This window comes from Brassica rapa, chromosome A05, assembly GCF_000309985.2.
Source record: "Brassica rapa cultivar Chiifu-401-42 chromosome A05, CAAS_Brap_v3.01, whole genome shotgun sequence".
In the NCBI taxonomy this organism is placed as follows: Eukaryota; Viridiplantae; Streptophyta; class Magnoliopsida; order Brassicales; family Brassicaceae; genus Brassica; species Brassica rapa.
Window position 1 is genome coordinate 14642608 of NC_024799.2, and position 72089 is coordinate 14714696.

General features: G+C 41.0%; 3 protein-coding genes and 1 pseudogene across 3 annotated transcripts; 2 read left to right on the forward strand and 2 right to left on the reverse strand.

Annotated features, from left to right (window-relative positions):
• Positions 1-5875: 5875 nt before the first annotated feature.
• LOC108869800 lies at positions 5876-11350 on the forward strand (annotated as a pseudogene).
• LOC103849930 (ethylene-responsive transcription factor ERF055) lies at positions 7065-19431 on the reverse strand. The gene is made up of 2 exons (XM_033292859.1): positions 9244-19431; positions 7065-8904 (listed from the first exon to the last, which is right to left on the reverse strand). Exon 1 carries the CDS (start codon positions 14359-14361, stop codon positions 13396-13398), a length of 966 nt encoding a protein of 321 aa, XP_033148750.1. The 5' UTR covers positions 14362-19431; the 3' UTR covers positions 7065-8904; positions 9244-13395.
• Positions 17496-19419, forward strand: LOC103849932 (uncharacterized protein At3g60930, chloroplastic). Its single transcript, XM_009126640.1, has 5 exons — positions 17496-18027; positions 18107-18278; positions 18344-18519; positions 18608-18726; positions 18796-19419. Exons 1-5 carry the CDS (start codon positions 17496-17498, stop codon positions 19417-19419), a joined length of 1623 nt encoding a protein of 540 aa, XP_009124888.1.
• An 11204-nt stretch (positions 19432-30635) lies between the features above and the next one.
• LOC103849933 lies at positions 30636-31579 on the reverse strand. The gene is made up of 2 exons (XM_009126641.2): positions 31521-31579; positions 30636-31443 (listed from the first exon to the last, which is right to left on the reverse strand). Exons 1-2 carry the CDS (start codon positions 31577-31579, stop codon positions 30636-30638), a joined length of 867 nt encoding a protein of 288 aa, XP_009124889.1.
• Positions 31580-72089: the final 40510 nt, after the last annotated feature.

Genomic DNA, 72089 nt, shown 5'->3' on the forward strand with positions numbered 1-72089 from the left:
TTAGGAAAGATCGTAGGATGGGCCTCGAGTCGTGTTTTAGGTCCCTTTGGGCCGTCTTCCGACTCGACACGTTTACTACGAGTTTTCCGCGGTTTCTAATCCGCGAAGTTTGATCGATGAATTAGAATAGCGGGAATCATAGACTGAGCTTGCTACGGTCTTCGGGAGATAGCATTCGAAGGTTTGACGAGAATGCAAGGACTGGTGTCGTATCGATGTTCGGAAAGGTTCAATCGCTATACAGCGACCGATCTTTGGCTCGAGCCCGGTCGCTATGTAGCGACCGAGCGAAACGAGTGCTCGGTCGCTACGTAGCGACCGAGCTTCGGCTTGAGCTCAGTCGCTACGTAGCGACCGAGCAGGACGATCGCTCGGTCGCTACGTAGCGACCGAGCTTTGGCTCGAGCTCGGTCGCTACGTAGCGACCGAGCGGGACGATCGCTCGGTCGCTACGTAGCGACCGAGCTTTTGGCTCGAGCTCGGTCGCTACGTAGCGACCGAGCGGGACGATCGCTCGGTCGCTACGTAGCGACCGAGCTTTTGGCTCGAGCTCGGTCGCTACGTAGCGACCGAGCGGGACGATCGCTCGGTCGCTACGTAGCGACCGAGCTTGGCTGAGCTCGGTCGCTACATAGTGACCGAGCGGGACGATCGCTTGGTCGCTACGTAGCGACCGAGCTTTGGCTCGAGCTCGGTCGCTACGTAGCGACCGAGCGGGACGATCGCTCGGTCGCTACGTAGCGACCGAGCTTGGCTGAGCTCGGTCGCTACGTAGCGACCGAGCGGGACGATCGCTCGGTCGCTACGTAGCGACCGAGCTTTGGCTCGAGCTCGGTCGCTACGTAGCGACCGAGCGGGACGATCGCTCGGTCGCTACGTAGCGACCGAGCTTTGGCTCGAGCTCGGTCGCTATGTAGCGACCGAGCGGGACGATCGCTCGGTCGCTACGTAGCGACCGAGCTTGGCTGAGCTCGGTCGCTACGTAGCGACCGAGCGGGACGATCGCTCGGTCGCTACGTAGCGACCGAGCTTTGGCTCGAGCTCGGTCGCTACGTAGCGACCGAGCGGGACGATCGCTCGGTCGCTACGTAGCGACCGAGCTTTGGCTCGAGCTCGGTCGCTATATAGCGACCGAGCGGGACGATCGCTCGGTCGCTACGTAGCGACCGAGCTTGGCTGAGCTCGGTCGCTACGTAGCGACCGAGCGGGACGATCGCTCGGTCGCTACGTAGCGACCGAGCTTTGGCTCGAGCTCGGTCGCTACGTAGCGACCGAGCGGGACGATTGCTCGGTCGCTACGTAGCGACCGAGCTTTGGCTTGAGCTCGGTTGCTACGTAGCGACCGAGCGGGACGATCGTTTGGTTTGAATCCCAAAGAATACTTCTTCGTAGAAATAACCTCGTATAGTTTATTTCGACGAAAAATTACATCCCTTCTTTAACCCTTTCGGAAATACGATCTCTGAGGATTTTCGGATGGTAATTCCGTCGTAACCATTTTTGACCCCAACAGTAATTTGAGTGACATCAGATATGACATTGCTACCCGTTTGATTAGGCATATCGTGTCTCCGTCGTTCGGTGATTTAGCTCCTTATATATCCCCTAGGTTGGTTCCCCTTTCCTTTTTCGTCTTTGGTTGAGTTTATCACTTCGCGGAAACTTTTCATTTTTCTTCAATCCTTGTGTTTATCTTTGGAAACTTCACATTTATCCTCTGAACTTGACATTTATCTTCTTCTGTGTAGAAAATGATAAACTGTCGTATCGACTGGGCTTGATTTCTCATAAAATCGTAAGTGGGCTTTTTGCCGCGCCTTGGGCCCTTTCGGGCCGTTTTCCGACTTAGGCGTTTTTACGATTTTATAAATTCCTCATATAGCATAGGCAATTCTAGGTGTTCAGCTAACCGTTGCCGTTTCATACGATCAATCTCAATGTTATCCGAGAAAACGAGTTCTTGATGTTTTAAAATCGTAAAGTTCCAACGGTACCTCTGATCGAGACGAAATAAGAGGGAGTTTGATACAATCTTGGGAGAGGAGCTTTGCGGACGAGACGAGAACAACACGATCATTCCAGCTCGGCCATTGATAGACCATGGATTTGACCCACTTTCACCCATGGTTTATAGGTGTTTTTACTACTAATTATTATATTATGGAGTCTATTTATTATATTTATAAGACCAGGAGTGATTTGGAGATAAGTGATGATTTTGGATCTTTTTGGAGATATTTGGAGCAAGTACCCGAGATGACCATCGAGCTCGACCATCGGTCGATATTGAGGAACGAATATCGATCAATGTTCACATCAGAGCATCGATCGACAGCGAAGCGCGTAGAAAGCTCGTTTGGTCACAGCCGACTTGAAGTCCAAGTCTTCACCAATTTACCAGATTACCCCTGACGAGTTTTAACCTAATTATATAAGCTTTGCCACAATGTTAGAAGCAAAGTGTGCTTTCTTGTGTTTCTTGTTTTACTATTTTCAGCAAAAGGTTTTTAGGATTTTGATATATTGGATAGAATATCCAAAGTTATATTTGTGATTGGAACTCCATTGATATCTATTTACTATTCTAATGAAGTTTTCTTACCCAATTGCTGTTATCAATTGCTTGGCCATGTCTGAGTAGTTTAAATAGGTTATGGGGGATTAGCCCCAACTATAGATTGCTGAGTTGTGATAATAATCATTAGGATTGTCATTAATGTATGATTCTAAATAAGCTACCTAGAACTTGCCCTAGGATTGTTAGATAAAAGCAATAGCTTCATTCTCATCTTGAAACCATTCTAATTGAGTTAAGATTCTTGCTAGAGTAAGGCGCGAGCTGATCTAGTGAGTTTAGTGAGCATCATCAACCTGCACATAAAGCTTAACTAGAAGCGCGTCGATTGATATCCATATTGGATAATCGATCGACAGAGTGAAAGGTGTATCGATCGATATCCCTATAGAATAATCGATCGACACTTCCTATTGATCAAATACTCTTGTTTGGGTCATTAGATCTAGTTAATAGACAAGTCCAGAAACACGAGAGCTGGTTGACTTGTTGTTTAGTAGTTGAGCTCTACATTATCACGGATGCAATTCATTAGGCATATGTAGGATTATAATTCCAAGTTTCCTGAATAAAAACCCTAAGTCTACCTATTTCCTTTTAAGCACCAAAACCTCAACCAATCAATCGAGCAATTACTTGCTCAACAAAACTGCAATTTTACATTTTAATCATTAAACCATCCTACTTAACAAATCCCATTAGATTTATTAGGTTCCCTAGCTCCTTGTGGATTCGATCTTTAAGTACTGCAATTGAACCTCTTATTTGAGAGAGTTAATTCACTCTTCAAAGTAATTTGAGTGATATCAGCCATCCGCCGAGCTTGGCTGGTCCAGCTCGGCATATGGGCGAGTTGGTCGCGTGTTCCATCCAGCTCGGCCATCTGCCGAGCCGGATGGGATCAGTTCGTCGAACGGATGAGCTTGACTGTTTGCTTTTAGTTCCGGGGTCCGTCTCTTTTTGAAACTTACGCTCGGGAACTTTTGTCGAGAGTGTGTTGAGAAAGTCTCTGTAAGAAAAGGTGATTTTAGATTATGATTTCGAGATAACTGTTTTTGACCCCAACATCTTAATCAACTCATAATTATCCAACTGAATTAAAATAAATAAAAGAAAATCAAAGTAGTTAATGTTGGTAGGGGCCTTGTGACGTACACGGCCCAAACAATCAGAGGATCCGCTACATCACTCTTGCAGTAATTTGAGTATATCAAAAGACCCTAAAACAGACCCGACATGCATAAATAAAGATTATAAAACTGGACTTTTATACAAGGGTAGAAATCCCTAAAAGACTAAAACCAAGTTATATCAGATATCATGTTACCTGCTCTGAAATTAATCTTATATATATAACTAAATTTCGGTCCGTGCATTGCAACATGCTTTATTTGATATTTTAATTTAATAAAAAATATTTAAAAAATTATTTTATTATTTTTTAAAAATTGTTTTGCATATGTTATGTGAAATTTATTTTATAATTAAGAACTCTTTTTCACACATAAGTTTTAGTTAATATTAGTTAGAGCTAGAAAAAACATTCAAACATAAAGAAATTTAAACCGGATCCAACCCGAAATAATAATTATAATGAAATAAAAAAGAATTTGGAAGTTAAATAAGGCCAAGAAGCAATGACAACATTAAACACTTTCTTATGTACTAATTTAATGTTTTTTAAACTTATCTGATGTTAAATAATTTTCTGGATACATTATTTATTAATAACATTTTAATTAAAATAAATTATAAACTACTACATAGTAAAAATAAAATGTAATAAGATAACGATGAAGCTTGATTTGTTTTTTACTAAACATATGTACGGTGATGGTAATAATAATCAATTTTTATGAGCAAACATGAGAATATATATATCAAACATGTGTTTGATTTTTCGTATAACCAAACACATCAATACCAATCATGACAATATCCTAAGTTTTGATTTTTGTTAATTTAATAGCTTTAGCATCATACTTGTCATCAAATTCTTTTTTAAATACTATTAAATATGTATGTTTACTTTTGTTGAGATTGTTTAAAAAAGAAAAAAAAAATATTTTACAAATCCCGTTTTTATTTACAATTAAAAAAAGAAAAACTATCAAAAAAAATTTTATATTTTTGTTTACGATTTTAGAAAAGGAAAAGTATTATCATATAAACTTTTACAATTATCTTATGTTTAGAATTTCAGAAAAATCTTATTGCTATCAAATAATTATTTCTAGTTACTATTAAATAATTTTAAAATTATGAATTTTACAGCTCATATCAATACTATTTTTACACTTTATTTTTAATTAAATAATTTTTAGTATCATGTTCATCATCAAATGTTCTTTTAAAATATACTAGGGGAAATTTTACTTCTACACTTTCTTTGGTACCACATTTCAAGTATACCACTAGTATGGAGACATTTTCATAGATACACTTTTCATTAATGACCAAAAGACCATACTAGCCCTAACCTTATATTTCTCTCGCGGTCCTCTTTTCTTCCTCTCTCTCTCTCGTGATCTTTTTTCTTCCTCTCTGCCTCCGATTCACTGGAGATCCACCATCTTTCTCACGATCTTTTTTCTTCCTCTCTGCCTCTGATTCACCGGAGATCCACCATCTCTCTCTCATTCCACCGGCTCTATGCGGTTCACACTGTCGACTCCTACTTCTGTGCAAGATTCCCAACTGGTATGCATCTAATTTCTCCTTTTTTTTTATTGTGTCGATTAATTTTGCGAAATTTCGATTTTGTGGTTACTCTAGTCGAGAAATCAAACAAGGTTGCTTTAGACTTCTAATCTGTACAAGTCGTTCTAAGATAAACAGTTTTGATTGTGAAAACATTGAGTTTTTGACAACTTAAGACCCTTTATAACCCTTTGTAAATCTAAGTTATTTTGTAATGTAATTGATATGTTCTGTTCCCGAGAAGCTGTGTTCAAGCTTATATGAAAGCCACAACCCTGCCAGCACACATTTGCTTTGATGTACAATGGTAATCACCATTTTCATCATTGACTCTTGTTTTTCTCTTAAATCTTATTGAACAATCATTGAGATTTTTTTTGTTTCTTCTTGTCTTAAATTGCAGAATCTGTTCCCTTTAGCGAACTAATCTCCTCTGATTCCTTGATTGCGAAACCTCTGTTTCCCAGTTGTTGATTTTGTTCCATTTACTTTTTTACTTGCTCTCTCTCACAGATACAAAGACCATAGCTTTTCCACAAGTTTCGTGGCAGAAAATTTTCAGGCTTTCTATATCAGATTTTGAGTGTTTGGTTACTTTAACAGCCTGCTTGTGCTGATGGATCTGGAAACTGAAAATCGAATAGCTTCGGTTCTGTTGAGAGAAGCAGCAGAGTTGAGGAGACAAGCTGAAAAAGATGGTGTCCGAGCTTATCTTGAGAAGCCTAATGTAAGGCATCGACCTAACTCGAGGTTCTCACAGCAACTGTCCTTGGTGTTCAACAATGTAATGCTTTTCTTTCCACCCTTTACTTATTTTCGTTTTACAAAAGTTAAGATTGAAAAGAATAAGCCTTTGCATTGCTATAGTGTGTGATATTCTTTTGTTCGTTGAAGCAATAGCTGTATGTTTTTGGAAGAGGATTATTTTAACTGTTGGTGAATGGTCGATTCACAATAAGAAAGTTGGCAGCATCTGAAAGTTTTGTTTTGGGTTCTGCGTTCCTTAACAGTTCAATGTTGTGACTTACGTGTCTGTCTAATACTTAATGTAGCTCAACATGTTAATTATTTACTCTAATCTCTTGCATGTTTCTTGACCATAATACAGCAAACAGAGCGGTAGAAACCAATGATATGTGGAAGGCTCAGGAGCAAGAAAACGAAAGGCTCAAAAGAAAATCAAGAGAGGAAAGCACCAGCAGCAGTAGCCAAATGAAGCGGAGTAGTAGTTTCTCGAAAAGGAGTTTGGATAAGACATGTAGCTCCATTAATGAGGAGAGAAAGATCACTCATCAATCATCATCGGACAAAAGATTGTACTTGGATGATGATGATTAAGGTTTAGGAGATGATGAGAATTGAGTCTTTTCTCCAATCACGGTATATATGTCTATTTGCTATAGCTTCTGTTACCTTTAGCTTCCTTCATCTTCTGAGTCTCTTTGTAAATGACAGGAACAAACGTGGGATAGGCTCTGTTGGTCCTAGGATGGATGAAACTGTCCCTTATCTTCCCACCTAGAAGGTTGATCAATTGCAAAGTTCTGATATAAGGGAAAGGAAGGTAGTCTTGCTGCAGCTTGGGCTCTAGCTAATCTATATTATCTTGCATGTTAGAAACCTCTTATAAGGGTTTATAAAACTATTTATAAGAACTTATAAATCATTTTTAAGGTTTTAAATATATATTTATAAAAGTTTATGAATCTGTATATAAGGGTTTGTAAAAATATTATAAGAGTTTAATAATCTTCATAGCACAATTTATAAGAGTTAATAAATCTTTTTCAAGAGTTTATAAATCTTTTTCAAGAGTTTACAAACATTTAGAAGTAAAATATTCATAAAGCTATTATAAGTGTCTATAATTCTAATATAAATGTTTGTAAATTATTTATAATAAATAAAAGATTATTTATAATGGTTTATAAAACAATTAATAAGACTTTATAAAATCAGTCTATAAGGTTTTTTAAATATATTATTAAAGTATAATTCATTTATAAGAGTTTATAAACTCAGTTTATAAGGCTTTATAAGGATTATAAACAATTAATAAATGTTTATGAATGATTTATGAAGATTTAGAAATCATTTATAAAACTTTATCAATAGTTTATATATATTCCTCATGTGGTGGAAAACAGCGAGATGAGGCAGCAGAGGTTCGTGGGGATATTGAGTTTGCTGTATATCGTTGCGTTCTTAGCTAAGAATTAGAGTGAGTGTCTCCAAGAAGAATGGGGAGTGTTTGAGAAGTCTCAGGAGGCGGCTTTAGATATGGATCAGACGATCTTCGTGGCTGTGGCGGAAGACGTGGAGAGGAGCAAAACGACGGTGTTATGGGCGGCAAGAAACTTCTCCAGCAAGAAGTTTTGCTTGCTTTACGTCCATCGTCCTGCTCGGCCTGCCTCCTGCAATGAGAATCTTCTGCTTCTCTTTCTCTCTGACTTAACTGTTTTGTGGTGAATTATAGAATATTTCTGGATGTTGAATTCTTCTTGAGTGTAGATTTGCTCATGAATCATGATTGAACCTTACCGAGTCTATCTATATATCCTTTAGTTGATTGTGGATGATGTTAATGATGTACCTCTGTTTGCTAAGAAAATCTGAGAAATGATATAATTGTTTTATAAAGAAGAGGCAGAGAAACCATATCAAATTATATCATCATAATAAAATCCTTATAAGGCTTTATAAAGATAATAAATAATTTATAAATGTTTATAAATCATTTATGAAAATTCAGAAATCATTTATAAACCTTTATTAATAGTTTATATATATTCATATAAATGATTTATAAACCTTTATAAAATCACTTATAAATTTTATAAGAGCTTATAAAACCTAGTATCAACCATCTATAAAGTTTTTAAAACATATATAAATATTTATAAAACTATTTAAAAGGGTTTATAAAACTATTTACAAGAACTTATAAGCTATTTATAAGAGTTTTTACATTTATTTATAAGTGTTCATAAATTAATTTACAAGGTTTATAAATCTATTTATAAGAGTTTATAAATCACCAAATTAACCAACTTTCCACCATTTCTTTGCTTATTAAAGAACATCATTCTTTTACAGTTTCTTTTATAAGGCCTTATAAAAAGGTATAATTGAGCATTGAGATGATTGAGCATTGAGAGATACTTGGGGTTTCTGAATTTATAATGGTTTATAAAAATTTATAAAGGGTTTACAAAACCCACAATGTTAGATGAACGCCTCAGTTCTGCAGATGTACATAATGTATCCATACCAGATATATAGCCTTCTAGGACCTTTCTCATAATAATAGCAAAAGCCTGATTAACAAGAGTATAACAGCTCTTGTTATTGGCTTCTTCATTTTCACCTACTTTACAGCTCTCCCCTGTCCCTCAACTTCCAACTTGAAGTTCATGAAATGGGTCTACAAAGTTATGGAGAAGAAAGACTAAAGAACCAAAGCAGCCTATGTTTCAAAGAATATGTCCCAAGGCGTCAGTGCTTGATAACCGATGCCACAAGCTCAGACTTTGGTGGGAGCATAATCCATAAGAGAGCTTCTGTATGCTAATAAGAGAAGACTCAACACCTTGCAGGGCATTCAACGCCAACCTAACCAAGCTTAATTCCTATTAAAAAGCAACAAAATTGTCAGAGAATGTGGCCAAAAGTAGAAGTAGTCTCAATATACGTCTTTCATTTCATCTAAGCACTAAAGATATTCCATTGTTCTGTAATTAATTATTAAGAATAGAAATCTGAGAACATCACATCGTAATCTTCCCTAAGATAATGATTTCGCCGTAACTCAATACAGTACATCGAGTACTAAACTCAAATCAATAAAATTGATACTTCCTTTTCCCCAAATCATTCCCTATTAGGTTTCCGATCCTAGCCACTCAAGCGAAATGCAAAGCTCATGTTTCCACGCATACAAACATGAACAGCGTAAATGGTGAACTTACAGAGACAAAGGAAGAAGACGGAGAAGAAGCACGAGTTGGAGGAGGAAATTGGCAGCTCTGAGAATGTAAGGACTCCCAATTACTTGGTGGAAGGTAAAGCTCCTCCTGTTTGAGCTTCTCCAGAAGCGAATCAACGCTCGTCGCTACCGTCATTATTTCTCAATGGAGGAGAAAGTGAGATCGTCTTGTTTGCCTGAGCTTGTAGAGTTTTTCAGCTTCGTCGGAGAATTCGTCAGCGCCGTCAAATCTGCCAGAGAACTCGCCAGCGCCGTCGGGAGAACTAGTCGGGGTCGTCGGATATGATCACCGTCGAATTGAAATCAATCTGGGAACTCTCAGATTTGGAATTGAGGGAGAAAGAGAATAATTTAGGTTAAATTATTCAGGGGTATGATGGTACTTTGTCTATTAAAATTTTAATGGTAAAGTTGAAAAGTGTAAAGTTGAAAAGTGGTATTAGGAAAGTGGTATTAGTGGCAATTCCCCAATATACTATCAAATATGATACAAATCTATTTTGTTTAGGATTTTCTTTTTTTAAGTTAAAGATCTATCAAATATTATTTTATAGTTTTAGGGTGTTAGAAAAGAAAATTAAAATTACATAATATTTTATAATTATTTTTTTCTAGGAGTTCGAAAATAAAAATACTATCAAATAACTATTTCCAGCAAATATTAACTATTTTAAAAAGTTGCTATTTTCAAAATTCGTTTTCTCAATATTACTAATATTTTTAATTTCATATTTTCAGTATCATATTTATCATCAAATTTTAAAAGTAAAAATTACTTTTACAATTCTATTTGGTCAGAATTTGAGAGGAAGCAATCTTATTTGGCTAAGATTAAAAGAGGAAAAAATTATTTTTCAAATTTCTTTTCTTTGAGATTTTAGAAAAAAAAAAGGTTATTTTCACATGATGATAAATTTTTATTAATACATACACAATTAAGTTTTACAAATGTCATAATCATATCGGGTGAAATATTTGAAGTTATTTTGGTTTATAATTTTTAACACAAAATTATCTATTAAAAAGAAAATATAATTATTTTAAAGAAATAAATTAATTTTAATTTAAATATAAAAATAAAAATTCCAACTATAATTCGTTTTTGTTTAAGATTTTTATACAAACTAATATATTTTCAATTAAAAAAATTATGTTTAGTCAATTATATATTGTGTCTTATACACAAAAACATAGATATTCCTCATATTCACACATTCGTATGTACGACAAAAACATCATAATTTTAAAAAAAAATTTTGTTATCATCATAAGATGTAATAAGGATGATACAAAAATTGAGTTGTTTACAGAAATTAAAAGAAAATAATCAGATATTATTTTTCTTGTAAATACTATTTTTTGTAAAAATAATATGAAGAAACTTAAACCTAAATACAGATATGAAAATAATATTTATTTTGGTTTTTATTTTTGTAGCATACATTTATCTGTTAAAAAGGAAACATAGCTATTTATATGTAAATAATAAGAGTCCTTTAACATTTTTATTTTCTTAGGTTTTAAAAAAGGAATATCACTTATTTTATAGTTATTTTTTCTATTTGATTTTTATTAAATAATTTCTTCTACATGTAGGATTTTATAATTCGTTCTTTTAAGATTTGTTTTTAAAAAATCAATATTTTCTCTTATAATATCTTTTTTTAGTATCTTTAAAGATGAAAAATATATAAAATATTTTAAAAAGAAAACAAATACTTTCAAAAAGCTTTTTTACAATTATTCTTTGTTCCTAGAATTTTCAAAAAATAAATTTAGTATCAAATATTTTTAAAAGACTATAAAAGAACCATAAAATATAATTGTAAAAGGCTATGTAATAGTAATTTTCCTTTTCTAAATTCCTAAAAATAACAATAAACTATTTTTTTGTAATAATTTACCTTTTCTAGTCTCCAAAAAATGTTATAATAAATTTTTTTTTCTAAATCCTTTTAACTCCTAATAAAAGAGAATTGTAACATATTTTTGACACATGTCACAATCTTAATAAATTAATTGACACATGTCGCGATCATGTTAATTAGCAACTTTGAAGAAAACAAGCTTTATATAATAAGATGCTATCAGACATGAAAATCAATCCGAAAAAAAATCGTATATATATTGCAGAGAGAATAAATAAGATTTTCTCTGATGACGTACAACACATGTGCATCCATGTTGATACTTTCCCAGTTTGGTATATGGGACTTCTTCTCATAATGAAATCAATGACTTTTGACGACTATCAGCCTCTCATCGATAAGATCATGAAGCGGCTTCGTTCTTGGTTAAGTAAAGCTCTCTCTTATGATGTTCGCGTTCAACTCAATAACTTCGGAACACAACAAATTTTTGGTGCTCCGTCTTCAGACCCTTGAAAATATTACACAACACAATCGAGAGAAGGCGTAGTGGATTTCTATGGCTGGGTCTCTAAATTCGAACAAGCAAAGAAAGGTCGTGTAACTATCCATTATTTGGTCCAATTAATTTGGCCCAGCAAGAGACAGGCCCATTGCATAAAACCCTAGGTGAGTTTCTATTTAAACAGTGGTAGGCTTAATAGTTTATTCAGAAAAGCGTAAAGCGTCGAAACTCTGCAGAGATTGAGCCGTCGAGTAGATCTGAGATCGACCAGTCACACCCGCTGTCGAATACGCCAAGATCGGATATCTCACAACCGTTAACTGCCGAAGGTAACCATACAAAACCGTCGTGGCTTTAGGTTATGTTTTTCCATTTGATAAATCAATCATATATCTCAAACCGTTTGGTTTCTCGCGATTTGAAGGACATCACTGCGTTCCTGACGTTGAGACGAATCCGGTGGTAGAAACTCAGCCGACGAGAAGCCCGGACGCGCCGTCACGCGCCACTCAAAGTTCTGTGCGTGAATCTCACGCGTCACCGCCTCCGCGGGACGTTCGCCGGAGCCACCGAGCTGGCCACCGTCTGTTCACCGCCAGGAAGCCGCCGCAGCATCGCCGCCGCCGTAAAACCGTCTACCAACCGTGTAATTACTTTCTATTGAATTGTTAATTTAATATTTTAAATTTTTCTATTCTCTTCTTAGTAAAACGTTTATAATTTTCTTAGTTATACCAATTTTTTTTGTCATCAACCTTAACAAATTCTGTGAAGACTTTGCAAACTGGTAACTCTGCATTCATATAAACAACGAACGACGTTTATTTCCTGACACTCTGCATTCATATAAACAACGAACGACATTTATTTCCTGGCACTCTGCACCAGATTGTCCTTCTTTGCATTCAGCGTTCGGTTGATATGAATGATCTTTGAATGAGTAAAAATTTCTTGAAGAATTTTGATGTCCAAATAATTCACAAATGCCGGTCAATTCTCTGGTGCTGAAAACATCTTCACCAACCGGATACAATCCGTCGCATAAGTAAAATGATATTGACGTAAGTTCTTTATGCTTTCCATTGTCCATATGAGAGCTTCCATCTCTTAGTGTAAAGGCAAAAGACTTGATCTTGTGTTCTTGCCCCCATTAGTCCCTCGAAACCCGGTAGCGTGCTATACCAGCCCCGTCCCAAAAATAAATCATGCTCTTTCCATGATTCATTCGTGAAACACCAGTGACCCGGGATTAAGGGTAAATTTATTTCGTCCATTTCTTGCACATGGGTTGTTCCACCTGTAGCTGAGGCCTGAGCCTCTGCCCATAGTAGAGATTCAGTCTCTCCTAGTTTCATGGGATCTCGAGGATCAACATCAATATTACTATAAACTTTATTATTCTGTTCCTTCTAAATGTACTATAAAATCCTTGCAAACTGATGATCATCCATATACGCCTTTATACCATTTATTTTTGGCTATGTTGAATTAGACAATAGAAGAGAGGGAAATTTTGATACCAATTACCAACCAACCAAAAAAAGCCTTTCAAACAAAACATTACCAACCAAATTAAATTTTTAGTATTTAAATGAAAAGATCTGCATGGTACGACATGAACAAAAACCTTCTACTTTTCATAATTTACAGTTTATACTTTCCTAAATCACAAATTTGAAAGTAGGCACAACTAAGACCACTAGAAATTTAAACACAAATACAACATCTTGATTTAAAGAATAATTAATTAAATCATAAATTTTCACGATAATATAGAAGCCCAATCGATCTCGTAAGAAGGACACTTTCCAAGTATGAAATTATCATTCCACGGAATCGGTGTCTCTACACACATCTCCAGCGCCTTCATATCCGAAGGCGGTGAACCTGACCCATCACTCTCGCCTGGCCTGGATTGTTGTTGAGGCGTGGAATGATCAATCGAAGAAGGCGTAGCTTTAGCTCTATTTCTCGACGTTCTCTCTTTTTTTCCTGGCTGATTCTTAGGCTCAGCAAAAATGGCTTCGAGCTTGGCGTCAACGGCAGCTTGAATAGGTCCGTAGTATTCGCCGATATCAGACGGAGATGAACCAGTTTGGTATCGTAGAGCCGGAAAATTCAGTCGAGCTGAGTCACCGCGAAGCTTGAACGCTGCACGATCATAGGCCAACGCGGCTTCCTCAGCTGTGTCGAATGTTCCGAGCCATAGACGAGTTCGGTTCCTGGGTAAACGAATTTCAGCAACCCATTTTCCCCAGTGCCTTTGCCTCACTCCACGATAGAGTTTACTCGGCTTTGGAACTGAACCCGAACTTGGAACCGGATCAGGTTGGGTTAAAAAATCTGAGTTGTTTGGGTCGACGAAATTGAGCGTATAATGGTTGTCTTGGTGAGTATATGTTGAATCGTTTTGGTAATGAAACTGAGCTTGGTAGTTTTGATCGGGTTGTTTTTGAAGATTCGAGGGAAATGAAGATGGATAGGTCATGGATCCAGGATAAATATCCGGGAAGGATCCATAATCGGAGTGGGTTGTGGAAAAGGAAGAGATATTTTGAGGCTGGTAATTATAATAAGAAAAAGAAAAGGGATCATTTGGCGTGGACGCAAATGCAGCGTTTGAAGATACAAACGCGGAGTCTGAAGCAGACGTGGAAGCATTTTTGTAAAAAGGTTGAAGTGCTTCCATTAGTTCGCCGCCATGGCTGCTACTGAAGAAATCCGCCATGAGAGGTTCCTGAAACAAAAAATGATATGCTACAAGAACAAAATATTATATTTAGAAACCTGTTAAAAGAAACCCTGTCTTTTTTAGGAAAAAACTTCAAAGACTGGATTACTTTTTTTTGTAGAAATAAATTGGATCAAAGAGGTTTGAAATAAGCAACCTCCATTAGATCAAAACTATGGAAATATATCAACAAATAAATAAATAAAAAGAGGATCAAACTTGAGGGAACTCAAAAATGCCCACGAAGTTGATCAACTCTATAAATCAACAAAAAGAATGTTAAATGACCGAAAAATCATAGTATTTAGGATCTTGATTTCTAGAAAACACCTGATTTTGTTTTGGCTAAAGTGTGTCTACTGGATGAATTTTGAAAAAAAAAATATAAATCCATAAAACAACACTTCATACGAAAGTCGTGATTTGTGTTTTAAAGCAAGACAGACGATTAAAAAGAAAGGAAACCGAAGAAACTAGGATTTTGACACTTTTAAGATAAATAGAATGAGAAGTAAAACCCTAATTTCACTCAAAATCTTTTTTTCTTTCTCTCACTCTCAAACAAACACTCTCTCTCACACTCTAGTTTTTCTAAGCTCTCGACCTCACCTTGGAGATTCTCACAAAACTCCCACCGTTTATATAGAGGTTCCTTCAATGAAGAAATATTTAAGTATTATTATATTGGTGAACATTATTGTACAATAAACTTATTAAAATAAAACATTTTAGTAATGTACACACATACGATTCTTCCATATAGCTGGATACATCTCTCTCCATACTGCTCTTTATACAATTTTAATTTTGTAAACTTATAACATTCATAAATTTAAGCACTTTATTGAATGAGTTTTGGCGTTTTTAAAAGAAATATACATAACTATATTTTTTTAAACACAATATAATTTTTTTAGTAATAGAACAGCCGGTTGAAGAAAAAAAAACATCAATTTTTTTTATAATGTACAAGTAGGTCTCACATAACTTAGCCGGATAATTTTGTGCATATTTTTTAAGATCTATATAGTTATGTATGTAAGTGACTATATAGATCTTAAAAAATATGCACAAAATTATCCGGCTAAGTTATGTGAGACCTACTTGTACATTATAAAAAATTGGTGTTTTTTTTTCTTGAACCGGCTGTTTTATTACGCAAGCTTGAGGTGGTGTGGAAAACCAGATCGGAATAGAACAACCAATGTAGTACAAGTCCTTATGGAAGGATCTCACCAGCTAAGGTAATGAATCAGATGATACACTTTCTAAACGAGGAACAAAAAACAATCGAAAACTCCGTGTATCTGTTTTTCAACTTCATAAACTCTTCCAGCTCAGTAGAAAAGTTCGGCCATGCTCCGGGGTCTTTGATCATCGAGATTAGGTCCTTGCAGTCGGTCTCAAAGAATTGAAATGTCGATACCTCGAGCATACACTCCATTGCCCAGGATAAAGCCTCCAGTTCTGAATGTAATGGTGAGATTCGTCTGCATTGATTCCTTGCTCTCAATAGTTGCATCACTCCTCTAAAATTTATCCATGTCCATCCATAACCACTAAAAAATGCGTCATGTGTCCATGATCCATCTATCATGCATCTCTCTGAGATTGGTGGCCGTTCTGGATTTTGTGCTTCCACCTCTTCCTCCGATCTTTGATTTGCTTCAAACCAAGGGTGACATTCTGATTCAGCATGTCTGACAGTTTCCAAAGGGTTCCTGTCTATTTCCCTGAAGAGTTTATCGTTCCTCGCTTGCCAAATATACCAAATGATCCAAAGATATGGGTCTTTGTCCAAATTTGGATCTTCAATATCATTTTTTCGCTAGAATAGGTAATCAATATTTGTGAAATAGCTTCCACTTGGAAATAATGTAGGAGGTGTTGGGATTGCCGCATGTGCCCAAGTCTGTATAGCTGGAGGGCATTCAAAGATGGCCTGATTTATAGTTTCATCCTCTGCACCACAACGAGGACAATGGTTGTCGCATCTCATATGACAATGATTCAGATTACTTGTCACTGCTAACTGTCTAGATATCATCTACCAAATGAAATGTCTGATTTTTGGAAGAGCTTTTATTTTCCAAGCAAAGGCTGTAGCTTCATTATACTAGGTTCATGCACCTCCAATATTTCCTTCTTAGGCAAGTTATTTGCTACCCAGTAACCTGACTTGACAGTGTACATCCCATTCTTCTTATAGCTCCAACAATATCCATCTCGATGATAACCTTGGCTTATGGCCAACGATTGAATAAATGGGATGTCATCCTCATGGACATAGTTTTCCAGTATCTCAGGATTCCATCTCTTCGGTGTAGAACCTAAATTCTACACAAAGTATTTGATAGTGATCGAGGTTGATCTAAGGAAGACAAATGATGTGGACAACGATATCTTTAGAACACAACGATGTTAAATAGTTTCCAGTAGGCGAAAATAGACTTTATTGATAACTGGGATCGAATACAATGAGTTGAACTAGATCAAATGATACACACAAGTTCGATCAAGAAGGAATCTAAAAGTGGGAAGACAATAAGATTGTTAGGAATGTAAGACTCTCTCTAGGGTTTTCCACGTGTCCTCCTCCTTCTTTTATAGCGAGTCGACTCCGAGATCTCCGTGCCAGCTCCCCGATCTCAGCTTCTTGTTGCGCGATCATTGCGACCTCTGTGACTCGTTCTTCGAGCTTGATTCTGGTTCTGGGCCTCGGCATGTCTCGGCCCATGTCTCTGATCAGGGCCCGTTTCGGTCTTGACCAAAATTGGATCCAACATTTGTCCCCCAGCCTTTTTTGATTTGATCGAAAAGGAAAAAGGGGCGGTTATCCTTTGGTCTGGATTTTGTGGTTAAATGGTAGAAATCGTTCGGGTTCGGTTTTAGTGACCGTTTTTGAAAAGAACCGTTTGTCGGCGCGCTTTCTTTTATTATTATTTTAATCGGTAACGGCTACTTTAGTCGCTGCTAGGGCTTAGACTAGGTTATAATTGCCTTTCTCGATAGCGATAATAGCCTTTAGGGAGGCTTATATATACGTAGGAGGCTTTCTTTCAGCCTTATTTCCGTTTCCTATCTCAGCTCTCTTTCTCCCTTGCTTTAAAATCTCTCTGTTCGAGATCGTGATGTGTTCGTCTTTCAATTTTCCTCGTCCAACTACTACTACGGACGATCTCGAGAACCTTCACGAGGTTCATGGGGTTGATTGTTCCGTCGTTCTTGATTTGGCCAGAGCGGATGAGACCCCTGAAACTGTGAGAGAGGGCTACTACGGAGCTTATCTTTCCTTTTTCCATTCTTTCGGTCTTACCTTCCCGATTTCGGAGCCTATACTTGAGATCTTGGCGGAGCTTGGGTTATCCCTCTCTCAGCTTCTCCCGAATTTCCTCAGGCATCTTGTTGCGTTTCTGGTTAAGGTTAGGGAGGAGGGTCTCGCTTTTGGTCTTAGCGAGTTTCGTCAGTTCGTTCTGGTGAAACGAAACAATCAGACCCTTGGGACTTTCCTTGTTTCTCCGCGTCCAGGTCGTCACGTCATAGACAATATTCCTTATCGAGACGAGAAGTGGCATGAACAGTTCTTTGTTTTCCGAATGGATCGAGTATCTATGGGTGACTTTGATTTCTCCCGACTCTCTCGACGTTGGGCGGAGAATATCGGTTAGTTTCTATCTCGCCTATGCGTTTAGGGTTTTTGGGATCGAAGACTAAAATTTTCGTTTTATTTTACTGAGTGTAGTTCCTGCTGGAAGTTCCTCGATGTCGGATGAGATCCGTGGTTTGATGAGAATCCTTCGGAGAGGTTGCTCGAATTGGTTCACTTTTGACCAAACCCGGATTCAGACTGTTTTTGCCTTGCCAGTGGGGACTGGCAAAGCTCCTTTAATCGAGAAGTCCGAGGACGAGACCAGGCATTCCCGGGAGGTCGTAGGGGCCTCTTTTCTGCTCAGGACCAGTCTTCGGATCGGTTAAATAGACAGCTCATGAGGAGGTCGTCGTTCCAAACTTCCGGGTCTACGTCGAGGAGTCGAGCTTCAGGAAAGTCCCCTTTAATCTCGATCCATGATTCCGACGATGACGATGTTCCAGAAGAAAGTCAGCCTCCTGCTTCGTTGAGTCCTGGTATGGATGAGGAGACTGTGGTGGTGACTCGTAAACGTCGTCGATCATTGGAGGAGTCTTTGCCCGGTCCATCTCGTCCTAGGTTTATCCCTGGGGGGAGATGGTTCTTCATTTGCAGTTCAGAGCGATCTAATTTCCATCGCTGGTCGTATGAGGTCCGCGGGTTGCCGTCTTCCGTCTCTCGCTTCGTCAGTTGAGAAGGAAGCGTATGCCAAGGTTGCTGTGGCGAGCTCTAAGGTTCGTTTCTCGTTTACCTTTTTTTGAAGAGTCACTTCACATTATTTGCTCATCTCGATTTCTTTCCAGGTTATGGAGGCTTTCAATGAATATGTCGTGATGATGGAGGATCATGTCGAGGCTTCCAGGAATGATAAGGAAATCGAAAGCATTGGCTCTGAGATTAAGAGGCTTTCAGAAGAGCTTGAAGTCACCAAGCGAGAAGGGAAGAAGGATGCTGAGAAGATCGAAGCTTTGACTGAAGACTGGAAGAGAGTTCATCTGGCAAATAAGGCTCTCGAATCTCAGATGGTCGCTAAACGGGCAAGAATTGCGGCGCTCGAAGTTGAGAGGGATTGGGGTGTTTGCCGAGCTTCCCGTATTGCTCGTCGCGACACTGCGGCCAAGTATCGGGAGATCCTTGAATCCTTGAAAGATAGGTGGGCGAGCAAGAAGAATGAAATATCTTCTGAGATTCAACTACAGGAGGTGGTTGCGAATATCAATCTCTTGACCGAGCTCAAGGATGGAGGCTTGACTGTGGATGTGGAACTTGCTCGTTTGAAGGAAATGGAAAGAGATTGCGCGGATCTTCTCGCGTCGGCTGATGTGCCGGATTGGTCTATCTCTGAGTTCGATCTTCCTCAAATCTCAGATGATTCTGTTGATCAAGTCGGGGGGTCATCTGTCCTCGATGACTCTGTTTCTAGTTAGCTTTTCCGTTTTTGTTTAATGTCTTTAAATATTCTCTGATCTTTGATCTCGATATTTTGAATGTTTTTTTCCGACGGATAAGTATATAATTTCGGAATATCCCAGTTTCTTTATCTTTCGAGATTTTTCACTCGTGTTTGTTGAGATATTGCGAGGCCTCGACCTTTATAAAGCTTTTGGCTTCATTCGGGAACTTATTGTAATATTGCGTTCAATCTCGTTTTTACTTGCTAAAAATCATGACTTCGAGAAGATCTAACTCTCGTGATTCTGACAGGGTGCAAACTCGAACTGGTGTTGCCAATGCGGAACACATTCTAGCTGGAGATGTGAGCGACGCACTCTCGTTTTATCTTTATTGATCTGCCGTGTTTCAGGCTATAGAAGCTAACAATGAGTTTGCAGAGACTTTAGAAAAACGCCTACAGGACGTTCCGCGTTCCGACAAACTTAACGAAATAAAGAAGGTTGTTTGTGAGCTGAAGCTCGGTCTTAAGATGGCTTAAGATCGGGAGCGTGCTAACGCCGCCCAACTGGCTGTCACCGAAAAGCTGGGGAATCAGGCTGCTACGTTCGAAGCTCGTCTGCGGGTTGTGAGCAACGAAAGGAGATCGTCCCTTGAGCGAATTTCCGTTCTGGAGGCGGAGGTTGAATCTTTGTGGGAACCGAAATTCGCACTGTCGATTTACGTTTAAATTAGGAAACTAAGAAAACCCTAATTTCCCAGAGGTCCCGGATCTCTGCGAGAGGCAACGACAAGTGAACAAAAATATGCGGAAATCATGAAAAGATAACAAACGAGTTTAGAGAAAACAGTGGATCTTATTTCGAGTCCGCGTAAGAGCATTGCGATCATTACAAGAGATCATAAAAGCTTTGGCCGCAAAGGCTGTCAGCGAGTTACTTAGTTCTAGCGGCCTAATAGCTCAAACCTAGTTGAGTCGCAGCTCGATAACAAAAGACGAAATAGATAAAGAAAAGGTTTTTGATTGATTTCGGACTGAACCTTGTTTAAGGCTGCCTACGTACCCCTTTCGAGGATCAAGCCGAACGTAGTTCAATTGATAGAGCTGGACAAGAGATCGAACTGCCTGGGCGAGTTCGTCTAGTAATTGAGTGCCAGTCATAGAAACCAAACTTGTCGAGAATAAAGCCTAAAGTTTCTAAGTGCAGACAATTTCGAGTCTAAAAAATCCTCCTTTATGCTCCTCGCCTAGGACTCCTTATATACTAGCTCCAAGGTCGGTTTACGCTTTTACTCTTCTGCCATTAAGCCATCACAGCATAAAAATGGAGATATTCCATTTTTCCCGATTTTCACAATTATCTTCAAAACTTCCGTATTTATCCGCGGAAACTTGACATTTATCCTTCCTTGTGGACCAAGCGTAAACCGTGCTGTGGTTTACGGGCTTTTGGTTAAGAAATCGCAGGATGGGCCTCGAGTCGTGTTTTAGGTCCCTTTGGGCCGTCTTCCGACTCGAAGGTTTACTACGATTTCTTTCGACAAAGAAAGAACTTTCCGCGGTTTCTAATCCGCGAAGTTTGATCGATGATTTAGAATAGCAGAAAACATAGACTGAGCTCGCTACGGTCTTCGGGAGATAGCATTTGAAGGTTTGACGAGAATGCATGGACTGGTGTCGTACCGATGTTCGGAAGAGCTCGGTAGCTACGTAGCGACCGAACTTTGGCTCGAGCCCGGTCGCTACGTAGCGACCGAGCGGAACGAGCGCTCGGTCGCTACGTAGCGACCGAGCTTGGCCGAGCTTGGTCGCTACGTAGCGACCGAGCGAGATGGACGCTCGGTTGCTACGTAGCGACCGAGCTTGGCTCGGGTTCGGTCGCTACGTAGCGACCGAGCGGGACGGACGCTCGGTCGCTATGTAGCGATCGAGCTTGGCTCGAGCATGGTCGCTACGTAGCGACCGAGCTGTGTGCATGCTTGGCCGCCGCGTATCGATCGAGCTTGGCTTGTCCGCGGTCTGATTTCCATACTCGAGCTTGTCCGCGGCCTATTTGGATACATGTCCGTTGCCTTCGGACAATCGGTATTTAGTGGTTCGATTGAGATTTGGACGAGATTTTACTGCAAGGCTCTTTGTAAAGATATCTTTACGAAGATTACTTTTCGTAAAAAACGTTTATGCTGATTTTTACGGACTTTCAGACATTGATTCCGTCGTGACCGATTTTGACCCCAATAGTTAGCCCCCTAGCTCGTTAGCACCATGAGCTTCTAGCGTGAGGTTCTAGCGAGTGGCTTGGAAAGTTAGGCAAGTTAGGTGAGTTAGGCGGAATTAATTGTTGAAAAGGTCTGTGGTAAGTGATCTTCTCGCTCTCCTAAAAGTAGAAAACGCGATAAGATTGGGGCTGCGCCTTATGACGGCTGCCTACGTACCCTTGTTGAAGGGATCAAGCCTTTCGTAGTTCGTCTTGGAGTTAAGGTTCTTATGACTAGTTTTCCAGTGGGACCTTTATGGTCTAATTTTTATGTAGTGGTTATAAGGCGTGTTGCTGCCGATGGCATTTTGTATGGGTGTAGAGGGAAGACTACGAGTTGTCATCTCGTAATCTAACTCTGTGTGAACTGCTATATCCGTGATCTGTTTCGAGAGTTTTCCGCAGTGTGTGATCTTGCGGGATTTTCTGAAGACGTTCGAATGTTGGCAAAGAGACAAATTTTGGGATCTCGTATCAGGGTGTTTGATACTATGCCTAGAGATGTTAGAGACCAGTGCGCTGGGTTTAGGGCAAGACCTAGGTTTACTCCTGGTTCTAAAAAAGAATTAGAAAAAAGGGTGCGATGAGTAATTCGACTTACGTATCCCGTTTCAGTTTCATCCTGATTCCATACCGATTTAAAGTCCGCGATAGGTTCTCGGCTTATACGACTTGTATGGTTGGAACCGAGCATCTCTCCAAGGATTTTAAGCCTCCTGGAAGTGCTGACCAAAGATTTTGGGTTTCTTTTATAGCGCTATTATCCTTGTGTCGGATGTACGAGAGTCATCTCTACGAGATGGCTAACTCTGTTTAGGACGTTGAGAGGTTGTGATCAGCAACAAACTTAATGGTAAAAGAATACCGTTTCGAGTCTTCGCGAAGAATATTTTTTGAGAAGAAGTTAGTGCGTATGAGTGTCTGGTCTTCCATGAAGGTGTTTTTATCGAGGAAGGAAATTTCGTCGAAGAACTAATCTTCAGGCGTCTGCAACGTCTCGCGATGCTGTAGATTTGTTATTCTTTCGTATGCCACGTTTTGTGCTTGAAATGTTCGCGGGCTTGAAGATATTTTGCGATGTTGCAAGGGTTTAGTCTTAGCCATGCGTTTGAAAAACATTCTAGTTTGACTACGAATGTTCGCAGCCAAAATTGTTGTTCATGTTTGGATGCTAATAGTTTTATTTGCGATCGAGGAATTATGACTGAGGTGTCGTGTGAAATTGTCCATGGGAACAAGCGTTTTCCTTCATAGTGCTTTGTGATGTGTTGGCCTTCCGAGATGTATTTCGTGCATTTTTTAGGATGTTTCGTATAGCTCTAGAAGCTTTGTTACGAATTTTTCCTTACATGCCGCGTATTATGGTTAAAACGTTGCGGGCTTAAAGTGAATTGTGGAGCGTATTGAACTTGGTCAATTTTCGAAAAGTTTAGATTTTCCGTTAACCGTTTGGTTGTTAGGACTTAGTTTCGTTACGAAGAATTTATCATATGATTTCCGACTGTGGGCTATACGATAATTTATCATATCATATAACCGATTTTACTAAGGTCGTAAATCAGTAATATGTATACATATGTCAAAGTAGCATTGTTTCTGCGGGTTTTTCGAGAAACGTTCCCGCTGTGATTTTGATCTTTGGTGAAAGTTGCTTGGAGTTACTCATGGAGTGTTACCGAAGTTTATTTCAATACGATCTAGTCGCAGAACGTTTTTCATAGGTTTTTCGAGAGGATTCTCATGACACATTCGTTTCTTGAACGAATTGGTCAACCAGAGGTGGATCTAGCTAACCATCGGGAGGAAAGTGCTCCTTTTAATGTGCACAATGCTACATCTATTCTCGAGTTTTCTTCGTCGCAAATATTTTCGATGCTTTTTCGTGACTTACTTGGTATAACGGAAACTGAAAGAAATGCTTTGGTAATTGAAGATTTCTCGTAAAAAATTTTAAAACGAAACTGGCTTTCTGAAACCGGAAAAGGCTTCAATACTTTGGCTAATCGTCGAGTTTCAGTTTGATATTGGTACAAGTTTTCTGTACGCATGATTGCGACAAGAAATGATGTATAGTTTTTGAGATTATGTTCATGATCGTCTGGATATGTTGCTAGCGTTTAGACGAATATTAAGATTGTCGTTTGCCTATTCTTGACGATTTGCAGAAGTTTTTGAAGTTTGGGAGTATACGAGTATAGTATACGTACCTACTCCCCTTTTTTTTTTCGAAAGAAAACGGTTGAACCGATACTTTGAAGGGTTTTGTACGTTTTCTATTCTGATGTTTGGAATGATCGATAATTCGGGACGATTTATAGAGGACGCTAGGACTGTGATTTGGTTGTTTCCACGTTGACGAGTTGGGATATGTCGGTTCCGAGAAAATTGCCAGAAACAAATCGGTTTTAAGACGACGTTCATGTCTCTAACTTTTTCTCTCTTTAAGAAGCGAGCTTGATATGCGTGGCGATCGTTTCTCGACTTTCGGAGAGTTTAGATCGGTTTGCAAGATCTGGATGAACAATTATGGAACAATATATCGAGACAGGAAAAATCGCTTTAAAACTTAGTTCGCTAGACTATCCGCATAGGTTTTACGTTCCCTAAAGTTCTATGGCAGCCTCAAAGTAATTTCCTACGAAAATTCCAAGTGTGATTTCAAAAATTTCAAGTCGGAAATAACTTAGTTCTCTCGAAGATGCAGTTTTGTCTCTTCTCAGTTTTGCTTGCTCATTTCCCTTTCCTCTTCTCGTGTATGTTCGCCATTTCCGATATTGGTGTGTATCCTTTGAAACTTGACCTTTATCTTCCGAACTTGACTGTTATCTTCTCCTTAGATAAGACGTCTATTTTTGTAAAAAGGTTCAACGTAATCGTATAGTTAAGGCGGCTAAGAGGTTAAGTTAACCGCTGCCGTTTTATACGATTAATCTAAATCCATGCGAGAAAACAAGTCTTTGCGGGTTTTTTTTTTTATCGTAAAGTTTCAATGGTAACTACGATAGAAACAAGAGACGTTTTGATCGAGATTTGAAGGAGAATACAAAGCTGGAGGTAAGGGCGAGTAGGAGCAAGCGAAGGAGTTTAGACGAGTCTTATTTTTTTTGTCGTAAAATCTCGATGGAAACTCCGATTGAGACGAAACGAAAAGCGTTTCGATTGGGATTCAAAAGAGAACCCAAAGGAGGAGCTTTTTGAAGCCTGAAAGGTCGCAATGTAGCGTGCTGGGGGTCTGACAGGTCGCTACGTAGCGAGTGGAAGCAAGCCAGGAAGAGTCCTACTTGTTTTCGTCGTAAAATCTCAACGAAAACTCCGATTGAGACGAAACGAAAAGCGTTTCGATGAGGATTCAAAAGAGAAACCAAAGGAGGTCCTTTCTGAGGCCTTACAGGTCGCTACGTAGCGACTGACGGTCTGACTGGTCGCTACGTAGCGAGTGGAAGCAAGCCAAGAAGAGTCCTACTTGTTTTCGTCGTAAAATCTCAACGGAAACTCCGATTGAGACGAAACGAAAAGCATTTCGATGAGGATTCAAAAGAGAACACAATGGAGGACCTTTCTGAGGCCTTACAGGTCGCTACGTAGCGACTGACGGCCTGACAGGTCGCTACATAGCGAGTGGAAGCAAGCCAAGAAGAGTCCTACTTGTTTTCGTCGTAAAATCTCAACGGAAACTCCGATTGAGACAAAACGAAAAGCGTTTCGATGAGGATTCACAAGAGAACCCAAAGGAGGTCCTTTCTTAGGCCTTACAGGTCGCTACGTAGCGACTGACGGTCTGACAGGTCGCTACGTAGCGAGTGGAAGCAAGCCAAGAAGAGTCCTACTTGTTTTCGTCGTAAAATCTCAACGGAAACTCCGATTGAGACGAAACGAAAAGCGTTTCGATGAGGATTCAAAAGAGAACAAAAAGGAGGACCTTTCTGAGGCCTTACAGGTCGCTACGTAGCGACTGACGGCCTGACAGGTCGCTACGTAGCGAGTAGAAGCAAGCCAAGAAGAGTCCTACTTGTTTTCGTCGTAAAATCTCAACGGAAACTCCGATTGAGACGAAACGAAAAGCGTTTCGATGAGGATTCACAATAGAACCCAAAGGAGGACCTTTCTGAGGCCTTACCGGTCGCTACAGAACGAGTGGAGAGTTGGCTTGAGCTCGGTCGCTACGTAGCGACCGAGCAGCGTGTGTGTGCTCGGTCGCTACGTAGCAACCGAGCAGCGTGTGCGTGCTCGGTTGCTATGTAGCGACCGAGCAGTGTGTTTTCTCGGTCGCTACGTAGCGACCGAGCAGTGTGCGTGCTCGGTCGCTACGTAGCGACCGAGCAACCTGTGCGTGCTCAGTCGCTACGTAGCGACCGAGCTAGGTAATCGTTTTGTTGTGTTTCTTTTTTCCGCGATTAACCTAGGGGTTTTTCAGCGGTTTTTGGGAGAACAAGTTTTATCCTTCCGAAATTTCAACGGAAAACGTGTTTTGGTAAAACCTTTACGCATCGATATTTCTTTCGTTCGGTAATGAGCCAATCTTACGGGGTTTGATAAGATTTATCGTTTTCCTTTACGTTTAGAAAGAGAAATCGCGAGCTTGTTTTAGTGATCTTCCTGTGGCGGAAGGTCGCAGCAAGGCTTTCAATTTTGTTGAACATAGGAGCAGTCAGTGCTGCGAGTTTGTCTTTCATATATCCAGACATAGTTTCGATCAAGCGTTTTGTGGCCATGAGTAAGAGTAATCCGTAACCCCCCTCCTTCTAGCGCCAAAGTGTGGGAACCGAAATTCGCACTGTCGATTTACGTTTAAATTAGGAAACTAAGAAAACCCTAATTTCTCAGAGGTCCCGGATCTCTACGAGAGCCAACGACAAGTGAACAAAAATATGCGGAAATCATGAAAAGATAACAAACGAGTTTAGAGAAAACAGTGGATCTTATTTCGAGTCCGCGTAAGAGCATTGCGATCATTACAAGAGATCATAAAAGCTTTGGCCGCAAAGGCTGTCAGTGAGTTACTTAGTTCTAGCGGCCTAATAGCTCAAACCTAGTTGAGTCGCAGCTCGATAACAAAAGACGAAATAGATAAAGAAAAGGTTTTTGATTGATTTCGGACTGAACCTTGTTAAAGGCTGCCTACGTACCCCTTTCGAGGATCAAGCCGAACGTAGTTCAATTGATAGAGCTGGACAAGAGATCGAACTGCCTGGGCGAGTTCTTCTAGTAATTGAGTGCCAGTCATAGAAACCGAACTTGTCGAGAATAAAGCCTAAAGTTTCTAAGTGCAGAGAATCTCGAGTCTAAAAAGTCCTCCTTTATGCTCCTCGCCTAGGACTCCTTATATACTAGCTCCAAGGTCGGTTTACACTTTTACTCTTCTGCCCTTAAGCCGTCATAGCATAAAAATAGAGATATTCCATTTTTCCCGATTTTCACAATTATCTTCAAAACTTCCGTATTTATCCGCGGAAACTTGACATTTATCCTTCCTTGTGGACCAAGCGTAAACCGTGCTGTGGTTTACGGGCTTTTGGTTAAGAAATCGCAGGATGGGCCTCGAGTCGTGTTTTAGGTCCCTTTGGGCCGTCTTCCGACTCGAAGCGTTTACTACGATTTCTTTCGACAAAGAAAAAACTTTCCGCGGTTTCTAATCCGCGAAGTTTGATCGATGATTTAGAATAGCGGAAAATAGGGGTGGGCATAATAACCGATACCCGAACCCGAACCCGAACCCGACCCGAAGTAAGGGGTTCGGTTCGGGTTCGGTTAGTGCCAAATACCCGATCGGTTTTCATCCTATCCCTTTTCGGTTAACCGAACCCGATCGGTTATTACCCGATATCCGAACCTACCCGAATATAACCGAACTTAACCAAAACCTTACCATTTATGATTTATTCTCTTTCCCAAAATTGTGTCGTGCAATATGTCCAAGCATCATACAAATCGTTTAGTGTTCCCGAAAATTATGTTTCCTAGATTCTTCTTAAGTGGTTAAGATTTAATCTCATAAATTAACAAACTGGAAACCTTAAATACTCATCTTTTTTTTTTCTTACTCGGTGACGTCAAGAAACCGAACAAATGTAATTGTCGATCTTTTTTTCAATTTCTTTCTTTTGTTTGATTTTGCGTGTATGATGATTAGAAGTTTGATTCTGTTTGTTTGATGCGTAAAAGTTCGTCGACTTTGTTTGACTTTTGGTTGTAAAGTTTATTACAAGTAGAGGAATGAAACGTGGTTTACTTGTTTGTGTTCAGTAGAGGTTTGGTTTGATTTACTTGTTTGTGCTCCTGTTTGTATAATGTTTCAAGAATGGTTTCAATACAGGTCAAAACATGTTTTTCAAAAAAAAAATTTGTTTGAAGTTCGGATATATCCGAAAATATCCGAACCCGAAGTGAAAAAACCCGAACACGACCCGAAATATCAAAATACCCGAACGGGTTCTATACTCTTATACCGAAATACCCGAATATCCGAAATACCCGACCCGAACCCGAACGGGTACCCGAACGCCCACCCCTAGCGGAAAACATAGACTGACCTCGCTACGGTCTTCGGGAGATAGCATTTGAAAGTTTGACGAGAATGCATGGACTGGTGTCGTACCGATGTTCGGAAGAGCTCGGTCGCTACGCAGCGACCGAACTTTGGCTCGACCCCGGTGGCTACGTAGCGACCGAGCGGGATGGATGCTCGGTCGCTACGTAGCGACCGAGCAAGACGGACGCTCGATCGCTACGTAGCGACCAAGCTTGGCTCGGGCTCTGTCGCTACGTAGCGTCCGAGCTGTGTGCATGCTTGGCCGCCGTGTATCGATCGAGCTTGGCTTGTCCGCGGTCTGATATCCATACTCGAGCTTGTCTGCGGCCGATTTGGATACATGTCTGTTGCCTTCGGACAATCGGTATTTAGTGGTTCGATTGAGATTTGGACGAGATTTTACTGCAAGGCTCTTCGTAAAGATATATTTACGAAGATTACTTTTCGTAAAAACGTTTATGCTGATTTTTACGGACTTTCAGACATTGATTCCGTCGTGACCGATTTTTACCCCAACAATCTTCTGCCAACAAGTTTGCTGATGATAGCCGCCGTGCGATCTATGATGCCAAGAAAGTTATGGCGGACAGCTATCTTGAAGTGTTGATTTCTCTGAAGGAAAAATGGGAACAAAAGAAGGCGGCGGTTGATAGTGAGGCTCGTCTTCGGGAAGTTGTGGCCAACATAGATCTCTTGAAAGAGATTATGAACAATAATCTCTTGGCTTCGGATGAGTTGCTGTGGCTTTAAGCAAAGGAGGTCGAGCTCGGATCTGAAGTTGATGTGATGGCGACCTCGAATTTCTCTATCGGGAAGCTCGACCTGCCCCAGATTTCAGAGGATTTGCCCGAGGATTTCTTTGCTAAGGTTCCTTCTGCAGCGGATGGTGCGGCGAAGTGCTCAGATGACCGGTTTGAGGACGGTGAATTTGGCATCGAAGAATAGATTTTTGGAAGAAAAAAACTTTTGTTTTTTTTTTTTGCTTCTGTTGCTTTATTAATATTCCTTTTATTTTAATAAAGAAGGGATCGTGAGTCCCGATTTTTTTGTCGCCACTTTATGGTTCGTGCGAAGCCGACCTTTTGGGGGCATGTGTCGATTTTTGTAAATATTCTTATCGACACTTTTGATGTAACAAAAGATTTTGTTTTTTAGTTTTGTCGCGCTTGTTGGCGGTGTTGGCCGCGACCGAGGACTTGATCAGGGTCCTGGTTTTTGGTCAGCTGGGAATTTTATGCGATTTCCTGATATGAGAAATTTGTTGTGCTCGAACGTCTAGGGATTGTATTTGCTAAGATGTTGGATTCTGTTTCATTACAAATTAGTGAAAGAAAACAGTCTTTGACATTATCAAGCTGCTGTTCCACGGGTGTTGCGGTGTGTTTACTTTGAGTTCTGTTGGTGGGAGGAGACTGAACTCGTGTCGTGAGTTGTCTACGTACCCTCGTCGAGGGATCAAGTCATAACGTAGTTTGATTATTCCCCTGAGGACAGGGTCGGTTGTTCGATTGTTCGTGTACGTAGGTACGTCTATTTGTTAGCTTTGGTTATGATTAAGGTTGTTGTTTGATGTCCTTAAAGTTTGCGAGGTAGCATGTCCTGGAGTTCTTCTAGCTTGCTCTGATAGTTTCGACTCCTTTTGACGTTGGGAACTTCAGGCATTGATGATATGTCGAAGGAACTGCCTTCATGCTGTATGGCCAAGGTCTACCAAGGATCGCATTGAATGGGGCTGGATGGTCTATCATGATGAATTCTACGATTTTTCTGACTTCTCCGGTGGTTACCGCAAGCTCGATTGATCCGAGAGAGTAGGTGGTCTCTCCTGCAAATCCAATGAGAGGAGTTCGCTCTTGTTTTAGGAGTGCTTTGGGGAATCCTATTTTTTAGATGCTTCGTAGAAGAGGACGTCGACTGAGCTTCCGGTGGCGATCATTACTCGGGATAGTTCGCAGCCACCGACGTTGATTCAAATCACGAGAGCGTTGTCGTGTGGTTTATCAAGGTCTGCGGTTTCGTTTTCGTTGAAGGTGATTTCATGGTAAGGACCTATTAAGGATTCTCTAATTCCTACATTGTTCTCAGCTCTCCTCTGGTATGATTTGATCGAGTTGACTGAGTTACAGAACGTCGAGCCTCCATAAATGAAATCAATCGTTTTCCTACCCTCATTATGGGCCTGGAAGTTCCATCTCTTAATCGGTGCTGGTTGGTAATGTCTCTGCCCCCCCAGACAGATTGCAATTGACAGTCTGCATTCTGTCTTTTTCTGAATCGGTTTCTCCAAGAGCTCACGAATTTTGTTTATTTTATTCTTTCGCTTGAAGTTGAAAAAATTCATGCTAGGAGGTCTTGTGTTTTGGTTGTACTTCATGACCTGGGGAGGAGGGGTGTCCTCGTCGTTTTTTTCTAGCGTGCGGATTGCTACCGTGATCTCGAAATGGATTTTCCCTTCGGTTTGGCTCTAGATTTCGTCGGTTGCTTTGCTGTTCTGCCCCCATGAAATCATGTCGACTCTTTTCTTCAGAGCCGGAGGTGGAGAGCTTGGTGATTCCTGCTCGATCTCCCTCTCCCTTTTGTTCGTTGGGACCTTGGTCTTTCGGTTATATTTCCGAGTTACTGGTTCCTCTTCTTCTCCTGCTTCTTCGTTAGTTTTCTTGTTTTCGTTTTGATTGCGAAGTGCAGCTCGGCATTCCTCGGTTGAGTGGCCCTTGCGGTCGTGGAAGGCGCAGTATTTTCTGAGGTCGTATGTTGACGATTTCTGCGGCGAGCTATTTATCGAGTAGCAGTGTTGTCCCTTGGTGGTTGGTTCTTTGGGGGTCGCCGGCTTTTTGATTGTATTATTCTTGTTCGCGCTGTATTGTTCCTTTAATGCTGCGACCTCCTCTTCATGGGTGGTGAAGTATGAGGCTCTCCGTAAGGCGTCAACCAGTGATACAGGTGTTCGAACTGCCAGTTCTTCCCTAAACTTGGATGAGAACCAAACTCCATTCTTTAATGCTGCTAGGGCGACGACCTCGTTGGAGTGCAAAATCTTGGCCTTGATTTCTCGGAACTTATTTATGTACGCTCTTAATGGTTTGAAAGGTGTTTGTTTGAGATTCCAAAGGTCTGCTTTGGTGACTTTGGTCTCTATGAAGACTGAGTATTGTTTCAGGAATATTGACACCAACTGGGTGAAGTTGTCGATAGAATTTTCTTCTAGTCCGGCGAACCACTCTAGTGCGCTCTCGATATCGCTAGGCGGAAGGCTCGCACATGGGCTGTTGGATCTGTGCTTCCAGTGTACTCGGGGAATTTTAATTTTCCCACGTGATGTAGTCTTACGCTGGTGATTCTGTTTGTAAACGAGGTCCTTCTCATTTCTTCAATGACGATATCGATGTCCGGGGCGGAGCTCGTTGCCATGTGCACGATCGCGTGTATCCTTTTGAGCTCGGCATCATTCTTTTCAATATAGTTCTGCAAGGTTCCGTTTTCGCTTGGGGTCCCCAAATCTTCCCTTTGAGGGTCCACATTGATGGGATTGCAAGAGTCGTGTCTTCGGGTTTGTTCCGCTTGGTTGTCGAGCCCTACCTGATGGAAGGTCCTCGTCGCAGATGGATTTGATTTTCGGGGACGGAATGGTTCGGATGTGAAGCTCGCGTCCTTGGCTCTCCTTGCCTTTCTGCCGATCCGTTATGGAATTGGATCGGGGTGCTTTGTGGTCATTGGAGTTCGGTTTCGATTTCATCCAATCCACTGTAACTTAAACTTCGGTGGGCGATGCCTTGCGGTTGGGACCGTTCCGAATTCTCTCCCGTGTATCATCCGGATCGGGCGCTTGGGATTTCTGGAGTACCGAACAGTCTGGTACTTTGTACGTTGGACGTCCCCCTCAATGGGTCGAGGGGTGCTCTGTTTCTTTCTCGAGTTCCTTTTCGGCATGGTCTAGCCTATTAGCAAGGGCTTGGTTGGTTGTCCTTTGACCTCGAATCTCATCGATTAGGGTTGTCATCATTCCTCGGAGTTTGGTCAGTTCCCCTCGGTTTTGGGCTAGATGAGTTGGTGAAATCGGTCTGGATTGAGATCGAGTTGGATCGTCGGAGGGTGGTCTGTTTCCGGGACGGTTCCAAACCCGAGCTCCAATTTGCTCCGGAATTGTCGTCTGGTTGATCAGAGGAGACCGATCTTGACTCGAAGTCCCGATTGGAGGGATTCGTTGCGTCAGGGCTGTTCCGGTCGCATATGTGGTTCCAGTTAATCCAACCTGGGTTACTCCGGCTGGCAAATTGGATCTGACAGGGTCGATGTCGTTGATTCCCGAAGGAGTGGTTCTTGACGTTTGGTTGGGGTCCATAGTCGCGCTTAGGAAACTTAGATCGGTATCTTTGCAAATATGTTTTTTCGTTTATCTTCCCCACATACGGCGCCAAAATGTAGAACCTAAATTCTACACAAAGTATTTGATAGTGATCGGGGTTGATCTATGGAAGACAAATGATGGGGGCAACGATATCTTTAGAACACAACGATGTTAAATAATTTCCAGTAGGCGAAAATAGACTTTATTGATAACTGGGATCGAATACAATGAGTTGAACTAGATCGAATGATACACACAAGTTCGATCAAGAAGGAATCTAAAAGTGGGAAGACAATAAGATTGATATGAATGTAAGGCTCTCTGTAGGGTTTTCCCCATGTCCTCCTCCTTGTTTCTTCTCCTTCTTTTATAGCGAGTCGCCTCCGAGATCTCTGTGCCAGCTCTGCGATCTCAGCTTCTTGTTGCGCGATCATTGCGACCTCTGTGACTCTTCTTCGAGCTCGATTCTGGTTGTGGGACTCGGCATGTCTCGGCCCATGTCTCTGATCGGGGCCCATTTCGGTCTTGACCAAAATTGGGTCCAACATTCGGATTTCCAATCATCAGATCACTTACATACATCATTGGATGAAGTACCGTTGTAATCGGCCTAGCTGGTCTTGCTGTATCGTTGGGACCCAAAGATCTTCCCAAATCCTAATCTCATTGCCAAAGTGTACCTTTTGTCTAATCCCCATTGTTATTAATGGTTTTGCAGCCATTATGCTCTTCCACCCATAAGAGGGGTTGTTCACCTCGTTTAGTCACAACAGCGAGCACCATCAGAAATATCGTCCTCTCAGAACTCTTGCCAATAGGTAATCTGGAAATTGTACTAATCGCCATAACTGCTTTCCAAGCAATTCCAGGTTAAATTCATGAATCTTATTCCTCCTTCGTCCCATGATTTTCATAGTTTCTCCCACATTACCTAGTGAACTCCTCTTTTAGGATGGTTTGGGCTCCACCATAACTGTGCAATGGCATTGGCTAAATTCTCACAAGTCTCTAAAGGTAGAAACAAGGTTGACATTACATACGTGGGTAGAGCCAATAGTATAGATATTATGAGTACTTCCTTCCCCACCCCACCCCCCCCCCCCCCCCCCTTGATAACCATCTTCTATCCATTCATTAACATGGCTTTGTAGTCGTTCCTTCAGAAAGGCAAATATCTTCATGGATACCAAGATAGGAACCCATTCCAACCTCATTTCCAATTCCAGTTGAAGATTTTAAAGTTTCCTTGACATGTCCATGTATTCTCTTACCAAAGAGTAAGGATGCTTTCTCAAAGTTAATGCATTGTCCAGACGTTTTCCCATAGGTCCCAAGTGCTTTCATGATTTCATTGCATTCACGTGGCTCTGCCATGCATAAGAACATGCTATCATCAGCAAAGAGAAGGTGGGATACCGAAGGGCTAGCACGTGAGACGCGCATCCCCGTTATATTTCCTTGATTCTCAGCATGATTTAGAAGGCTAACGAGCACTTTCGTGCATAAGATGAATATGAAAGGAGACAACAAATCTCCCTGTCACAAACCACGTTTGGGAGTTATAATACCTCTTGGAGGCCATTGAATAAGACATGGTATTTCACCGATGATACACAACGCATTATCCATTCAATCCATGTATCTGCTAATCCCATCTTCTTCATGACCACACTGATAAATTCCCACTCCAACCTATCATAGACTTTACTCATGTCAGTCTTTATGAAAGGTTTGAGTGGGAATTTATCAATGTGGTCATGAAGAAGATGGGGTTCTCAGATACTTGGATTGAATGGATAATGTAATGTGTGTCATCGGTGAAATACCATGTCTTATTCAATGGTCAGCCAAGAGAATATATAACCCCAAAACGGGGTTTGCAACAGGAAGATCTTTTGTCTCCTTTCATATTCATTTTATGCACGGAAGCACTCGTTAGCCTTCTAAATCATGCTGAGAATCGAGTAAAGATAACGGGGATGCGCGTTTCATGCGCTAGCCAGCCCTCCAGTATCCCACCTTCTCTTTTCTGATGATGGCCTATTCTTCTGCAAGGCGGTGCCACGTGAATGCGATGAAATCATGAAAGCACTTGGGATCTATGGAAAAGCTTCTAAACAATGCATTAATTTTGAAAAAATCTTCCTTACTCTTTGCTAAAAGAATACTTGGACATGTCAAGGAAACTTTAAAAACTTCAACTGGAATTGCAAATAAGGGAGGAATAGTTTCCTATCTTGGTATCCCTGAAGATATTAGCGGTTCAAAGATAAGGCTGTTCGCCTTTCTGAATGAACTACTACAAAACTGTGTTAGTGGCTGGACAAGAAGATGGCTATCAAGGAGAGGAAAGGAGGTTCTAATAAATTCTATATTGTTGGCTCTGCCTACGTATGTAATGTCAATCCTCCTTCTATCTTTAGAGACTTGCGATAATTTAGCTAGTGCTATTGCTTAGTTCTAGTGGAGCTCAAACCCTCCTAAAAGAAGAATTCACTGGGTAAAGTGGGAGAAACTCTGTAAATCAAGGGGGGAAGGAGGAATAGGATTCAGGATGCTTCATGAATTTAACCTCACATTACTTGGGAAGCCGTTGTGGCGATTAGTGCAATTTCCTAATTCCTTACTGGCAAGAGTTCTGAGAGGACGGTATTTCCGATGTAGCTCGTCGTTGCAACTAAACGATGTGAACCATCCTTCATATTGGTTGAAGAGTATAATGGCTGTAAAGCCATTAATAACATTGGAAATTAGACAAAAGTTACACTCAGGTAATGAGATTAGGATTTGTAAAGATCTTTGGATCCCAACGATACCGGCAAAACCAGCTAGGCCGATTGCACCAGTACTTAAACCAATGATGCCAGAAAGTGATCTGATGATTGGAATCCCGGAGAGATGGAATACTATGCTTGAAAATCTATCCATCAGGATGACATCCCATTGATCCAATCGCTGGCCATAAGCTAAGATTATCATCCGGATGGATACTGTTGGAGCTATAATAAGAATGGGATGTACACTGTAAAGTCAGGTTATTGGGTGGTAACTAACTTGCTTAAGGAGGAAACATTGGAGGCGCATGAACCTAGTATTACAAAGCTCTTGGCTTTTGCTTGAAAAATAAGAGCTCCTCCAAAAATCGTACATCTTATTTGGCAGATGATATTTGGACAGTTAGTAGTAACAAGTAATCTGACTCATTGTCATATGAGATACGACAACCATTGTCCTCGTTGTGGTGCAGATGATGAAACTATAAATCATGCCATCTTTGAAGCCACTTCACAAATATAGATTACCTCTTCTAGCGAAAGAATGTTATTGAAGATCAAGAATTGGAAAAAGACCCATATCCTTGGATCATATGGTATCTTTGGAAAGCGAGGAACGATAAACTTTTTAGTAGGATAGACAGGGACCATTTGGAAACTGTCAGACACGCTGAATTAGAATGCCACGCTTGGTTTGAAGAAAATCAAAAACCGGAAGAAATGGTGGAAGCACAAAATCCAAAACGGGCTCCAATCTTAGAGAGATGCATGATAGATAGATCTTGGACACATGAGGCACTCTTTAGTGGTTATGGATGGACATGGATAAACTCAAGAGGAGTGACGTAACTATTGGGAGAAAAGAATCAACGCCGACGAATCTCACCATTGCATTAAGAACTTGAGGCTTTATCTTGGGTAATGGAATGTATGCTATAGGTATCGACATGTCAATCTTTTGAGAGCGACTGTAAGGACTTAATTTCGATGATCAAAGGCTCCAGAGCATGGCTGAAGTTTTCTATTGAGCTGTAGGAGTTTATGAAGTTGAAAAAAAAAATCATGGAGCTCTCAATTGTTTTTGTTCTTTGTTTGGCAAATGTATCGTGTAATTTATTAGTTAAGATAGCGAGATCCTTCCATAGATAATTGTATTTTATTGGTTGTTCTGTTTTGATGTGGTTCCTCAGACCGCTTCAAGTAATAGAACAATCGTTTGAAAAAGAAAATTGTATTAAAGATAAAGAGTACCGTTTTAATATAAGTACTTTAGGTTATGACTCATGACTTCTATCAAACTGATAGGGTGAACATTGATATGACACACGATTACCAAATTACAGTTTTACTGCCTCAGCCGTCAATGAATACCGTTAACGTCGGAAACGGAAAAAAGTAATGAGAGATAATAAATGATTTAAATGATAATTAAGTTGGAAGACAGATGGGTCACGTGGATACGGGAGAGGCACTTGATCTCAGGCGCAATTCGCTGCAAATGAGAGAAATTGGACTTTACGTTGGCGTCGCTCGAAATCAGTATTGTCTCACGCGTGGCCTCGGCGCGTGTTTTTTTCCATTAGACTCTTTTTTTTTGTAGGCACCATTTATCTCATGGATTATTTCCTTTTGCTCAATAAGTTTATTAAGGCAAGTTTTACGACTTTATATCATTTTGTTTGGGAAATTTGCCAAAATGGCTCTAAAATTGAATTTGAATGTAAATCTTACTCTAAATTCAGTCAAATTCAAAAATAATTTAAATGAATAGTAAAGTTACGACTATTTTCTTATGAATAAATAAGAAAACATATACAATTTTATAATTATAGCCCTTACGAGTTTTTTCTTAACAATGAAATGTTTGGAAAATTTTACAATTATATCCCCCAGAATTTTTCTCGATATGAATAGATTTCTCGAGAAGATTAATTTTGTATTTAAAGTTAAAATAAATTTATAATGAAAATAGTTTGATAGAAAATATATTGAAATCATGTAAATTTAAATAACTGTAAATCATGAAAATTTAAATTTAATAAATTTGAATTGTTTGGACATAGATAAGTGAATATAATTTGTAAATCATTATTGTCCATTAGTTAGGGCTTGGTAGCATATGTTCAAATAAATTTAGTATTTATAAGGTCAGGTTTTGGGATCTTAAAAAATAATTAAAAATTAAAACTTGACACATTATATACTAAACATTTCAATTTTATGTTTAATGAAGTTTTTATTACTATTTACTTAAAATATTTGATTTTAGGATGTAAGAGTAGAAGACTTCTTAAGAAGTATGTCAAGAAGTTCTCCGCAAGTAGCATTTGTGGAATCTAAATTTGCACTGTTAGTATTTGTTATGAAAAAAGCAAAGCTTTCAACGGGGTCCAGATTTTCTGCAGAGCCAATGACAAGTAATAAAAAGATGCACAAAAGAGCAAGGTAATACGAAAAACAAATTTAAGAACAATAGACTTTAATCCAAATTGCATATGAGTGTTCAAGAGACAAAATCATACAAGATGTTCATCTAGAAGATAAGTTATAAAGGAATATAGATAAGACATATAGTAAAACCTATCTAAGTTAGCTAGAGAAACCACATATGTCAAGAAAACCTATGCGAGTTGAAACTCATTTAGCAAAGACGAAAATAAAGCCTAAGATTTCTAATTGCAGAGAGTTTTAGTAGCTAGGTATCTTCCTCATTTCTTCTCTGCCCCATCTTTGGTTATATACTCCTCCAAGGCCGGCAGAGTTTCCTTTTCCCCACAGAACCGTATCTTCCATTTCATTCCATCCTGCCTTATTTTCGTAATTCGTGTTTTATCATTTTCAAACATCTTCCTTTATCCTATTTTATTCCATTGTCATGTTTTCTTCTATTTTATCCTCTCCAAGCAAGATAAACATTTATTGACATTGATCCGCTTCATGTCCTAAGTCAAAAGTGGGTTGTTTCTTGTTTTAGGTTATTTTTGAACCGTCTTACGACTTACACATTTTTACAAATTTTCTTGGAAAAATCTGTAATTCGCTTGAAGTTACATTTTTTTTTCACTGTTGGTCTACGAAATGATAAAAAAAAATTTCTTTGTCGAAAAAATTACGGTGTTCAAGTTAACTGTTCCAGACTTGGCGTTTGACTAAACTTTACGAGAAAACAAAGCGTTTCTTGTTTTCTATGTAAATTCTCAACGACAACTCCGATTGCGAAGAATGTATATGACATAATTCATACAAGAACATGATGAACAGAGGAATGGGTAATGAAGATGAGGAATGGGCAACGAGGAAGGGCGAAGAACTTGTTTACCGTCATTAGCTTGACTTTGGAGACCAGATTCAGTCCATATGAGACAGGGAACCTGCTCCAGAACAATTCCAGTGTCCAATATCTTCATATTCAGCACACTTGTGATGAAACCCTTCATTGCAACCTCTCTTTTGTCTATCATTTCTGAAGTGAAGACTGCTCGAACTTTAGCAAATTATTGTGGGAAACTTTTAGCTGTCGACTTTGTACTCAATGACACCATCTGAGAAGCTCTGTGGAATCAGTGTCAAATGAGGATTGCCATTGATCCTTTTGATCTTCATCCTATTCTTCTTTCTCTTTCCCAGACTTATGTGATTGTATCCCAATGTCTCCATCCAGGACTTTTTTTACATCAATTTTAACACCTTAAATCTTCCTAAGGAACAGCTACAAAGTTTAATAACATATCTTAATTTAAATGGGTGGAACAGTATTGTAGAAGACATTCTCATCAATATTATCAAATTAGATTCTGGTCCTCTTCATGTCAACTACGACACCCATTGTAGACATTAAATCTCTTCCAAGAAGAAGAGGCATAGATGAACATCCCATCTCAAACACATGAAAATTAACAAGGACAATGCAATTTCCAACTTTCCCTACTAGATTTCTGATGACGCCAAATGGGAGTTTGCTGGAATAGTCTGCAAAAGTAAGTTTAAACTTAGGAGCTTCTGTGGCAAGTCCTAGTTTATCAGTTATGTCCTTAGGCATGATGCAAACTGCACACCCTTTATCACAAAGAGCTTAAGGAAATTCAACTCCTAATATGGTGCAGAGACAACAAATTTCTCAGGGTCAGTAAGCCTTGTGAGTTTTTTTACCTTTGTAGATGCAAGAATAAGTTTTTTCATACAGTGTTTTAACCTCTCCAAAGGGTCTAGCTAGTATTCTTGAAGAACTGACTAAAACGAAATCCATCATAAGCATCTTCAAAGGAGAAACTTGCTGATACCACTCAAATTACCCTAAGGAGTTAATTACTCTCTCAAATAAGAGGTTCAATTGTAGTACTTAGGGATCGAATCCTCAAGGAGCTAGGGAACCTATTTAGTGTTGGAGGTCAGCTTTGGTTCCTTCAAACAATCAAGGCAAGTGTGTATAGTTGACAGGTTGATCCACTTTAGCATCTTAGTACTATCTGCAATCAGTAAATCTAGAATGGTGATAAAGAGTGGTTAGATATTCAAGTAATAAGATCATAGTCCCTTTCACATAGCTAAGCATAATTTATTAAAATCTTTTTTTTTTTTTTGAATCAGAATAAACTATATCAGTAAACCTTCCCTCAGACTTAAATTATACTGCCCCAGTGTAACACAGTCGGATATATGGTGGAAATAAATCATAAGTACAAATGTAACAAGTTAGGAAAAAAAACTTGACCGGAATGGGAATCGATCGATGTGCATAGGTATGCATCGATCGTCGTGTGTGAGTGTATGTCGATCGATGTCGACGTCTCGTCCACGATCGATATGTTGGTAATCATCCTACTTGGGTCTTGCAATAAATCTGAAAGAATAAAAACGAACATAAATACTAATAACTAAGAAAACCAAATAAAATTACATAATAATGGGTTGTCTCCCATTCAGCGCTTTGTTATAGTCATTTGGCTTGACTTTGGAGGTATGTGGCAAGTTGGTGGAAAAACAGCTACTTGTTGGGAAACAAGCATCCACATCATCTTTGCACATTCTGGACCAAGCTGCAATGAAACTTCGTGTGGCCTCATCATTTCTGGTCCATCTCTCATCCATCTTTTGTACTGCATTTGAGATGTTCTGTAGCCTTTCTAGGATGTCTTCAATGCTGAACTGATACCATCCTATCTTTCTGTAGGCGTATTCTGATGGCTAGTTTAGTTGTTCCTGCATTGAGTCCATGCTGTTTGGTATCAGCTGCTTGTCGTCTGGTGTAGACGTGGTATCGATCGATGCGACCAAGTGTCTATCGATCGTTGCTGGTGTAGTACTGTTGATTGATTTGTAGCGTGCTCTGTCGATCGATGCTGATATCTGGTGTTGAGATGCGAGTTGCCTCTGAATGGTTTTGACTTCTTTTTGTAGCCATACTGCTTGGCTATCTAGTCCATTGAGTTTGACGTCGAATGGAAAATAGATGTCATCACATCGTCTCTCAAGTCGTTCCTCCAAGGTGTCTATAGCTGTGTAAAGCTTTGATGTGATCTGATCAACTTCTGCTGCTGTGTAGGGAAGATGTTCTGTAGGTTTCTCGCCGTCGAGCGATGTCTTGCGGAACCTATCGATCGATTTTGAACCTTCTTCCTGAAAATTATGTTGATCATTAAACTTACTAATGTTCTTCTGGACATTCATCATCTGTGTGGACAAGGTGTCCAAGTAGCGCATGATAGGTGAGGTGAAACGGTCGTGCATATCCTCATAAGAATTTAACCTATCTTCCATTGCTGCGAACCTTGTGTCGATTGATGTGATGTTGCAGATATGGATCGATGTGGCTGGTTGTGGATCATTCATGCGAATGGTGTCCAGTTCTTGTTGTAGCAGATCAATTCTCGTGCTCAACCAGTCCACGTTGTTGTTGAGAGGGTTGTATACGTCGTTAATCCTCGTGTTGATGTATGCGATCTCCCATTCATCCTTCTTCTCTGCCAAATTTTCCGGTTCTGCAGGAATCTGGGATGTCTGTGGTTTGACGTCAGTCGATGTTGCTTTGTTGGCGTCAATCGATGTTGATGTCGTACCTTCCTTCTCAAGGTTGTGCTACATACTCTCAGTCTCTGTCCTCATCTCTACCATACTTCTGAAAAGCTCATTGTAACCTCTGTCCAAAGGCTGATAAGTGTCATCTACCAATGTCTTGAGTTCATCTCCTAGCTTTTCCTGAGCTCCACAAATACCAGTCACCATCTCATTGATCTAATCCTTGGTGTAGATCTCTGGTGCCAGTCTTGTAGGTGTGAAGGAAGTGACATGTTCTGGAAGACATATGTGACCCTCTCCAAATAGGGATACTCTCTCTAGAATTTTCCTGATGTTGTCCTTGGTAACAGGAATCATCTCACCAGCTGGGCTCCTCGCATGTCCAGATTCGTCTCTGTAGACTCCATATTCGTCCTTCTATTCCCATCTGAACTTTCTGGTTCCATAGCTGTCATAAGCACGACGTCCACATTCGTAACGTCTATCGATCGATGGTAAAGGTGCCTTATTGATCGACGTTGGTGTTACCCTGTTGAACGATGTAGAAGCAACCTTGTCGATCGATGCTTGGCCAACAGGTGTGCACGATTGGTGTGGACCAATTCCTGTTGTGGTTGCCCTTCGATATTCGTCTGGAACAGCTGGATTGTTGTCTGGAATGCTGCGTTGATGCATAAACAAGTTGTTTGCTCCATTGGCCAACTGAAGAATATCTGCTATGTCCTCTCTGATTACTTGTAGAATCCTTCCATCCATAGCTCTTGCATGGCCATCTTGGTCCCTGAAAATACCAAATTCATCAGGCAATAGAAAGTCGTAATTAATACTCATATTCTTCTTAGTAGATAAAGAAAGTTTAGGTTTAGAATGAGAATCGATCGATGCTTCTATTTTGTAATTTGGTGAAGTCTTGGGTTTAAAGTCGGCTGAAACCAAGTCGTGCTTCCGCGTCTCAACATCGATCGATGGTACAGGATGTACATCGATCGATCATAATCTTCAATCGTCGAGGCTTCTCTTCTGTATCGATCGACGTCACTGGATGTGCATCGATCGATTGTTTCTTCTTCGTATCGACCTCTTATGGTCAGCTCGGATGAAATCTATTTTAAGCTCCTAAATGCTCCATAATCATCACTTTACTCCAAGATACTTCTGAACCTGAAAACATACCTAATAGGATAGAATATATAGTATATAGATAGTAAAATACTTATATACCATGGGTAAAAAAGGGTCAAATCCATGGTTTTACCCATGGTATATCACTTGCAGGAATCCTTTTTATTGTCTTATGGAAACCATCAAGTTCTTTTGTACTGATAGGTGGTTTAAGATGCTTGGTAACACCAGGGTACAAAACCTTAGGCTTAGAAACTTTCTCCCAATTTGCCTTGGAGTGATCGTACAGACTGGCAGCGTTTTCAGCCAAGAATATTGATCGACACTAGGTGTATGTTGATCAACACTTGTTGTTTGTGAAGATTCCATAACTGCTCCTGAGGGGTGTCCACCGACACCATATGAGTGTCGATCGATACTTTTCTTCAGTGTCGACCCTTGCGTGTCGAGAGGGCAATGTGAGGTCGATTTTTTTTCTTCTCAGGAAAGTTCTACGTCTCTGCTCGAGGGGTTTCAACAAACACCACATTGGTGTCGAAGGACACTGACCTCTGGGGATCTGTATTCAGCTTCATTTAGTTCGTTCGAGCTTCCAGACATGTTCTGTTCATCACCGTGTACCAGAATGGCATTGATATAGTCTTTTTGGCGGTATTTGAACTTACATGGAGAAATCTCTCGTGTCATTTTACAGACTAACCAATCTTTTGAACCTTAATATTCAGCTTTTTGACATGAGTGTTTAGAGGGTAAAATTTCCATTCAGCTCAGTGTAGACATAATCCAACTACTTATTGAATTCTTCACTCATCTTATGTTGATCCTACAAGATTTGATTGAGCATGGCTTCCAGTCTGCACTCTGGACTGGCTGCAGGGGGATTCTGATACTGGAACCTGAAACTGTAGGCTTGTAGCCCTTGTAACCAACTTCATTGATGTAAACAATATCAGCTTATTCGCGTTTGAATAAATATGTGCAATTTATTGCCGATTGCACAATTTTAGAAAACGCAAATAAATTGCTTGCCAGTTTGTGAAAAAATGTAAATAATAGAGAAAAATTTGTGATTGGTGACTAAAGACGTTTTTTAGCAAAACATAATTTAAAGCGAGTGATATCAAAAAAAAAAGAATTACACTGAGACTTTGAGAGGCAGTATATGAGTTTACACAATGTGACAGTTTCTACTACTAAGGTAGTTTCTCTAGCCAAACTCACTTTCTAGCGAAAATCTAACTAAATAACCTCGTAACCAAATGATACACGCTAACTAAATTTAATAAATATATTCTTGGCTGGATTTAACCACAGTCGTTCATTTATATACTATTTTAATGTTCAAGATTCATCACACACAAAGGGCTTTGCAACATCATCTCCCGATCCTCTTCCTCAAGCTTCCATGTATTCTCCATTGTGTAACCTTGAACCACAACTACCACGAGCTCCAATCGTCATCAGTAGATCATCCCCACCATGACCTTCTTCTCTCCACCTACTTTTTGAGCCACATCTGCGTCAATTTCCCACGGTGAGCTCCTCCCACCACTCCCCCCCCTCCATACGCTCAGCTTACGCCATGGCACTCATGAGCACTGGAGCTGCTCTCACTGACTACTGTTGCAGCGAGTTCCAGTCTCCGTTCACTCTTTCATCCGCAGCCACCGAAATCAGTAACCCTTCCTCCATTGCACTGTTGTATCTTTTTCTTCATCAGCCGCGATTTCTGTAAACTTGATTTTACATGAGCCCTAAGATCTTTAACATATAGACTAATCACATAATAGAACTTTAAAGAGGATTATCGGAATACCTCGACTGATCGTTGCGGAAATCTTCTTGAACGGTTTTGGTTTTGGAAGATGAGTTTTTGATCTCTAAGTTGGAACTAGATCTTCTCTCCCCTTGCCTACAACCTTTCTTTATATGTTTCCTTAGGATTTTCTTTCATGTTACTTTGTGATGGTCCAAAGCCAACTATTTAGGGCAACGAAGAGACATGGTTTAGGATCTCGTATCGTTTAGATATCATGTCTTGAGATGTCTGAGACCAATGCGATGGGTTTAGGGCAAGACCTAGGTTTACTCGTTTACTCTCGGTTTAAGGTTTGTGTGGTGACTAGCCGGGTATCGATTTTCCTGTTGCGATTTCTAGCTGATTCGTACCGATTTAAAGTCCGAGATATGTTCTCGGCTTATATAACTTGTATGGTATGAATCAAGCTTCTTTCCAGAGACAATTTTTAAGCCAACTGGAAGTGCTAAACCAAAAATTTCGGATTTTTTTTGTAGCGCGCTTTCGTCCTTGTGTTGGACGTTCGAGGATCAAAAGAGTGATTGAGTTGCGTTTGTTTAAAACGTCTGGCGTGTTCGTTGGGGCCAATCGACGAACGGGGTGTCGGGTTGTTATGGTTGCGTTTGGATAATTTGTTCGCATCGTCTCGAATTTTAACTTGGCGACGTCTCGCAGTTATTTCGAAGACTTTACGTATATTTTCGGTGCTGAAGAATGATTGCTTTGCGGTTTTAGGCTAGATAAGGCCGTTGACAAGAGTCTAATATTTGCCAATTTTTTTTAAGCGTGTCCTGAGACTTTTTGCGCAAACGTAAGTGTTTTAAAAAAGTAAATGTGTATTGTAGTAAAGTTTTAAAAAACTCGATTACAATGGTGCATCTTTTAAAACGTGGGAGTATACGAGTATACGTACCCACTCCCCCCCCCCTTTTTAGAGAGGGGGATAGCTGAACTCGTCTTTCGACGAGCTACCTACGTACCCCTTTCGAGGATCAAGCCATCTCGTAGTTCTGTTTTATGCCGCAAGCGTTTTTACTCGGCGGTTGTCGCCGTGCTGACCGCCTTGATCGTGATGACCGTGGCTGGGTCAGTGCTCTTTTCCGGATATTCCGGTCGAGTTGTAGTGTCGGCTTTGGGATCGTGTTGAGTTTCGACGTCCAAAGCGTTTGCGTCAGCAGACGATGTTAAATCGTCTTTCTTTGAAGCGTTTTTGGCCGAAGGTTGATCTATCTTCATGCGCTTGCGATTTGCCATTGCAGAAGTCGCGATTTGCCTTAACTTGTGCTCCGCGAGGAAGCATAGTCGTGACTGTTTTTGGCATCCCCAGATGGCTGCGTCTCCGTTCTGGGTTGGGAATTTGACGCCGATGTGGTACGTCGACGGAACAGCTTGCATGGCGTTGAGCCACGGGGTTCCCATGATCACGTTGTAGATAGCAGGATGATCGACCACCGCGAATTCGACGATTTTCGTGATTTCCTTGGCAATGACTAGCAGCTGGATCGATCCGAGAGTCATCGATACTTCGCCCGAAAAACCCGTGGGTGGTTTTGGCGTTGGAGTTACTTCTCCGAGCTCGATGCTCATCCGATTGAGAGTGTCGCGGAAGATAACATTGACCGTGCTTCCCGTGTTAATGAGTACTCTTCCGACTTCCAGATCTCGTATGACGAGATCTATGACGACCGGATCGCAGTGGGGTTGATCGATCCCGCCGGCTTCTTCCTTCATAAAGGTGATTGAGCTGTTTTGACCGTCTCGGGGAGGAGACCATGTAGGCCAGTTCGCACTCGACTCTGCCTTCTGCTGGTAATCTTTGATGGCCGAAACCGTATCGTTGCAGTATTGCGATCCTCCGATGATCAGGTTGACTCTGCGACGATTGGTATCGTTTCCTTTGTCGTCCGGCCTTCTTCCGCGTTTATCCCCGGATTGGTTTCTTTGAGCAGATTTCTCCGCGGGCGGATTTCTGTCTGTCTTCGGGGGGTGATCAGTCTCGAGGATGAGATCTTTCATGCTGGTCACTTCCGAAAGCTCTCCAGCTAGTAGCTTTGCAGCCAGCCTTGCTCCCACGACTTTGTAGTTAGTCGTGGAGTGTCCTCGGGACTGATGGAACTCTGATATACCTTGAATTTGACCCCTTTTCATCCATGGTATATAAGTATTTTACTATATATATATATCTATGTTTTCTACTCTTCTAGGTATGTTTTCAGGTTCAGGTGCATTTCGGAGTAAAGCTATGACTTTAGAGCATTTTGGAGCTTAAAGGATATTTCACCCGAGCTGACCACGTAGAGGTCGACGAGAGGAAGAACAATCGATCGATGCGCAACAGTGTTGTCGATCGATACCAGGAGATGCCTCGACAAAGGAAGATTAATATCGATCGATGTACACCGGTACCATCGATCGATGTCGAGACATCAGACACGCGACATTTTGGATCCAGCGGACTTACAACCCAAGGCCAAGCCAAATTACCAAAATGCCCAGACAAGTTTTTAACCTAGTAGATTATATACTGCCTAAGTGTTTTGACGGCATGGGGACCTTTTTTGTTACAAGTTTTACTTTGAGAGAGAGAGAAGAGAGTTTTGGAGAGAAGATCACTTGTGATTGGAACTCTTTGTTTTAATTTCTTTTCATCTATACTATGAGTTTCTATTCCTTTATTGTTATGAATTGCTTTGCTATGTCTGAGTAGTTCAATTATTAGATCCAGGGTTCAGATAGGTTTGTGGGATTAGCCCCAAACTATAGATCTGCCTTGTTGTGATATTCATGATAGATTTGTATTCATTGCTTGTTTTAGCCTTGCTAACTAGAACTTGATCATAGGATTGCATATTCAAGCACCCTTGTTATCCCATCCTGACATATATCTATCATATTAGGACTGCTAGAGAGGGCTAACCGCCAATTTTGTATCTTAGTAGGGCATATCATACTCGCGCATAGGCGTGGCTAGAACCCGTCAATCGATGTCCTCAACTGACAATCGATCGACGTTGGCAAAGGTGTATCGGTCGACGTCATAATAGACCATCGATCGACACTCTCTCGTTGTCGACATACTAACCGTTGAGACACGAGATCTAGTCTGTTAACCAGTGAAACATGCGACAGCAGATCACTGAGTTAAGCGATTAAGCTCTAATATATCATGCATGCAACAGTTAGGTATCTATAGGTATTATAATCTCCAACACCTGAATAGTGGCCCTGCATCTAATATCATTTCCAACCAAGTTACATTTATTATTTACTCGCTTGTTACTATTGCTATTTCATTTAAACATTTACAACCTTTAGAATTAATAAATACTAGATTTAATTGTTCCCTAGCTCCTTGTGGATTCGATCCCTAAGTACTACATCTGAACCTTTTTTGATGAGAGTAACACTCCTTAGGGTAATTTGAGTGGTATCAATATATGTTAAAAAGAAGTGAACAGAACTTGGTGGCAACCACCATTAAGTTTTGATTCATGGAAGCCTGTCCAATCTTGGTCACTGATCATGCAATGGAAGCAGACTTTGACTCAAGAGAGAAAATTAGAGAGAGAGAAACTAGGAACTAACTTTTACCTGCAGCTCCAGATACCTGTTTGAAATCATTCCATCCTGTGATCGATACTCCCAAGGTAAAGCATTCACTTTATATTTATGCTAAGAAATGAAATCAGTAGAGGGGATGTCGGACGTGAATTGATGAGTTGGGTTATGTTAGAAATGGTTGCTAAGCTAGGATATTGCATAGTGTGCTTTTGTGGTTAGGACTTTTTAAATGTGGTTGCAAAATTGTTGAGGAAAAGATTTCTATGCTTTAAAATCTTAAGTCCCTAATATTTTCAAACCTCTTTCAGAGACACTGCCTGTATGTTTTGCTTGAGCACAAGCAAAAAGGTAAGTCTTGGGGAGTTGATATACCTTGGATTTGACCCGTTTTCATCCATTGTATATAAGTATTTTACTATATATATATCTATGTTTTCTACTCTTCTAGGTATGTTTTCAGGTTCAGGTGCATTTCGGAGTAAAGCTATGACTTTGGAGCATTTTGGAGCTTAAAGGACATTTCACCCGAGCTGACCATGTAGAGGTCGACGAGAGGAAGAACAATCGATCGATGCACATCAGTGTTGTCGATCGATACCAGGAGATGCCTCGACAGAGGAAGATTAATATCGATCGATGTACACAAGTACCATCGATCGATGTCGAGACATCAGACACGCGACATTTTGGATCCAGCAGACTTAAAACCCAGGCCAAGCCAAATTACCAAAATGCCCTGACGAGTTTTTAACCTAGTAGATTATATACTGCCTAAGTGTTTTGACGGCTGAGAGACCTTTTTTGTTACAAGTTTCACTTTGAGAGAGAGAGAAGATAGTTTTGGAGAGAAGATCACTTGTGATTGGAACTCCTTGTTTTCATTTCTTTTCATCTATACTATGAGTTTCTATTTCTTTACTATTATGAATTGCTTTGCTATGTCTGAGTAGTTCAATTATTAGATCCAGGGTTCATATAGGTTTGTGGGATTAGCCCCAAACTATAGATCTGCCTTGTTGTTATATTCATGATAGATTTGTATTCATTGCTTGTTTTAGCCTTGCTAACTAGAACTTGATCATAAGATTGCATATTCAAGCACCCTTGTTATCCCATCCTGACATCTATCTATCATATTAGGACTGCTAGAGAGGGCTAACCGCCAATTTAGTATCTTAATAGGGCATATCATACTCGCGCATAGGCCTGGCTAGAACCCGTCGATCAATGTCCTCAACTGACTATCGATCGACGTTGGCAAAGGTGTATCGGTCGACGTCCCAATAGGACCATCGATCGACATTCTCTCATTGTCGACATACTAACCATTGAGACACGAGATCTAGTCTGTTAACAAGTGAAACATGCGACAGATGATCACTGAGTTAAGTGATTGAGCTCTAACATATCATGCATGCAACAAATAGGCATCTACAGGTATTATAATCTCCAACACCTGAATAGTGTCCCTGCATCTAATATCATTTCCAACCAAGTTACAATTATTATTTACTTCGCTTGTTACTATTGCTATTTCATTTAAACATTTACAACCCTTAGAATTAATAAACACTAGATTTAATTGTTCCCTAGCTCCTTGTGGATTCGATCCCTAAGTACTACATATGAACCTCTTTTGATGAGAGTAACACTCCTTAGGGTAATTTGAGTGGTATCAAACTCGCAGAAGGTGTTTTCGTCATATCCTTGATTGCGAGTCCACGTATTACCCATGGTTCGGTTTGGTCCGAACTGATCGCGTAATTGTGCGTTCCTTAGAGATCTTCCCCCTCGTGATGGACGTACTTATCGATACGACAGTTCTTCTTCTTCGTTTTTGGGTCCACGTCTTTCGAGGATGGTCTCGTCGACTTATATTTTTGCGATAAGACTTTCGTTTCCTCTTTGATTATAATGTAGTCTGTCGCCTTGTGGAGGGCGTCCTGGATCGTCCGCGGTTTGTCGAGGGTTATCCATTTTCTGAATTTCGACTTGTACCAGAGCGTCTTTCTGATCACGTCAATGGCCACCTTGTCACTTATCCCGCTGACCCTGGACATTACCAGCTTAAATCGGCTGATGAACTCGCTGAGGGGTTCGTCCTCCCTCTGGGAGAGGCTCCAGAGATCGACATCGGAAGTTTCTCTATCTATGAACATAGAGTATTGTTTGAGAAACTCCGATGCGAGCTGTCAGAAACTCCGGATAAAGTTTTGCTTAAGACGTGCGAACCATTCGAGGGCTGCTCCTTCAAGATTCTCGACGAATAGGCGGCAATAGCCGGCGTCTTTTTCGCCGTCCTTCAGTCTTGCTCTTCCCATCGTGATGTGGAAAGCCTGAAGGTGCGCCTTCGGATCTGTTGTACCATCACACTTTGTCACTTCGATTTTCCCCGGGTCAGATACCCTCATATTAGAGATGCGAGTGGTGAAGGGGGTCTTCCGAGCCCCTTCCAGCAGCCTGTCGATCTCGGGAGCAGCGCTAGTAGCGTGATGGATCTGGGATTTCATTGCTCTAACTTCTGCCGCAGTTTTGGTGACGTAGTCGCGAAGATCGCGGATATCCGACGTCTCGTCAGCAGATTTCCGAGCCTGTCGGCGTTTACTGCGTGTGAGCTCGGTTTGCTTTTCAGCCAGCTCTTCTTGCTCGTTCCAATAGAGGATTTCCCCCTCCTCCATCATTGGTTTATCGAACGAAGAGCTTTCCCGAGCGGATCGGCTTTTGCTCCTTCTGGATGTCTATCGACGTCCTCCTCGGTATCGTTGGAAACGTCGATGGGATCCAAGTCGACGTGCTCGACTTCATTATCCTCCGAATCCTTTGCAGGAGGCGGAGGACTCTCATGATTCCCCTTTTCGATGGGAGATTTTTCGCTAGGATTTTGACCCGAAGGTCGTTCCCGCGCGGTTCCAGGCCTATCGAGTGGGGTTGCGAAGTCAAGTCTTTTCCCGCGGCCTTTAGTGGTTCCGCGGGGATGGATTGCTCGAGTCCTTGCCGTTAAGGTTTCAACCTGTTTGGTCAAGGTGCTCACGAGGTAATCCTGTTCTTCCGACCTTTTTTCGTAGGTGGCGAATATATTTTTAAACTCCTCGAGCGCCGCGGCGTTGGCTGGTGCGTTGTCCGCGGATACGTCCGCTGCTGGAGTGTGGAGATCAGTGCCGCTGCCTCCGTTAAGAGGAGTTTGCATGTTGTATGCGTCGTCAGTTGACATGTCTGGTTTAGCGTGATGTGGTTGCGAGTTAGATTGATCCGTACCCCCTACTTCTAGCGCTAAACTGTGGGAACCAAAATTCGCACTGTCGATTTCCGTCTAAATTAGGAAACTAGGAAAACCTTAACTTCCCAGAGGTCCCGGATATCTGCTAATACCACATGCTAGCAATCAGAACACGAGGTAACAACGACAAAGTATAAAAATCGTAAAAAGAGAGCAAAGAGAAGTCTTATTCCGAGTTTGCGTATGATCGTTTACAACAAGGTATAAGCCTGGGCTCGAGAGCTGTCGGCGAGATTCCTAGTTTTAGCAACCCTAATACGGCTAAACCTAATTGAGTCGCAACTCGAAATAACAAAAACGAAAAGTTACCTAATTGCTCTAAGTGCTAAGTTTGCTCTTAAAAAGTCTTTCTCCATGCCTCTCGCCTAGGACTCCTTATATACTCGCTCCTAGGTCGGTTTACGCTTTTCCCCTTCTGCCCTTAAGCCGTCATAGCATAAAAATAGAGATATTCTATTTTTCCCGATCTTCGTAATTATCTTCAAAATATCGTATTTATCCGCGGAAACTTGACATTTATCTTTCCTTGTGAACCAAGCATAAACCGTAATGCGTCTTACGGGCTGTTGGTTAAGAAATTGTAAGTTGGGACTCGAGTCATGTCTTAGGTCCCTTTGGGCCGTCTTTTGACTAGAGGCGTTTATTACGGTTTCTATCGATAAAAACGATCTTTCTGCGGTTTTTATCATAAAGTTTGATTGATGACTTCGAATGGCGGAAAACATGAAATGGGTTCGCTACGGTCTTCGGAGATAGCATCGGAGGGTAGACAAGAATGCATGGACTCGCGTCGTATCGACGTTTCGGAAGAGCTCGGTCGCTAGGTAGCGACCAAACGGAACGCATGCTCGGTCGCTACGTAGCGACCGAGCGGGACGCGCGCTCGGTCGCTACATAACGACCGAGTGGGACGGACGCTCGGTCGCTACGTAGCGACCGAGCTTGGCTCGAGCGTGGTCGCTACGCATTGACCGGACAGTGCGCGTGTGCGGTAGTTGCGTAGTGACTGAGCTTGGTTTGTCCGTGTTCCGATCGTCATACTCGAACCTATCCATAGCTGGTTTGGGTACGTTTCCATTATCTTGGGACAGCTTGTGTTTATCCAAATAGAATTCGAACAAAGTTTTATCTCGAGAACATATGTTGTGACGTTCTTTTGACCGAGCACGATTTGTTGCGTAAAGACATTCATACTTGTGTTTTGCAGAGATTTGGATGTTAACTTCGTCGTAACCGTTTTCGACCCCAACATCTATTCAATTTCACCCAAGCTTTATGGAAATTATTTTCTTTCAAAATACTATCCACTACTAGTGAATTTAACTCATTATTGCAGAGTATCAAATTCAAGTATAGTACTCTTAATATGAACTCAATTTTCTCTTTTCATTCTGAGAAGTCGGTACCGGTTAGGACTGGAATAGCCGAGACTTTATATGACGATCTTTAAAAAAAATTATAGTTTTGAGACACACAAGTTTAAACTAGGCTTTTAAACATAATTAACACATATATTTATTGAATACAATGCCCATAAATTATGGTGCTCCTGTGGGTAGCAACCATATTTTCATCAATAATCATAGTATTTGAAAAACATTTAAAAGTGATGTATCAAATTACTCGGACTAGGTTATATGTGAATATACTTAGTCTACCAATACAAACACTCTATAAGTCATTTGATCGTATTTTGTGTTCATAGTCTACCTGTGGGTAACTACTTATTACTCAAAATATCAAATACTTATTTGAACGATAATTTTCACTGTGCAAATCATTATAGAATAAACTCACTCTGGTGATATCTTTATCATAATTTTGCTATTTATATGAAAATACTATTTTATAAAGACTATGCATAAATTAATTAATTTAATTTCTATTTGATTTATGTATAGAAAATTGATGCATTGATTAATTTTCATTTCAGAGATCGAAATAGAATACATACATATAATGTATGATTCAAGATTCCTGAAAACTCTCATAAGTTTTATACTGAGAAACTTAAACATTATTTAGATATAATTATCATTACTTAAGTATACATCTACTTTAATTTTATAAATCATAACTCTATTATACTTTCCAGATTAGCTTGATGTTTATAACCATTGGCTCTGATACCACATGTAAACTTGATTTTACATGAACCCTAAGATCTTTAACATCTAGACTAGTCACATAATAGAACTTTCAAGAGGATTATCGGAATACCTCGATTGATCATTGCGGAAATCTTCTTGAACGGTTTCGGTTTTGGAAGATGAGTTTTTGATCTCTAAGTTGGAACTAGATCTTCCATCCCCTTGCCTACAACCTTTCCTTATGTGTTTCCTTAGGATTTTCTTTCATGTTACTTTGTGATGGTCCAAAGCCAACTATTTATAGGTGGGGAGAGGGATGAATGGACACCGGATCTCCTCTCCATGATTATGATAACTCAGTCGGAATGAGTTAGATCCAAGTTTTATTATTTTCGTTTCAGCAAGAATGGGATGAATGGACTCTGGATCTCCTTCCATGAATATGCTAACAGAAAGTTACAGTTTCTGCACACTCTTCTTCATTAACCCGGCGAGAATCGTGACGGTTTTATTCCGGCGACTATGACTGATTCAGAATCTCAATCCACATTTGTAACCCTAACCACGGCTAGATTTTTTTCTGTAGTATCAAGCCGTGACAGCACCTGTCTGAGCTGTTCACTCGTCGTCGCTGTCAAGCTTTAATTGCAATCGCAGAGAGAAAGCTCAAGCAACAATGGTCAACTCTCACGTATTTGCACGTGTTTAGTCTTTTAAATTTTAAATTAAAATTTGATTTTGTCCCGAACTCTCTGATTTGCATTTTCTCCTCTCGTTTTTTCTGTTATCATATCTTAAACTAATTCTCAGTCTCACAATTAGAGAGAGAGAGAGAGAGAGAGAGAGAGAGAGAGAGAGAGAGAGAGAGAGAGAGAGAGAGAGAGAGAGGAGAAGAGAAGAGAGAGAGAGAGAGAGAGAGGAGAGAGAGAGAGAAGAGAGAGAGAGAGAGAGAGAGAGAGAGAGAGAGAGAGAGAGAGAGTTGCAGTGGAAGTTAATAATATGTTTTTATGTGTGGCTGAGACTAAAGCAATTAAATAATTTATTATTTGTGTGGCTGTGTTTAAATATAATAAACTAATAAAGTATGATAAATAATTTTTGAATTTACATTCAACATATGTGACAAAAAGAAAGAAATGGTTTAGTTGGCAAAATGTAAGAGAACGAGTTATTAACATATATAGGCACATTGTGTCTCTTTATTAATGGAAGAGCACAATGTGCTACTGAGGTGCTTTCCACCTGTTGAAGACTCATTTGCCTTTTAAAAGGTGAAACCAGGTGTGGGTATTTAGGTAATTAGTCTTCTCTCTCTGGTTTGGCTGGTCAGGAGATTTGAATTTTGAAAAATGTAGGGTTAGTGGTTGTGGACGCGAAACGAAAGTGCTATAGGTTTTTGGGTTTTTTAGTGGGCCCCAAAAATAAGGTTTTATGTTTACGGTTTTTTTACCGCTTCAGTAAAAGTAAATCGAGGAACCATGTTTGGGAGAAGGCGACAAACGAGATTAACGATGGAGCACGCTGTAACTGCAGAGACTTACGGAGAAGACGATGTCGTCGCGAAGGAATAGAGTTGCAAAGGGCGAGGCAAAAGGTAAATTAATTATTTGCTTCTTTCACGTTTCGTTTAGAGATTTGGTTTGGGGATAACAACTCGGAGTAATTCGATTTAGGGTTTGATGTCGGGGTTTTGGAGCAATGTTTGGTTTCATAGTTGGATTTCGAATCGGAGATGTTCAAGGTTGCCAATATCGGGGTTTAGGGTTCTGTTATTGGGATTAAGAAATTCGATTTAGGGTTTGATATCGAGAGTTTTGGGAAATTTTTGTCATTTAAAAAAATTTGTTAACAAAAAGCTGGTTTTGCTGTCCATTAGAGTTTGAGCAGCCAGAGGCCTTGACAGTGAATGAGAGGCTACCTAGTCGGTTGTTTGCGACAGACCGATATCTGATCAAACGGCACAACTGTAACGCATCGTTGGAGTACAGTCTTTTGGTGAGGGATGTTCTTGAAGGAACAGAGGAGATGGACACAAGCTGTTGGGGTCTTGCTTTTGAAACTTATTTAGGCTGCCAGTGAGGAGGTGTGCTGTTTCGGCGAAGTTAGTCCATGGGTTGCTTACTAGATAGTTGGTAACGAAGAAGAGGTTTGAGTTGTGGCCTGTTTTTGGGGGTTACCCGATGAGGTTCTTGCTGGCACAATTTGGGCACGTTACGGGACTCCCTTGTGTAGAGTTCGATGAGGGGTATGTGGTTGATGACCAGGATCGACCGAAGAAAGGAGATTTGATGTTTTGGGACCGGTTGATTGGTGTTGGGAAGTGTGATATCACCATTGCAGATGTGGCGGCGATGGTTGCAGGTGATAAAGAAATGCCACCGTCTAGGAAGTTGAAGATGAGTCTTATCATCATTGTGGATGGTGTGTTGTTGTCGACAAATCAGATTCCAAAGCCGTCGGTCAAGCACGTTAAGCGGCTTGAGAATCTAAATAAATTCTTGTCATTCAATACCTCACGGAGTAACTCCCCTGTTACTCACCCCTCCTTTATTTCTTTTTTCAGGTGAGACTGAAAAGCCGGAGGGATTGTTATCGGATTGGTGCTTTGGGCGTTTTATTTCATTTTTTTCATACATTCGGTTTTTATATTTTTATCGATATTTTGGAATTTAACTCTTTTATTTGAGTTATGGTGTTTGGAGATTATTTATTAGGATTAATAAATGGAGATTTCATGATTACTATTTATTATTTTATTTTGGAGAATACGGATGTTACAAAAAGTGGAATGAGATCTTATAGCATCAGCACTAGTATGAGTTTTCAATGGGGTTTTTTATGCATATTTTATTGTTATAATATATTATGGTAATTAAAAGGTTAAAAGAAACTCTTCTATGTATTTACCCGTGATAGGCCATGGATTTTACCCATTTTTAGTCATGGTTAATATAAGTTTTCAAAGTCTTTTATATGTATTTGGAGTACTCTTTTTAGAGTAATTACAGGTTCAGGTACTTGCTTGAGGAAAATGATGTATTTGGGGCTATTTGGAGACTTTTTGAGAGCTTTGCTGGAAACAGAGAGAGAATCAATTATTGAGTCAGAATATCGACCGACAATCACCAAGAATAATCGATCCACGGTGGGTTGTTACCATCGATCGACAGCGAAGCCACCCGCTAGTTAATGACAAATTAAGAAGATTGCATGCTTCACAAAAATTCCGATAATTACATTTTAAGTCTTTGGCCTCATGTTAGGCTATATTTTGAGGGTTTTGTATCATTTTAAAGACAGACTTGCCTGGAGCCTTTTCAGACCTAATTTTGGAGAGAAGCAACCATTCTACCATTGGAGAGAGAGCTTAGGATTAGAGAGAGAGAGAGATCTGAACTGCATAACAGAGATGATCTTGAACTCCCTTGCTTTCATTACTCTATTTATTGTTTCTCTTGCTATTCATTTATTTAAACATTATTCAGATCATCATAACCATGTCTCTTATGAATATGTCTGAATATTCCTTAGAAGGAGACACCAAAAAATGGTTAGATCAACTACCACAAGGATCTCTGACCTGCTGGAAGGAAATTAGGAGTGTTTTCATTAATCACTTTTTCGATGAGACACGTTATTGGGATGTGAGGAAAAAGATCTCCACATTCCGCCAAGATCCACGGGAGTCATTCAAAAATGCCTGGGGAAGATTCAAGAGTTATCAACTTGAATGCTCCACCATGGTTATTCAGAACCACAACTTATTAACGCCTTTTACGGAAGTGTTAGCCTACATTACCAAACCACACTTGATACAGCAAGTGAAGGGAGTTTCACAACCAGGAGCCCCGAAGAAGCAAATCGCTTGATTAAGAATGTAGCAACAGGTAGATCCTACGAGATGATGGACGTAGAACGAGGAAGAGAGGTAGATTCCATATATGGCCCACATTTAGCTGAAATTAATGAATCTTTGGAGTCATTCCATTCCGTTATAGCGGAGTAAAATCAGTTTGGAATTTCTCAGTTTGACGATGATGTCCTATTTGAACTAGATCAACAGGTTGATTTCATAGATAACCCAAACCTAGAAGATCAGCATCCCGATCCTGACACTAACAACTTTACCTGAAATTATGAAGCTACTATTGAATCACGCCGAGGCAGAGCGAAATTTAGATTAAACCAAGCCTTCACGGGAAATCATAAATTGGCCACTAGCCTGAACGGAAAGATAAATATAATTTACAGTGAGCTAATGAGGAAATTCGACGCTCTAAGTGAACACATTAAGAGACTGGCAGTCAAGTAGGAGAAAATGAGACTGCCATCAAAATAGAATTCGGACGTCTCCTTGGGAGAACCGACGCAAAAACTAGACGTCAAGTTAATGATGTGTTACTTAGAAGCGGAAAGCGCCTTATCTCGAATACTGTAGGAAACACTTTTACAGAAAAACCCGCTGAAACCGAGAAAACCAGTGAAAGTAGATCATGACCAATGCTTCTCGATGATCCTGATCCAGGATCAAAACCCTCTCGAGAGAAAGAGCAGTCCAACACTGAAAAAGCTAAGAAGGCAATGATTAGCCTCAATGAAGAAGAGGAGGAGTTGAAAGACGATGTAGAAATCGATCGACCAGAAGGGAATAATGTCGATCGAGCGACTACAATAAATATCGATCGATTAACTGGAAACACTGTTGATCGACACTCGACTCCTGCCGAACCGGTAGTGGAGAGACTGTATAGGACTTTACCCCCCTTTCCTCTCAGCAAGTCGCAAACTAAGCGATAATTGGATAGAGCAATTTGCAAGACCCAATTTGATAAAATCACGGTAGAGATGCCATTAAGTGATGCCATGAAAGTATCACCCTCGATAAAGAAATATGTAAAGGACATGGTATCTAACAGCTTCCACACCGCAGAACACAACGTCATGATGGTTTCAGAGGAAGTAAGTGTCATAATAAAAGGTGAAACCCCGATCAAGAGGTCTGACCTTGGCAGCATTGTTCTGGATTGCAACATACGAAACAAACGTTTCCCTCGATATCTTTGTGATTTAGGCTCCAGCGTAAACCTCATGCCTTACTCTGTTGCGATATCTCTGGAGTACAACGAGTTAAAACCGACTAAAATAACTTTGGTTCTTGCTGATAGATCCGTTAGAGTGCCTGAAGGGGTGCTTGATGACGTGACTATAAGAATTAACGATTGTCACGTACCAACGGACTTCGTTTTGTTGAACTACCATAACGAACAAAAAGATCCCCTCATTTTAGGCAGACCATTTCTAGCTACGGCTGCGGCAATCATCGACGTCAAGGAATGTCGGATATGTCTAAACATTGGAAATATTCCAATGACCTTCGATATGGAAAAACTGATAAAACGACCTTTAGTTGATAACCAAGCCTTTAATGTGGACGATACCTCTGAGTTGGCTGAAGAATCTTTAGTAGACCTATGCTCAGACGACCCCATAGAAAAAGCGCTACCGATCACCGAAGAAGAAATGTTCAGCATAGACAGCATGGCCGATGAATACGCGCGATTAATGAACGCGAGTGCATAAATCAAAAATGTCGATAACGAGGAGGATGATGATTTGGAAATTAATGTCGATCGATATTTAAAAGACGCTGTCGATCGACAACAATCTTCTCTAAAAAATTGGAATGCCGAAAAAGCACCAAAAATCTTGTTGAAGCAATCGTAAATGCCAACCTGACTAATGGAGAACTTGCGTTTTATTAAATAAATTGTGCAAGTATAGGAAGGCAATCGGGTACTCTCTCGAGGATATTCCTGTTATCTCTCCAGACTTGTGCATTCACCAAATTCCCCTAGAACACGACTCCAAATCATCAATAGAACAACAGAGGAGGCTAAAACCAAATCTGAAAGAAGTAGTTAAGAAGGAAATTATTAAGCTTCTAGATGCTGGAGTCATTTACGTAATTTCAGATAGTAACTGGGTGAGCCATGTGCATGTTGTACCTAAGAAAGGAGGTATTACAGTGGTAAAGAATGATAAAGATGAACTCATTCCTATGCGAACCGTCACTGGAAATAGAATGTGTATCAATTATAGGAAGCTTAACGCTGCCACCAGAAAAGACCATTTTCCGTTACCCTTCATTGACCAAATGTTGGAAAGATTGGCGAATCACCAATATTACTGTTTTCTAGACGGATATTCTTGATTCTTCCAAATCCCTATACATCCTGACGATCAAGAAAATACCACATTTACATGCCCTTATGGAACATTTGCATACCGCCGAATGCCATTCGGTCTTTGTAATGCCCTCCTACTTTCCAACGATGTATGATGTCAATCTTTACATATATGATAGAAGATTTCATGGAAGTCTTTATGGACGATTTCTCACTCTATGGATCCAGTTTCAAAAACTGCCTCGATAACCTATGTAAAATTTTGGCAAGATGTAAAGAAAAGAACCTTGTTCTAAATTGGGAAAAATATCACTTCATGGTTAACGATATAGAAGTAGACCGAGCCAAGATTGAGGTAATGACCAGTTTACCTGCACCCACAAATGTAAAAGGTGTGAGAAGTTTTCTCGGACATGCCGCTTTCTATAGGAGGTTTATTCAAGACTTCAGCAATATCGCAGACCACTCACAGCCCTCCTATTCAAAGAAGTTAAATTCAACTTCACACTATAATGCGCAAAAGCTTTTGAAGAAAAAAAGAAAGCCTGAATAAATGCCCCCGTCGTACAAGCACCTGATTGGAATCTTCCTTTGAAATTATGTGCGATGCAAGCGATTTCGCTGTAGGAGTAGTTCTAAGAGAGGGAGAGAATAATGTGCCGCAGTCCACGGATCAATACATGGAAGCAGCTCAGCATGGAGTTTAGGACGTTCTGAACATTTCAATCGAGGTTCATGTTTTTCACCGTGCCAGACTTGACGTGGCTCATGCCAGACTTGACGTGGATCATGCCACACTTGACGAGGATCATGCCAGACTTGACTTGGATCATGCCAGATTGACTTGGATCATGCCAGACTTGACTTGGATCATGAGGTTTCACAAAATGATCGAGACTTCTCTCTTTTGGCTCGATTGGCTCGTACCGCATGTACCGACCACCGTGCTGATGATCTCTCTACCTTGTTTGATCCGATCATGGACTTTTCCTTTGGAAATTTCTCTAAGGCAAGGATCCTTAAGCTATCAGAAGGCTTGGGTTTTGTTGGAACGCAACTTGTCCGATCAGAATGCCCCGCGGCCTCAGCAGAACGTGCCACGGCCCTTGCTGATCGTCCTGCCTATGTGACTGTCCTTACCGCCTTGGACTTAGCCGGTTCAGATGCATCTTGATGGAAGCCGATCAGTCACATTAAATAATCTTCTCTTTATTTCCGTGTAATAACTAGATCTAGATCAAGATCTACTTTTCTATTTAATCCCTAGATCTACAAAACTCTATAAGTATGAAACTCTTTTCATTTTAATAATGAGAAATTGTTTTGTCAAAAGCTTTTGAGTTTAAACTCTTTGTTCTTCGTTTAAGAACTTGTCTTGTTTCTTGGTGAGTCATATCCAAGTAAACACTTCCTCAAATCGTTGGTCTTGTGAGTCATATCAAGCAACGACGAGAGATCCTTCACTTGTTGGTCTTGTGAGTCATATCAAGCACCATTTGGAGTCGGGAATATCGAAGGCCAATCCGCAACCTTCGTGCGACCTTTCAATCCATCTAGTTCTCTGATACACTAAAAATGAATCCTTGCTACTGTCAAGTTAAAAGTTGTAATTGTAATATTTGAGATTCAATCCAGAGGACCAGTTTACTCTTTACTCTTATGAGTTCAATACTAAGCTGAGAAACAAGTGGGGTTTTGATAGACCATATATTTTACCCATTTTTAATCGTGGTCTATAAGTGTTTTAAAGTGTTTTAAGATACAATTATTATGTTTTGGAGTCTATTTAGAGTATTTACAGGTTCAGGGACGTTTAGGAGAAATATGGTGATTTTGGAGTCTTTTGGAGCCTTTGGAGGTGCAGAGTTGCACAGACGCGTCAGATGTTTAGCTATGGATGGAGACCTTCCGACCGTTAGATTGAGCCCATATTTTTTCACATGGTAGAACTTTGAGTTAGCTTTCCAATGCCACCGGTATCAGGTCAATCAGCATCCTGTAGCAGACGTTATGCCTATTTTACGGAAGAGTGGTCAGTCTGCCTCGCGAGAGGAAGCTGCCGAGAAGAGGAAGCCGCGTCGATCGATGCAGCACTCTGCACATCGATCGATGGAGATCCCAGATCGTGGGCCTTGTATATTTTATGACTGCGTGAAGCCCTAGAAGCCACAAATTACCAGAATGCCCTTGGACGACCAGAAATCTTATTTATGTTATTTCTAAGCCATTGTTGACGGCTACCACTTCTTTACGCTTTTTACACACTTTCATTTCCATAGTTGTCTTAGGAGAGAAGGGAGGAACTCCTATCAGAGTCCTCCTGGAACTCCATTGGTTTTCTTATCTATTTCATTTCAGTTTTACATCTATTTCATCTATGATTTCTGTGACAAACTTCATGTCTGAATAGATCCACCTGTTAGGTTTAGGGTTCAGATAGGTTTGTGGGATTAGCCCCAAACTATAGATCTGCCTTGTTGTGATATTCATGATATATTTGTATTCATTGCTTGTTTTAGAGTAATTAACCAGAACTTGATCATAGGATTGCATACTCAAGCACCCTTGTTATCCCATCCTGACATCTATCTATCATATTAGGACTGCTAGAGAGGGCTAACCGCCAATTTAGAATCTTAATAGGGCATTTCATACTCGCGCATAGGTCTGGCTATAACCCGTCGATCGATGTCCTCAACTGACTATCGATCGACGTTGGCAAAGGTGTATCGGTCGACGTCTTAATAGACCATCGATCGACACTCTCTCGTTGTCGGCATACTAACCGTTGGGACACGAGATCTAGGTTGTTAACCAGTGGTACATGCGACAGCTGATCACTGAGTTAAGCGAATGAGCTCTAACATATCATGCATGCAACAAATAGATACCTATAGGAATTAAAATCTCCAACACCTGAATAGAAACCCTAGATCTAGCAACCATCCTTCCATCAAACTACTCCTTGCCAAGCTGAACAATTACCTTGTTCATCTTGTTTATTGCTTTATTTATTACTTGCTTTATTTACTGCTTTAAAACCTATTAGCCTAGCTTAATCATATAACTATTAGATCTAATCGGTTCCCTAGCTCCTTGTGGATTCGATCCCTAAGTACTATAACTCGACCTCTTTTGATGAGAGTAACACTCTTTAGGGTAATTTGAGTGATATCAGGTTTTGAGAGTTAATCGTGACACAAGTAACTAGAATACCTAGAGATTTAAAATTCGATCTAAATGAAAGCCGGCTTAGGGTTATTAATCGGGTGTCAATGAAAGACTGAACAACTATTCAAGTGCAATGAGGTGCAGTCTATAACTCAGATCACTCGGCTAGAACAATCCACTATCGTGGTATTGCTCCCTTTGCAGATCGGTCTTGAATCCTAAGTTCTCACTTGGAACAAGAAGCGATAACAAGCCTTAGAGACGAGATCCGATTTAGACGACTGGAATGTAAGTCATCCAGGAAAGTCAAAATTCTGAAATAATCCAGTCAAATGCAAAACTAACCTATGACGACTGAAATGTAAGTCGTCTAGCTTTTTTGGAGTTTTTTTTAACCAAACAAAAGTAGACGACTTATTATTCAGTCGTCTCAGATAACAGATTTCAAAGTCAATTGCAAAAACAACCTATGTGTTGACCAGACGACTTATATTTTAGTCGTCTGGAAGACTTAGATTGAAGTCGTCCGCGTCGACCTAAATGGACGACTTCTCTGGAAGTTTACTAGATGGCCTCCGTGGAGGTCGTATGCGTCAATGTTTAATAAACTTTTATTTTCTCTAAAACTATAAAGACTTTTTAACATTTTCTTGTTAATTCATGTTTATTAATGAATATTTGGGCTACTGAATGAAATTTATAACTTAATTGGTGATAATTAATACCCTAATATTTACTCTCGCTGATTAGGGATACAAAGCTCATTCAATATATGTCAATTTATCTCCTAAGCGGTTAGCTAGGTGATTAAATCAGAGATCGAACATTGAGTGATCAATTCAATGCAAGCAGTAAGAACAATATGAATAAAGAACAATTAAGATCACTTATTTGTGTTCCGTTCAATGCGATTAACACCCTACAACCCTAAGCAAGCTTAGTCTACTACTCAATCATAAAGCAGGTTGACACAGACATGTTTTCTGAATAATACTGCACATAAAATAAAGTAGAAAGACAAGGGTTCAGGATGATCTTCTCGTGAGAATCAGAGATGAAGCCTTCTCCCTTACAAGTTGCTAATCCAAAATAGTTCTAGGTCTCTTGTAAAACTAGAGTAGGAAAAATAAATGATAGCATAAGCCTTTTTATATGGAGGCACTGGTGGTAAACATATAAGATAGTGGAATCTAGGGAAAACTTCCAGAATAGGAAGTTTCCTTAATGATCGGGAACAATCAGACGCTTGTTCTCTTCGGGAACAACCTTCGGGTTGTTCTAGATGGCTGTTCCGCATCGAATTCTCCAAAACGACATCTGACTTCATGAATCTCTCTTCTTTGTTCTTTCACCTGCTCCAAACCTGGAATGATATAAATTAAACACGAATAAGGACTGAGAATTAGCTCAAAGCACACATATAATGGTATTAAAAACACCATATATCAATTCCCCCAGACTTAGATCCTTGTTTGTCCTCGAACAAGGCCAAGCCTCAAGAACAGGGAGAAAGGTTTGAAAGAGTGGGAACTCGCTTTTCCTGAATAACCATGCTCTTACCACACATCTCTGAACCATACAAGCTGTAGATTTAGACCGCACACCCTTACCAGAACACCCACGAGCGCTGTTCGAGAATCAGCTCCATACTCTCTATCTCATACCTGAAAAGGTCGCACTATCGAGACAAAAATCCTTAAACATCAATTAAGAACAGCGTGAGCTTCTCATTACAGGCACTATTCAGGGTAGACGGGTTAATAAGGAACATGTTGTTTTAAGGTGGAGCTGAGAGTGTTTAGGGGTTACCGTATTTGAGTGTATGCAGGATATCGCGAAAAATAGCAAGAGAGGACGGATCTATTGAAGACCACTACCCTTACTCGTTTCTGCTTTACGGATGTGGTTGTTCTCCACATCGGATCAATCATGTGACTGGTCTCCAGCTCTTGACTTCTTTTCTTATTCCTCAAAAATCGGTACCAACTCCTTGCCCAACCTTTCCCAGTGGTGTGTATCTTCCAAAATTACCTTCCCCATCTCCAAAATAATAAAAGCATTCTGTACACTTTTTTTTTCTTGCAAAAGTGATGGGGTTTCGAGGGAAAGGTATCGGGGTGAATGTTTTTGCAGCCACTGGTGGTCTATCCTTTTGTTTCGCATGGGTCGCCATTGTTCCTCTGGTTAGATCATGCACCCTTGACTGTTCTTCTTATTAAGGATTGATCTTGTCAACTGTTCTCATTATGCTCTCTCTCTCTCTTCTCTTAATGTAAGGCATTAACGAGTAAGGGGATGCGTCAATCCTATCCTCTCCGACCTTTTTGCACATATCTGCACATATGACATTGAAAAACAGAGTGCATGAGGGTGAAAATAAGGCTTAGGTACAAGGTTGGAACTAGCTAAAGATGAGCTAGCCACTCAGGATCAACAAGATTGGTAAAAAGAATAAGAAGCCCTGAGTGTGGGTCTCGTTTCCCTGATCTAGTGCCCATAACAAGAAGAATTTCAGTCAAGATTAGGTTCAAGTTAGGTGGAGTTGAGTCTACCCAGTGTAACCTGATCGGATGAGAGCTTCTGGAGAATCAAATGAGATAAGTCAGAGGGTGTTCCAGGTCCAAGTGTGGGTCTTTCATCACTGCTAAGGTCACCGGATAAGAATGTTAGAGCACGAGGTGGTTAAAAGAATATATCACAAGGTCCTAATTCCCACAAGAGTTTTAACTGACTCGATTCTAAACTGACTCAATAAAACATCCAAATGACATAAGGACTGACTCAAAAGCAAAGAAATAGAGTTTCAGCACATAGTGCTTCCCCCAGACTTAAATTACACCATCCCTGGTGTGAAATGAAGCTGAGGTCAGCCGAAAATCAACACAAAGCATAAAAATAAAACATGAAAATAAAGAGTTCAGATGAATAGAACAATGGATAGAGAATAGTCCTTGCGGACTCAGTCGGACTCGCCGCTCTCGGTTGGATCAAACAGACGTCTGTTGCGCGAGCGATGAACCATCCAGCGTCGGTAAGCTTGATCATTGGTCACATCAGCCAGCTCTCCGAGGTCGTATGACGGTTCAGCTTCTGGGGTGATGTCCTCAACATCTTCCATGTCCGCGTCAGGTGCTGCAGCACGTGGATCAGTGCAAAGGAGCTTAGGTGGAGGGAGGAAGCATATGTTGTCGAACACGCTGAACCTGTTGATCTCAGGGTGAGGCAGTTTGGTGAAAAGCTGGGTACCGGCCTTATCAAAGAAGCTGTAGGTCTCTTCATCACGCATGATGTGGAACGCCATAAGGTACTTGATGTCTAGGTACTGAACCTCTTTGTTGACGCTGTAGTTGCTGAAATCAATGCCAAAATACTTGAAGAGCGGTGTGAGCAAGCTACCGCTTCTGTCCTTCTTGTTCGAACCGTGCATAAGACACTGCCGCCTCTCGAAGATCATGGTCATGAAGTTGAAACCGGGGTTCGTCTTGACCTTTTGAATGGGAATGCCGGATCCAGAAGCTCGGATTTCATCGTCAATACCAGCGTACAGGGCTTGCAGCTCCCCGTTGGTGACCTTAGAGGTCAGATCCTTAGCGAACAGGATGTTTGAGATGATCTTTGCAATGACACGAAGCGCCGGGTTCCTGATCTGCGACTGGTAAGCCTTTCCGGGTGTGAAGTTCCCGTTCGTAATGCAATCCAAAAAGGCGTTTGAAGGAGAGAACTTTTTCGCCACCGCTACTCCTTTCGGTTCATTGGCTATCTCATAGATCTCATTGAGCTTGTCGAGGGATAAGGAGCAGTACTCTCCATCGGCCATGAAAGAGAATGAGCAGTTGGCGTAGGAGGGTGCATTGGAATCCTCGTACGTGATCGTGGCGGTGGCGAGCGCTTGGCGAGCAAGGTCGGGGTATAGCTCATGTGTTGAATAGCACAGAGGAGCTATCCCTATGGCGTGTAGCGTCTCGAACACGTCCTCGTCGATCCCAAGATCAGCCAGAGTTTCTGCGTGGCAGAAACGAGTGGGTAACATGTCAACCCGGAGGAGGGCGTAGTAACACTCTTGTTCACGGGGCCATAGGTAGGTCGCGGAGGTTTGTTGTTGTGCTTGCGGGGGTGACGTACTGCTCGTGCAGTTTGCACGCACTCTCTTGGCTGATTGCTTAGTATGTGCCATCTGCAAAGCAAACAAAATCAAGCTTTTAGTTCTGTTATGTTGCACAGAAGAAATGGAATTGAACAATATCCATCTCTCATTATGCAAACCGCAAATTGCCTTGATGCTGCAACCAACATATCTAAACTCAACCCAATAACTCCATTAAACTATCCAAAAACCGAATCCGAACATTCCTATCAATCGCAAATTGCAAATGTGAATTGAAACATGAGTTCATCTTCTAAACAACCCTGACAGCAAAAGGGAAAATTGAAATCAAGTAGTACAACAAGAATCGATCTATGAAGCGGTTAGAATGATGAACTTTTCAAACCGAGTTTTGCGATTTGGATGAGGATTGTCGAGCCTCTTACCAGTTGAGAATGGTGAAATGGAATGCAAAAATAGAGAGAACTCGAAATTCCAAATGATTGAGAAGCAAAAACCACTTAAAACGGATGAAAATCTAAGCTTTGGTGGTTGCTTAAAAATCGCAAGGGTGGGGGATCAGTGTACGGCGGAGTGAAAAGGGAAAGTGGAAGAGTGGAGCCTTAAATAGGCAAAACCCTAACTGGCCTTATTTAATTTTTCTTTTTTATTTTTTTTTGGTTCGGAACACTTACCTGGAACAGACAATGGGTTGTTCTACTAGAAGAACAGTCCTTTGGTTGTTCTGACTGAAGTGTCCGATTTTTCTTGTTTTTGACCTACAAAATAAATCTGAAAAGAAGTAAAATAGACTATAGAAAAAACAATATACACACGAACCAGTGGGTTGCCTCCCACCAAGCGCTTAGTTGAAGTCATTAGCTTGACTTGGACCAGCCGATCAGGCTGATGGAGGATCGCTTAGGGGAATATCTTCGCCCTCTGTGATTGGGGAGTCAGCAAGGTAATGCTTTAAGCGCTGACCGTTCACTACAAACTCGTCTCCTTTTCTGTCCAGTAACACAACAGCTCCGTAGGGTCAAATTTCCTTAACAGTAAAGGGTCCGGACCATCTAGACTTCAGCTTGCCTGAGAACAACCTGAACCTGTAATTGAAAAGCAAGACCTTATCGTTTGGTTTGAAACGTCTGGCAATGATGCGCTTGTCATGGTAAGCCTTGGTCTTTTCCTTATAAAATTTGGAGCTTTCATAGGCGAGGTGCCTTATCTCTTCCAGCTCATGGATTTGGATCATGCGCCTCTCAGTTGCTGGCTTGATGTCAAAATTCAGTAGCTTGATTGCCCATGCAGCCTTGTATTCGAGTTAGACAGGAAGGTGACACGCCTTACCGTAGACCAGGTGATAGGGGGTGGTCCCCAGCGGCGTTTTGTAGGCTGTTCTGTAAGCCCATAGGGCATCGTCCAGCTTGAGTGACCAGTCCTTGCGTGAGGCGTTGACAGTTTTCTGGAGAATGCTCTTGATCTTCCTGTTGGAAACCTCAACCTGTCCACTCGTTTGTGGATGATAAGCGGTTGCCACCTTGTGCTTTACTCCATTCTTCTTAAAGAGGCCCTGAAATGCCTTGTTGATGAAGTGTGTTCCACCATTGCTAATGACCACCCGAGGCACTCCAAATCTCGGAAAGATGATGGAGCTGAACTTCTTAGTCGCCACTTTTGCATCATTAGTGGGGCTCGCCATCGCTTCTACCCACTTAGATACATAGTCAACGGCGACGAGGATGTACTCATTCTTGAAGGACGGAGGGAATGGTCCCATGAAATCGACACCCCGACAGTCGAACACCTCAACCTCTAGAATGTAATTCTGAGGCATCTCATTCCTCTTGCTGACCCAAGTCGCTAGCATGCATCGCATCTGGCTATGTAGGCGTGAGCATCCCTGAACATAGTTGGCCACCAGAAACCCGCTTGAAGGATTTTTGAGACAGTTTTGAATGTAGCGAAGTGGCATGCGTAAGAAGAACCATGGCAATGATGTAGGATTCTTGGGATATCTGCCTCTGGAACACACCTTCTGAATAAGCCATCCTTGCAATGTTTGTACAAGTAGGGTTCATCCCAAACATAATGTCGCGCCTCTCTTAAAAATTTCCACTTGTCGTTTCCAGTGAACTTAAGAGGTTGCTTTTCAGCAGCAAGAAAATTCGCAATCTCAGCGAACCAAGGGAGGTGAGAGTACTGCTTTTGGATCGCGGCTACTGGTTGCTCTGTGATGTGAGAACAGTCGGATGTGGTTCACAGAGGTTGTTCCGCGAAACACAGACCAATCGCGTTGACGTGTTCCACTTGGTGTTCTTCATCAAGAGTTGTGTCATCCTCAATCTTCATTCTGGACAAATGGTCTGCAACCCCATTATCGACCCCCCTCTTATCTTTTATCTCAAGATCGAATTATTGGAGAAGAAGAATCCACCTCAACAACCTTGGTTTTGCATCTTTCTTTGTGAGCAAGTACTTAAGAGCAGCATGGTCGGTGTGCACAATCACCTTAGATCCCACCAGGTAGGATCAGAACTTCTCGAATGCAAAAACAATAGCCGAAAGTTTCTTCTCAGTCGTAGCATATCTGCATTGAGCTGCCCAGGGACTGCTCCAACTGCAAAGTCGCTTGCATCAGTCATGATTTCGAAGGGGAGATCCCAGTCTGGCGGTTGTACAACAGGTGCGCTGACTAGAGCTCATTTGATGGTATGGAACACAGCTAAGCCCTTACTGTCGAAATCAAACTTGATCTCCTTGCAGAGCAGTCTGGTGAGTGGTCTCGCTATCCTTGAGAAGTCCTGGATGAACCGTCTGTAAATCCCAGCGTGACCCAAGAAACTCCTGATAGCTTTCACAGTTGTTGGTGGTTGCAGGCTCATCATCACCTCGATCTTTGCCTTATCCACCTCAATTCCTTTCTCGGAGATCTTGTGCCCCAGAACAATCCCATATGTGACCATGAAGTGGCACTTCTCCCAATTGAGCACCAGATGTTTCTCCTCACACCTTTTTAGTACCATGCACAAGTTTGACAAACAAACACTAAAGGAGCTTCCATAGACCCTGAAATCGTCCATGAAAATTTCCATAATGTCTTCAATCTGGTCAGTAAAGATTGACATCATGCAGCGCTGAAATGTTGCTGGCGCATTGCATAAGCGGAATGGCATTCTCCTGTAAGCGTACGTTCCGTAGGGGCATGTGAACGTCGTCTTTTCCTGATCGTCTGGATGGATAGGGATCTGAAAGAAACCTGAATAACCATCTAAAAAGCAGTAATATGGGTGGTTAGCCAATCTCTCAAGCATTTGATCAATAAAAGGGAGTGGAAAGTGATCCTTTCTAGTTGCTGCATTTAATTTCCTGAAATCAATGCACATGCAATGTCCTGTCACTGTCCTAGTAGGGATCAATTCGTTCTTTTCATTTGTGATAACAGTGATCCCACCTTTCTTAGGTACTACATGAACATGGCTAACCCATTTACTATCATATAGGGCATAGATCACACCCGCTTCAAGAAGTTTCATAATCTCTTTCTTAACAACATCTTTTAGATTCAGGTTTAACCTCCTCTGATGTTCGACAGAAGTCATTGATTCATCTTCTAGATGTATTCTATGCATGCACAAATCAGGTGAAAGGCCAAGTATGTCAGCTAGTGAATATCCTAATGCCTTACGATATTTCCTAAGCTCACACAAAAGCAATGCAGTTTCCACATTATTTAGTTCAGCATTCATGACATGATAGGTGGAATTCGGACCAAAGAAAGCGTACCTGAGCCCCTTGGGAAGGGGTTTTAGGTCAACCTTAGGAGCTTTAAGCTCGCTCCAGGGATCATCTGGTTGGTTCGACAGAACAGGCGAGTTCGGTGTAGGGGTCGCTCCAGCTGGAGTGGTTGCTCTCCTCTCCCATACTTAGACTCGCTACCATTCTTCCCATACTCCTTGCAGAGTCAAGCATCTTGGCATACCCATCTGCATCAATGTTTATGACACTCTGCTCGGCCTCAGCTCTTACTAGTGCAAGCTCCAGTGGGTCTTCGGTAAGAATCTCCTCGATCATTCCTTCGCGAGGTTGGAGCGGATCAATCCCTTCATCAACCTCAAAGGTCTCCCCATCCAACATCGGCTTTTTAGCAACTCATCCATCTCGAATTGCATGACTATGTCCCCAAGATTCAGATCAATCTTCCCCTGTCGCACATCAATGATGGGTCCAACAGTACATAAGAATGGTCTTCCCAAAATGAGAGGATCTTTAGACTCTTCTTCCAGCTCCAGTACAACGAAGTCTGCTGGAACAGAGGTGTTTCCAACTTTTACTTGGAGATCCTCTAGAATACCAACCGGGGATTTGACTGATCTATATGCGAACACCAAGGACATCTTAGTTGGTTTGAAATGCGTGTTTCCTAGACGTCGTGCTACAGAGTAGGGCATGAGGTTCACGCTGGATCCAAGATCAACCAAGGAGGATGCAAAAACTGTCTTCCCAATCTGAATAGAGAGGAAGAACTTGTCGGGGTCTCCTCACTTCTTTATCTGCCTGTTCTGAAGCACTGTGCTGCACTCTTTGGAAACTGTCATGAATTCGCTCTCCTCTGATATTTTTCCTGAGATCAATCCCGTCATAAAGCTGCGCATGGAGGACATCATTTGGATCGCATCCATAAAGGGGAGTCGGACGGTTAGATCCTCCAGCATCTTCCTGAACTTCAACTCCTCTCTGTCCTTACGAGTGGCCTTTGCTGGAACAGGGTAAGGGACTTTAGGAATGTATTCGCGAGGAGGAACAACCTCTGGGATAGGGCGAACAGCTTCAGCTGGTTGTTCTGGCCCTGGCGAACTTGTTTCAACTGCTGGTTCCGTATCCTCTATACTGTCGGGGTATAGGCTGGTAGTTGTTCCGACTCAAAAAGTTGCTTCCCGCTCCTCAGCTGAACTGCATTGCACTCCTTATGATTATTGTCTGTTTTACCAGGTAGAGTACCTAGCTGCCTCTTGACGCTCTCAACAGTCTGAGCTATCTGAATGTCCATCTGTCTCATATGGCTCGCGACATTATCGTACTTGATGCTCAAATCTCCGAACATATGGTTCATTCTGGTATTGATCTCGGTAGTAACCTGGTTCAGGCTTTCCCTTGGAGCTGTTGTCCTTGAAGTAGTTGCTGCAACATAGTTTTTGTTTCATCTTGCGGAACAGCGACATGGGCGAAAGTAGCAGGCTGAGTGTTCTGGTGGTTCTGCATCTGAGTTTGATTGTTCTGTGGTTGGCTTAGAACATAGGTTCGGGGTTGGTAGTTCTTCTGATACCCCGCATACTGACCTTGGTTGCTCTGTGTCGGATCAACTGGTTTGTCTTCCTTAGGCCAGAAAAGCTGTGGATTGTTCCTTACGTTAGGGTTTGGGTGGTAGTTCTTTAGCTGCCACCCTTGCCCATTTACATAGCTCACTTCCTGCTGATCGTCTCCTGCTTGTTCAGC

Coding starts and splice junctions, on each gene's coding strand:
- LOC103849930 (XM_033292859.1), bottom strand. CDS start 14,361: ATGGCGGATTTCTTCAGTAGCAGCCATGGCGGCGAACTAATGGAAGCA.
- LOC103849932 (XM_009126640.1), top strand. CDS start 17,496: ATGTGTTCGTCTTTCAATTTTCCTCGTCCAACTACTACTACGGACGAT. Junction 18,279..18,343: donor AAGTCCGAGGACGAGACCAG/GCATTCCCGGGA, acceptor TCGGTTAAATAG/ACAGCTCATGAGGAGGTCGT. Junction 18,727..18,795: donor TTGCTGTGGCGAGCTCTAAG/GTTCGTTTCTCG, acceptor ATTTCTTTCCAG/GTTATGGAGGCTTTCAATGA.
- LOC103849933 (XM_009126641.2), bottom strand. CDS start 31,579: ATGGCAACGAGCTCCGCCCCGGACATCGATATCGTCATTGAAGAAATG. Junction 31,444..31,520: donor GAAGAAATGAGAAGGACCTC/GTTTACAAACAG, acceptor CTGGAAGCACAG/ATCCAACAGCCCATGTGCGA.